Source organism: Myotis nattereri (genome assembly GCF_964212035.1).
Source record: "Myotis nattereri genome assembly, chromosome: 3".
NCBI classification, from domain to species: domain Eukaryota; kingdom Metazoa; phylum Chordata; class Mammalia; order Chiroptera; family Vespertilionidae; genus Myotis; species Myotis nattereri.
The window spans coordinates 148,618,863-148,686,312 of NC_138077.1; the positions used below are offsets into that span (position 1 = coordinate 148,618,863).

Genomic DNA, 67,450 nt, shown 5'->3' on the forward strand with positions numbered 1-67,450 from the left:
GTGCTCTGTGGGACAGTCCCAAGTCCTGGCGTGCCACCCTGTTGCCCCGCCTCCAAGTCCCGCTCAGCATCCGCTGGGCCCCACCCCCATGGCACACCTGGTGGGCCTTGGAAACAGCAGCAGAAGCCACACAAAGTGGACACTGGGACCCCTGCAGCCCCACGGGGCCACAGGAACCCTGGTGGAAGCCATGCAGAGTGGCCACCAGCCCAGTCCCCATGCCCCACCTCCACTATGTGTGCCACCATCTTGTGATGGTGTTACAGTGTGAGGGTCGATTTGCATATTACCTCTTTATTATATAAGATATGCTGGTCTTCAAACTTACTTATTTGCATGGTGAGTACATTACCTGAAATAAAAGGGAGGACTGTTAGACTTAGTGTCTGAATGAATTTCTATAGTGTAAATCCTGAATGTCTTGCCTTAATGTACTTCTAGGGTGACCCTAAGAATGACTCTTGGATCTTTGCCTTGGCCGTGCTTCTGTGTAGCAGCTTTGTCTACAACAGCCTGAGCACCATCAACCACCAGGCCCTGGAGCAGCTGCAGTATCCTTCTGGGAACCCAGCCTCCATGTGTCATGGCTTCAATGGGAATGGAGATCCAGTCAGTTTCTCCTTCCCTCTCACTTAGTTGCCCTTGGTAGACCAAAAGGATCCAGAGTGAAAAAGAGTGTTTATAATATTCTTTCTTTTAATCAAAGAAATGTGGGAATTGTGGGTAGAAAGTTGATATTCCTTAGCCAGTCCTAGTTACGTGACAGAGCTGACAGAACTCATCAGGGCAAAGTCCTCCCCTACACCAGATGGAGTAGAAGATTCATCAGAGTTTGTGAGTTTTTTCCCAGACTTTATCTGGACTGTACGGGATTTCACCCTGGAGCTGAAGTTAAATGGTCGTCCTATCACAGCAGATGAGTATTTGGAGAATGCCTTGAAGCTGATTCCAGGTAACAGAGCATGGCTGGGCAGTGCATGGTCCAATACAGATGGGAGGTACTAAACATTACATCTGGAGTTGCATTTGTACTTGAGACTAGAAGTCTGCAGAAATGGTGGCTGGGAATGGGTTGAAAAGCTTTATGGACTGGAGTTTAAGTTCACTTGAGAAAAGTAGAGCCTAAAGTAGAGTAAAACTATTCATAACCCATTTGTTCTTTACACATTGTAACTGAGAATCCAACTGTAACTTTGAATACAGAGTTGCTAAAGCCTTCTAAAGAGCAGACATTTATGTTTATTATTTTAGCTTCTGCTTTTCTGTGTTGAGGAGAACAACTGATCAAATACTTGTTTGGCATATAATTACAATGAAAAGCCTATCTAATGAAAAAATATTTTTCATGTAATTAGACATGATTCTTCTGAAAGGGACATATAACTTTCTAATGTCTTTATACATATGTTATCTGTAAATATGACTTTATGTTCTAATAAACTGAAAGAAGAATGTTTTATCTTTTCAATCTAACATTTTGGGATATTTTTTATAATTATCCTAATATAATTTTAATTTCCATATCATGGATTTTTATTTTTAAAACAATTTTATTATTCTAGTAAAATTTACACTCAATATAATTTTGTATTATTTTCTGGTGTATATTGTAGTGATTAGATATCACATACTTTACAAAGTGATCGCCCCTATATTTTAAGTACCCACCTGGCATAATTATTACAATATTATTAAATATATTCCCTATGCTGTATTTTACATTCCCCTGACAATTTTGTAACTACCAACTTATATTTGTACTTCAACTTTTTCACCCAGCGCTCCAACACACGCCCCGCCCCCACAACCATTGTTTTTTTCTCTGTATCTGTTCCTTTGTTTCAATTTTGTTCTTTAGAATCCACATATAAGTTAAATCAAATGATATTTGTCTTTCTCTGTCTAACTTATTTCACTGAAAATAGTATTCACTAGATTCATCCATGTTGTCTCAAATAGTATGATTTTATTCTTTTTTTATGACCAAGTAGTATTCCATTGTGTATACATATCCCTTCTTGTTTATCTACTTGTCTATTGTTGAGCACTTAGGTTACTTCCATATCTTGGATATCATAAATAATGCTGCATTGAATATAGGAGTCATATAGACTTTTGAATTAGTGTTTTTGATTTCTTTGGATACATAACCTGAAGTGAAGTCACTGGGTTATAAGGCAGTTCTATTTTCAATTTTTTTGAGAAGCGTCCATACTCTTTCCCATAGTAGTCACACAAATCTGCATTCCCACCAACAGTGCACAATGGTTCCCTTTTTTCCACATCCTCACCAACCCTTAATGCTTATTGATTTATTAATGAGAGCCATTCGGACAGGCATGAGGTGATATCTCATTGTGGTTTCAACTTGCATTTCTCTGATGATTAGCGATGTTGAACATCTTTTCATATGTGTATTGGCCTTCATGTCTGAGATTTTACTGTCTATGTTTTATTCTAGTAGTTCTATGGTTTTGAGTCTTACATTTAAGTCTTTAATCTATTTTGAGCTTATTCTTGTATATCGTGTAAGAAGGTCGTGTAGTTTCACTTCTTTTGCACATATTTGTCTAATTTCCCAACACCATGCACCGACTAGGCTGACTTTACCCCACCGTATGTTGTTTTGCCTCCTTTGTCACCTATTAATTGGTCATATTTGCATGGATGTATTTCTGGGCCCTCTGTTGCGTTCAATTGATCTATATGTCTGTTTTTATTCCAGCACTATGCTGCTTAGATTGTCACAGCATTGTATTATAGTTTGGTATCAGGTAGCATAATACCTCCAACTTTGTTCTTCCTTCTCAGTATTTCTATGGCTATTTGGGATCTTTTATGCTTTCATATAAGTTTTTGGATTATATTTTGTGGTGTTGTGAAAACACCATTGGTATTTTGACAGGGATTGTGTTGACTCCATAGATTCCTTTGGGCATTATTTTAATGATATTAATTCTATCGGTATCATAGTTTTTCCCCTCAATTTCCACATATTTACCCTTGCTAAAATAATAAAAATATTTGAATGGGTTACATTTACATGGGCATGAAGGTACCTGATGAACCTGTGAAAGAAATACCACTTCTGATTTATACACTCTTGATTTCATGTTTGTATTTACTGTTTCTCAAAACAATGAGAAATGGGCTACATAGAACAGCAAAGCTATCAAATGAAATATAGTTCTTTATCTTAAAGAATTTAGAGACTAATGGTAATATCTTAAAATTATGTTTTAGCTTCATTGACTCTTCAGTCTTCAAAGGTTTTTATTTTTTTAAAAGCTAATGCTGTACACATTATGTTTAGCATCTAAACAGTTTTCCTTAGATAATCTGGTGTTATTTCCAACATTGCTTCATTAAGTCTTGCTTGGGCTCTTCATTTTGATCCACAGCTTCATTTCCCCATGGGATCAAGTAGACCGAAAACTTATATTTGACCCATGTTTCTGTTATTCATTCAGTAGCTAATATTGACAATATAGACAATACTCTACCATTTTTAGGTCTAATAACAGCAATAGGTTGTTGTAGTTGTTTTTAAACCATATTTAATCTCTTCCAAAATTTTTCCCTAAAGTTGCATCATTGTTAAATTTGATGTTAAAGAAGCATTTGGATGGATATCTATGCTAAAGGAGTTATAAACACAAGTTATACAGATAGAATAGGGCAAAGATACAAAAATCCCTGTCATAAAAATCTTTAGGTCCCTGTCCTCAGACTGCTCCTACTATAATACCTGTTTTTGTTTGTTTTAATCTTTCAGGCCGGAATCCCAGAGCTCAAATATCTAATCTCCCTAGAGAGTGCATCCGCCATTTCTTTCCAAGAAGGAAGTGTTTTGTCTTTGACCGGCCAACAAATGACAAAGAACTCCTAGCCCATATTGAGCAGGTTGCAGAATACCAACTGGATCCTAAATTTCAGGAACAAACAAAGAACTTCTGTTCTTTCATCCTCACTGAGGCGAGAATCAAGACCCTCAGGGAGGGAATCAGGGTCACTGGGAAACGTGAGTCTCCACATTTTGTGGGGCCTAATATTTGTTGAATATATTATAGGATGTGTTCTCCAGGATTTGTGTTTGATTTTACATAGAATTATGGGTCTATAGGTATTCATACTCCATGAAGACACATGTATACTTATCACACTTTTGGGTTATTATAAATTCCTCTCTAAAATTACAACCATTGACAGCTAAATCTGCAGCATCCATATATATAAAAAGTCTCCTACTAATAATGAATCACTAACTGGGGATAAAAACAGAATACACTGTTCCTCAATTGAAGTTCTTTATTATAATGTGATTTGCAAGGAGAATACAAAAGATATTTTGGGAGTTTAGAGTAATTTACTAATGACTATTAGCCCATAATGCTCTGAAAATTTACTGGACTCTGCATAATTAGGAAAAAAAAATAGAATCACATTTACCTTACCTCATCTGTCTACTTATGTAAATAATTTGCTTCTAAGATTTTTAATAGGAAATTATGTTTCCAGATATCCTTTAGTATGTTAGATAAAGGAATGTATTGAATTATGTTAGCCTTGTGGTCTAAAGAAACACACAAATTAGAGTCAATGGGACAATAGCGTTACTGGAGGAAATATGTTCTTCTGTGGTGGTGTGTGAAAGGAATTTCAGGGACTCTCATGTAGGAGGAGTTTTACGCGATAATGGCAAGGCTTATTAAAGTGAAAAGCAACGTACACTCTCAGGGAGACAGAGAGCTGGCTGACTAGGGGCCAGCTACTGTCCTGAGGTATTTGTTAAGCTTTCCCATATATATTTGGGTTTGAGAAAGAGCAGGCTTTCTTAAAAACTATCCAATCTCTTTCCTGTCTTCTTCAGGGCTTGTGCCTTTTCCCTATGCACTCTTTCCTGCAGATTTTCCCAGTTTTGCTCTCCCCCATTTATGGTCTGAATTTTGGCTCCAATTGCACCTACTTCATAGTTCTGTTTGGTCATTTGGCTCCTATAGTGCAGGTACTTAGTAAAGGAACTCCCTCTGCACCATTTTTCTCCCATTCTGGGTAGTTGGGTGGACCCCCAGCATGACTCTAAGGCTGTTTTTTCCTACTTAATCAGGCTTTATCAGATGTCTGATTCAATTTGCTCCCTGGTCTCCTGTTAATATCTAGCTAACTGCATAGTCCAACAATAGTAGAAGGATGTAGTGTGTGTGTGTGTGTGTATGAGTTTTTGTAAGTGAGAGACAAAAAGACGGAGAGATTTAGAAATGTAGAGTGTGAACCATAGATGCTATTGAGTGATAAATTGATATTTATCCCTTAAATTTCCTGGCTTATTAGGGCTAAGGACTCTGGTGGTGACTTATGTGGATGCCATCAACAGTGGAGCAGTGCCTTGTTTGGAGAATGCAGTTACAACTCTGGCCCAGCTTGAGAACTCAGGGGCTGTTCAAAAAGCAGCCAACCACTACAGCAAGCAGATGGCCCAGAGAGTGAGCTTCCCCACAGACACCCTGCAGGAGCTGCTGGACCTGCACGCAGCCTGTGAGAAGGAAGCCATTGCAATCTTCATGGAGCACTCCTTCAAGGATGACAACCAGGCGTTCCTGAAGAATCTTGTGGTACTTTGTCTTAGTATTTATTTACCCTTTGTGAATCTTCCCTTGCAAAATGAAGCCTAGAAGAGCATTTCTGACCCCAGTCCTCCTCTCTTACTCATGGATTTAGTAGTCTGCATTTAGAGGGATACAGTTTAAAAACATTGCATTTTTGTCGCACCCTCATCACCAAACTTCAGTACTTTATCCAAAAATTTCTCCGATCTCTGATGCATACTTACCATAGACATCTTTCTGAACAGAATACTTATTTTAATTCAATACTTATATTGAATTAAAACCTGCCCAGAAGACCCAAAAGTCATTCTTTGGCTAGTCACTTTCTTGAACTCACTCTCCCATTCTCAGGAATCAAATGTCTCTTAACAGACCCTCATACCAGGCTGTTTTCAACTCCTGTGGCTCCTTGTTGTATCATTATGTCATTGAAGATTGAATTAACACAATTTACAATTGCAAGGAGCCATAGAGATAAGGTAATTCAACACCAACATTTTTGATGAAGAACCTGAGACCCAAGGGGGTTAGAAGCTTTCCCCTGCCTCCATGAAATTTTCAGGGTTGTGAGTAGAGGAAGCCTTGTAATTCCTGTTTTATTCCATGTCCTTCTCCAACAGAATGCTTTTCTCATGAGGACCACAGCTAGACTTCCTTCCACCAGGTTCTTTGGAACCTTTTCTCCCCTGTTCCTTTCTCCTGGTGACAGCCCTCTATACTTTCCTTGCAGGAAATCATAAAGGATAAGAAGGATGAGTTCTTGCTGCAGAATGAAGAGGCATCTGTTAAATTCTGCCAGGAAAAACTTGAGCAGCTTTCCATGTCCCTAATGGAAGATATTTCAGCAGGCATTTTCTCTGTTCCTGGTGGTCACAAGCTCTACATGGAAACAAAGGAAAGGATTGAACAGGACTACTGGCAAGTGCCCAGAAAAGGAGTGAAGGTGAGGAATAAGGGGAGCATAGGGATCCTACAGATTAAAGTCAAGAGAGTCCTGGAAATCAGAGAGCACAGCACCAGTTGTGGGTAATATCGGGACTGTTTTAGCATTTAAGGTTATTTCATCTTTTTTCCTTAAAAGAGTCATAATAACCATTCTCAGAAATGAATATGGATTTCTGAAATCCAAGAAAGACAGAAGAGAAATAATCATTTTTTCTATCCAACAAAATGGCATTCAGTGTGTTAAAGGCAAACAATTTACAAGTTAAAGTCAAAGTTTTTGTATTCAAGGCTGATCAAAAGAGAAAAGGAACTCGAACATATACACAATTGCATATAGCGTTAAAATACTTACGAAATTGAGATAGTTGGTTACATAGGTGATAGTAACAAGTAATAATATCAAAATAATAATGATAATAATGCAATTAATATTTATTGTACTTTTATTGTTAAGACATAATATTCAGTTCTTTCTCGAGAATTTTAATTTTATGCTTCAAGTAGCATTAAGAGGCATCTATACATTTTGTGAACATTTCACACATCTGAACTGAGAGGCAGAGAAGGATTAAAATGACTTGCTTAAAGGAACAACCAGCAAATGGCAGAGGAGAACAGCGACACTAATTGGAGATAACATTTCTTCCTGGAAGGCAAATATACAAAAGCAGCCGAGACAGTGGTTCTGTAAAACTGAACATGGTTCTCTCTGGCTGGAATGTAGAGTGAATAGAAGAATGGAGCACTAGGGGAGAGACTTCAGGGGGTATGAAGAGCTTCTGGGCTCTCTAATGAGACTGGAAACTGTGGATACATGATGCAGTTTTAGTCAGGAAGAAAAAATAACATGGACATTGTTATTTTGAAGCCTATTCTTCCCAGTGGAAATTGAAGTTCTTTGTTCCTTCTTGTCTCCTCAGGCCCAAGAGGTTCTCCAGAGGTTCCTGCAGTCACAGGCAGCAATAGAGAATTCCATCCTGCAGGCAGACAAAGCTCTCATGGATGGAGAGAAGGCCATGGCAGGTAAGGGGCAGGGCTCGGCTGACAATGGGTGGCAGGTACCTGCACTGTCCTTTGACAGCTGCAAGAACAAAACCTCCTGACACAAGGAGATTTCTCTCCTTCTGTGGTGCACTCTCTAACTCTGAAAACACCAGGGCACATCAGCCAGTCATGGCCTTTCCCATCACACTCTGATATGAGCTCTTGATGGTGTGGCAAGGGAGCAGTTCAGAGTCTTCTCACCTCCCCTTCCAGTTTGTTTTGTTCTCAGAACTCAGGAGGGTAGTGATTAGTCCTCACCTAATTTTCTTCCCTCTGTCAAACCTCCCTGGGGCAGCGGAGCGGGCCAAGAAGGAGGCAGCTGAGAAGGAACAGGAGCTGATGAGACAGAAACTACAGGAGCAGCAGCAGCAGATGGAGGCACAGAAGAGGAGTCTCGAGGAAAATATATTGCAACTGAAGGAGAAGCTGGAGAGGGACAGAGAGAATATATTAAGAGAGCAGAATATGATGTTGGAGCATAAATTGAAGGTAAGTCCTGCCATGGCCTCAGTAGTGCTCCATGGTCATTGTCCTGGTACCTCAGGTGGCATGCAGAATGTTACAGCAAGACCATGGAGGCAACACCATTGCCATTTACTACTTGTGATTTGTTAAAACCTTGAATCTTCCACTATTTCCCGTTCTTTGTAAAAAATATCTTTGAAATCTACTCTGTGCATTCACTCTGGAGTGGTCAGGACAAGCATCTCACCTCTGAATATTTGGACAATATAAATAGGCTCTGAGGTGTGATTTGGGGTTATTTTAAAATGACTTATTTTGCCTGAATAAATAGGTATTTGAAACACATGTTTTTATTATGACCACCAGTTGGTGGTTTGCTTTACCAAGATCATTGCCTATTATCAAGAACCCTCCTACCATCCAAAGACTTTAAGGTAAATCTATGTTGACAATAAACTATCAGAAATGTCCAGATTAAAAATACAGGGATATGACAGCTTCAAACTTGTTGCACTGTTCCCAGATATGGAGAGTCTTCCCAAGTCATCTTATGTCAAAGGAAGCATTCCTGATTGGCTATCTGTACGTGTTTATAATAAGGTTCTAGAGCAGCCGTGGGCAAACTACGGCCCGCGGGCCGGATCCAGCCCGTTTGAAATGAATAAAACTAAAAAAAAAAAAAGACCGTACCCTTTTATGTAATGATATTTACTTTGAATTTATATTAGTTCACACAAACACTCCATCCATGCTTTTGTTCCTGCCCTCCCGTCCAGTTTAAGAACCCATTGTGGCCCTGGAATCAAAAAGTTTGCCCACCCCTGTTCTAGAGCAATGTATAATTTCCCATTATTTCTACATTTGGTTGGCCACATTATTCCAAGTAGGACTGAGAATTGGTGCCAGCAGACCAAGGTTACTTCTCAACTGATATTGTGACTGGCACACATTACATTTGTCCTCAGGCCAGGCTTAGCATCCTAGCAAACCCTATGGATATACGAATATTTGTAAGACTGTAAACTATGCTTTCTTTCAGTGTTTAGATCCAAGAGAGGATTATTTTTTGTTGCAAAATTATCCTTGATTGTATAAGAGAGAACAATTTTAAGGGTGAAAAGAAAGAGTTCTTAAATAGAAAGTGAAATTCTTGAAAAACATGGGAGTTTAAAATGTTTTATTTCCATTCTCATTTCTTTTTAAGATTCAAGAAGATCTGCTAAGAGATGGATTTAAAAAGAAATCTGAAGAGATGAATGCAGAGATCAATCATTTGAGAAATACGATTGATACTACTCAAAATGATAGTACTCCCTGGATTGCAAAAACCATAGATAGAATTGGCACTGAGCTCACTTCAATATTGTGTGCTCCTGGTAAACTTATTGGTAATATTGTGAAAGGCATAGGCTCACTGTTTAAAAAGAAATAATTCTCCTTTGAAAGAAATTATAGAATGTGGATATATGCTATGGCTTGTTTTTTAGTGTGTATTCTTTTCAATTTCATTCATCCAAGTTTTAAACAAAAAAAGGTGCCTACTAAAGGATATCAATGCCTAGCCCTCATTAGATAGAATTAATGCTCTTATGCTTTGATATAGCATGTTTACTTTATGAAATTTGCACGTTTAAATAAATATACTTACAAACAATTCGACTTATCACTTTAAATGAAAAAAGATTGGAAACTACAAAAATATTCATTGATATAAATTGGTAATATAATTAAACATGTGCACATGCTGGATTATTATGCAGCCAGTAAGTAGAGAATTCAGCTCTATTTTTATAAATATACAACAATGTTGAAAATACATTGTAAAGTGAAAAAAGGACACAAGAAGTGTATAATGTGTTTTTTGGAAAAAAGGTAATTGCTGTGTACAATCATAGGTATGTGTACACACTGAATACCTATGGGAGCCCTCAAAGAAGTAATATCAGTTCCTACTTGGGAGAAGTGTGTGGGATCAGGGTAAGCATGTCACTTGCTTTTCATTATATACTCTTTCTTCTGAATCTTGTAAAAAAAATCCTATATAATAAAGAGGTAATATGCAAATTAACCATTATGCCATCGCATAAAGATGGCCACCCCAATTTGGTGAAAGTTGCTTGCCCCATGTGGTTACAAGATGGCCACCATAAGATGGCCAGCAGGGAAAGGCAGTTGTGGGCAATCAGGCCAGCAGGGGAGGCAGTTGGGGGCAACCAGGCTAGCTGGGGAGGGCAGTAGGGGGCAACAAGGCCTGCAGGGTAGGGCAGTTGGGGGTGACCAGGCTAGCTGGGGAGCAGTTGACCAGGCTAGCTGGGGAACAGTTAGGCATTGATCATTCTGGAAGGGGAGTGGTTAGGGGGTGATCAGGCTGGTAGGCAGAAGTGGATAGGGGCAATTAGGCAGGCAGGCAATTGGTTGGGAGCCAGCGTTCTGGATTGTGAAAGAGAAGTTTAAACCGGCAGTTGGACATCCCTTGAGGGGTCCCAGATTGGAAAGGGTGCAGGCTGGGTGAGGGACAGCCCCCTTCCTCTCCCAATGGGTGAATTTCGTGCACCAGGCCTCTAATCATTAATAAATAAATAACAAAGAAAATGTAAAGTGTAACACTGATAATGACAATAACAAGAAAATGTAAAAACTATTAGATCATGAAAGTTCTCACCGCTTCTAGAAATGACACAAGCCTCCAAAATTAGAGGTTTCAGCTTAAATCAAAGTATACAAAGTATAACATTTGCATCCTCATCTGATTTCCTTATAGGCCTCATTCTCAATGCATTGGATTTGCTTCAAAACTAAGACATACACTTTCCTGTCTCACTTGGAAATCTCAGCTAGAGAAACTTCTAATTCCTATCCTGCATTCTACTTCTAAGCTGTTAGAAGCAAATTACCAAACATAAGATCATGCATTGGTGAGAGAGATTTTATATCCTTAAAAGTGCAGTGGTGGCCTCTATGCTATAAGCAAGGGCTAAAGAGACATGTCCCACTGCACAACTGGATGGCCCGGTGGAGCTGGGGATGATAAACCTTGTCACATGGAGGCCAGGTTTTGGCACTTAAATGCCATCAGTATCATGGTTTGCTTTAGCTCAGGCTGCTATAAAAAGGTACCATTTTTGTGTGTCTTAGAAAGCAAATATTTATTTCTTCTAGTTCTGGAGGCTGTTAGTTTGAGATCAGTGTGTGAGCATTGGGAATTCTTGGTCAGAATTCTCTCCTTGATTTGCAGAGGGCTGCCCTCTTGTTGTGTCTTCACATGGTGAAATGAGTTGGGAGAAGCTCTCATGATTTTTATAATAAGTGTAGTCAAACAATAGTGCAAGAGAGAGAGAGAGTGTAAGTTAGTGAAATATAATTGTCAACCTAGATGTATGTGAGAAAAAATAGCTTTCAAAAATAGATACAAATTTATATTTGGGGGAGAGTTTTTCTTGAAAAAGTCTGAAAATGTTCTAAATATTTTACTTTAGTCAAAAACAAAGATAGCCTAAATATAATGTCTGCACTATGAAAGGGAATGAGATCCAAAAATATAATAGATATGTGAGACAATAAATATTGACTGTGTAAAAAAATCATAGTAATGTACTCTGGGATTAGAAAAGAGCAGATAAAATCAACATAAAATAATTCATAAAGAGTCTAGACATAGATCAAGTATTATAAGGTTCTTGTATTGTTTTCAGGAGATTAAGGCAAGTAATTTTGGGTTTCATGATTTAAGTCTAAATATTGCCATTTATAATGTAATCAGTTAAAGAACAGAGAAAGTTTTCAATTTCTATACTAGGAGACTTAGAAATGACTTTCATACATCTAAGTAAGTAAAAAACAAACAAACAAAATAAAACAGAGGTAAAATTTCAAGTAAAGTTAGAAAATATTTTGAAGCCATGATGATTACTTTAGCCTAATGTATGAATGTAGTACCCTACACCCAACAATAGTAGAATATGCTTTATTGTAAGACACAATAAGAAACATCATATGAATTTTACCTGTACCAAACCACAAAGCAAGATTAGTTGTCTTATGTCAGATTCTCTAGAAGCAGAGCCTTGGTGATGGGTTGTGTTCAAGTGATTTATTGAGGGCGTGTTTTCAATAGAAGGAAAGTGGGAGAGGGCAAGAAAATAGAAATGAAAGGAGGCTATGGAAGCAGGGAAAAATGGCTTCAAGCTGATCCACTGGGATCTCTGTAGCACAAACAGCATGAGAGTTTGTTCCTCCTTGAAGCAAAGTGCTAGACATTTGTACCCCATCAGGCATTATGTGTGCGCCATCCATCTTGAGCAGAGCAGCTACCATGGTGCTAAGGGAAATTCTCCAAAGGAAAGAGCAGCTGTGAGCTTTTTAGCAACGAACACCCACAGCAATAGCAGGATGGATGCAAAGCCTTGTAAGATGATCAAACTGAGGCACTAACAACGAACAGCACAGCTATAAAGATTAATATTTGCAAACCTACCCTGTGCAAAGGTCTATGTATGACACACTTACCACCACTGGGGGGTCCCTGTCATCCAGGCAGCCTATTACTTAGATGTTGAATCCCTTTGCAGAAACTTATTTTTCAGACCTCTGTGGGTATAATCTACTGCTGGTTGAATTCCCTAGAAAGCAAATTCTGCGACTGAAATTTGTATGTAATATTTTTACTAGGGAACACTATTGGAAAGAGCACTTATGAAAAGATGTGGAAGGAAATGGGACTGGGATGGAAGGGAAGTTTATCTTCTAGTCTTAAAAATTGCTTCACCCATTTCAACAGAGAACTCCGGTCTAGAGTAGTTCTTCTCTTTACCCCATTTTTAAGAGATTGGTATTGGAATGATGAACACCCTAAGAAGAGTCAAGACTTTGGACAAGGTGTCTATTTAGTGTAGTGAGTGGCTATAGGGTCAAGCCTCTGACTGACCTGTGGCAGGGCTACACACAAGTCCCAGCTTGGAGGGCAGAGCCCTCTTTGCATAATTAAGTTTAACCTTATAGCCTTCCCTAGTTCCTTCCTCGGTAGCTAATGGACTGTAGGAGGTGTAAGAAGTGCTGCCAAAACAAGGTGAAACTCACAAGAACATTGACATTAACCATGTTGACAACTTCCTTGTTTTGCTTTGACTATAAAATAAAGCCTCATCTTGCAGGCTGGATCTTTACTGTGTCCTCATTCAGGCACGGGAGATCTACCAAACCCCAGCTGTATTCTCTTTCTGTCATCTTTAATACTTTATGCCCCTCCTCAGGTCCACTCTTGGCCATGCTGGCATGGCCAATTTAGAAGGGAGCTGAAAATTGCATTACATGTGTTTGTAGGAGAGAATGTAGTTCAGAACAAAGGAATCTAGGAAGATGGGTGATTTGAAAAGTATTGAGGACAATGGATTTATACTTCATTGAGGTTCAAGAGCATTCATGTAGGGTTGTAGAAGAAGGGCTGGCAATACAAAAAAGAAACTGATGGGCATAGAATTAAATTTGTAATGGCAAGTTTCTTAAGGTGAAATGTTTTTTGTTAATTCCAAAATTTGACCATGTGTTGCAGTTAGTATTCTACAAACCAACCAACAAACAAAATAATACAATAAACCCAGAACTAATACGATGTGTATATATGTAGAAAGAAATTTATTGAAAGGAACTGGCTCTAAAAATTGCAGAGGTTTTCAAGTCCCAAACCTGTAAGGTGGGCAAGCAGGCCCAGGAGAGCTGATGTTCCATTTTTAGTCTGAAGGCTAGGAAGAGCCAAAGTTTCATATGAAGTTCAAAATCTACTGGAGGCTTCAGTATACAGGTACCTATTATTTACAAATAAATGCAACCTTGAAACTCCCAACCACATTAAAATATAAAGCATTACTTGGATCCCAGTAATATTTCTCCTTTTAGTTACCCACGATTAACTACTACTCTGCCTTCTATCACCAAGCAAAGTTTAGTCTGTCTTAACTTCATATAACACAACTTCATGTACTCTTTTCTGAGTTCTTTGCTCAATGTTTTGTTTGTGACAGTTATCCTTGTTGCATGCAAAAGTCCATTCTCTTCATCGCTCCACAAAACATTTCTCAGCCCCAGCACACTTGACATTTTGGGCTGCAAAATTTTTTTTGGTGTGGGGCTGCCTTGGACATTGTAGGATGTTCAACAGGCAGCCCTGTCCTCTAAACACAAGATGTCACAGCATCTGTTCTAAACAACCGAGTTGTGACAACAAAATATGTTTCCAGTCATTACTAAATGTCAGCTGGGGCCAAATCACCACCTTTAGGAACTATTGATCCAGAACTACAAAACTTTGTCTATTCAATCACATCCCAATCTCATAATAGGTATTCCAGAGTCTAAACAGACATAAGGGCTTAGACCAGTATGGAAGAAGGGGCCACATAACAGTGCCTGAGGAAGATGTTTTCTTTATCTCAAAACAGTTTAACCTGCCTGACTCTCTGTGGAAAATTTAAAAGCAGCATGATCCAAACCACTGACTCACTGATACTTCATCAGGTCTCTGTTTTGTTGTTGTTGTAGCTTTATTAATGAGTAAGGAAGTATGTACTACTTTGTTAAAAATTTTATTTTTTTTATTTTCTTATTAATCTTCACCTGAGATTATTTTTTTCCATTGATTTTTAAGGAGAGTGGAAGAGAAAGGGAAAGACAGAAAGAAACATCGACGTGATAGAAAGACATCGATTGGTTGTCTCCTGCAGTAGTCGTAACCAGGACCTGGGCTAGGGAGAAACCTGCAATCCAGAAAATGCCCTTTACCAGAATGGAATCTGGTAGGACAACATTCTATTCACTGAGCCAAACTGCTGAAGGTGGTTTTCTATTTTTATTTAGAATGATAGTAAGTAAATAATTCAATTCAGAATAAAATACAAATCCTCAATTGCAACACAAAGAAAATTTTAGCACAACCTAAAATATTTCTTGGTTTTGCATAATACGTTTCTTACTTAGATATAGTGTCTTTGTTTGAATTGATAGAACAATCAAAGGCAAACCTAGCACAGATGGTGATGGCGATGATAATGATAATAATTGTGATAATAAGGATGATTGAAACCAATATGGTATTAATAAAAGTTCACCTTCATCAGTTCATGTTTTTTGTATTGTTGATGAATTTTGATAATCTGCAAGGTTACAAAGCAGAAAATATTCAAATATAATCTTTGCTGACATCAAATGGGTACTTTTAAACATGACTGCATCAATCACTCAATGCATATGTACTGACCACTGACCATGCTGAGCTTTGGGGAAGGCATTGGGGAGGCATTGAGGAGTCTATGATCAGCACAGTAGACATGGTCCCTGTGCTCATGCATTATTTTTATTTCAGAAGGAAGCCATTAAAACAAGTTATACAAATAAATGTAATATTGGAATGCTTAATAGGCATTGTAAAGGAATGATACAGAGTGCTATGAGTAAGTGTAGAAAGGAGACTGAATTTGGACTACTCATTCAGAAATCCTTCCTTGGAAAAATAAGGTTAAGATAAATTTTCGATGAACATAACTGGGGAAAATGTGAGGGAAGAGAGTTTCAGACAGAGGAGAGTTTGTGTTCAAAAGTCCTATTTGGTGAAGAGTTGGGTGTCTTTGGTATCTGAAGCTGAGATAACATATGATGAGAGGGGCAGGCAGGAGTCAGAATATGTAGGATCTTGCAGCCATGGTGCGAAGAATGCAAGCATTTATGCTTTAGGACTCTGTGTAGAAAAAAGTGACAGGACAATTTGTTTTAATAAACTCATTGTGACTACTGAAAAATATGAATTAGGACTGCCAAAACTGATTATTCCTGGCCATGCATTTGGACCTAAAAATAGGCCAACTGACAGCTTCTTAAAATTACCAGCCTGTTTCTTTTAAAGATTTTAATGCTGAAAACAAATAAAAAATAATAAATGAATGAATGAATGAATGAATAAATAAATAAATAAATAAATAACAAAGTGCCATACATTTGCTATGGAAAATGACAATGAAAGTTGTTGGTACTCTTAAATAATGATTTTTTTTCTTTCTCCCTTCCAATTTTACCCCTTTATTGTTATTCTCCCTCCCCCAGCTTTAGTAAAATATAATTAACATATATATAGTATTTTTACCAGTATATGGTGAACAGTAATTATGTTTTAAAATGATGTAATCTAAAGGTTTCCCCGCAAGAAAAAGCAATCTTGTAAGTCAAATAAGGCCACTGAAAATAGCATTTCCTGGAAATATAATTTAGATGTAACTAAAAGCAGGGAAGAGTGACTTTTATCACAAGTTCATTTCCAAAAAATCAGCTACCTTTCTGTAGGAACAATCTTTGAGCCTGGTTTTGAAAATCTAAATCCATTGCAGAGGTTACAGAGGATGTCAGCGGAATAAGAGGAAATTCACAGAAATGCTCCCAGGACCAAACTTGAATTACAACTAAAATACAAAAATAAAACAAACAAACAAAAATCCCACCCAGAATAACCAATTGAAGAATAGCTGGAGAGAAATCTGGTAACCAAGGACAGAAAGGGGAGACCACATAGAGACTGGTAGGAAAGTGGAGGCATGAAAGCAATGGCCAGGCTCCCACAGACAGCATCTGAAGTTTCAGAGAGTTATCTCAGCTGTGCGTGTTTGCCACTGAGAACTCTGGGGGCAAATCCCCCAGCTGTGTCCCCCAGCAGAGAGCACCAATATTGAGAAAGGTACCCACATAACATCTGGCTGTGAAAAACAGCAGGGTTGCTCTCAGCCAAGGAAAGTCAGCTGGAAATGCAGGCAACCTCGTAAAGAGCCAACACACACATCTTGAGTGGAGCCATTCACATTGGGCTCTGGCAGAAGAAGCGCAAGTGGACTGGAACTGTATGAATGTGATTCAGGGTTGGGGAATCCGAGGTTAGAGTTCAGAAGACTGACACCCCGGTTTCATCTGCTGAGTCTTTCCCTCATGCTATAGAGGTCATCTTTCTCAGGCAAACATTTACTATCCTGCCATTTTTGTCTGGGGGGAAAGACAGTTGACCCATCCTATTGAAAAATCCCATGCTCCGCCCTGTGGTTTCTAGGGAGCATTAAAAGACTAAATAATAATTAACATCCAGGTAGAAGCAGTTGTCCCTTCCTGTTGGAAAACCTATCACTCCACCTGTGGACAACTGTTTTAAAAGAGTATATGTCATGATCAATTGGGATTTTTTTCTGAGGATGCAAGGCTGGCACAATATTTGCAAATCAATAACTGTGATAAATCACATAAATACATTGAAAGATAAAAACCACATGATCATATCAATAAATTCAGAAAAAAAACATTCAACAAAATCCAGCACCTTTTTTTTTAATTAAATCTTTATTGTTCAGATTATTACATTTGTTCCTCTTTTTTCCCCCCATAACTCCCCTCCTCCCAGTTCCCGCCCCACCCTCCGCCCTCACTCCCCACCCACTGTCCTCATCCATAGGTGCACGATTTTTGTCCAGTCTCTTCCCGCATCTCCCACATCCCTTTCCCCGCCAAGAATAGTCAGTCCATTCCCTTTCTATGTCCCTGATTCTATTATAATCACCAGTTCATTCTGTTCATCGGATTATTTATTCACTTGATTCTTAGATTCACTTGTTGATAGATGCATATTTGTTGTTCATAATTTGTATCTTTACCTTTTTCTTCCTCTTCCTCTTCTTAAAGGATACCTTTCAGCATTTCATATAATCCTGGTTTGGTGGTGATGAACTCCTTTAGCTTTTCCTTATCTGTGAAGCTCTTTATCTGACCTTCAATTCTGAATGATAGCTTTGCTGGATAAAGTAATCTTGGTTGCAGGTTCTTGGTGTTCATCACTTTGAATATTTCTTGCCACTCCCTTCTGGCCTGCAAAGTTTCTGTTGAGAAATCAGCTGACAGTCGTTTGGGTATTCCCTTGTAGGTAACTGAGTTTCTTTCTCTTGCTGTTTTTAAGATTCTGTCTTTATCTTTTGCTCATGGCATTTTAATTATGATGTGTCTTGGTGTGGTCCTCTTTGGATTCCTTTTGTTTGGGGTTCTTCGCGCTTCTTGGACCTGTAAGTCCATTTCTTTCACCAGGTGAGGGAAGTTTTCTGTCATTATTTCTTCAAATAGGTTTTCAATATCTTGCTCTCTCTCATCTTCTGGCACCCCTATAATTCTGATGTTGGTATGCTTGAAGCTGTCCCAGAGGCTCCTTACACTATCCTCGCATTTTTGGATTCTTTTTTCATTTTGCTTTTCCGTTTGGGTGTTTTTTGCTTCCTCGCATTTCAAATCATTGACTTGATTCTTGCGCTCCTCTGTTCTGCTGTCGGGAGTCTGTATAATATTCTTTATTTCAGTCAGTGTATGCTTAATTTCTAGTTGATTCCCCAATATAACATCGAGGGTCTCATTAGTTTTCTTGTAGATCTCATTAAGTTTATCGGCGGCTTCTAAACAGTTCTTGAGAGACCTTAAAAGTGTGGTTCTGAACTCTATATCTTCCATTGACAATTTTGTCCTGTTTCTTTGTCTCTGCATTTTGTTATGCTTCCTGGATGCACCCCCTAGTGGTCTTTGTTCGTGGTCTTATAGTTAAATCTTGATTGTTGTAGCTAATACCAGGGAGGGTTTGACCTCCAGGCCAAGTGGCTATGAGAATCAGCTGTGTCAGCAGTGAGAGAACTTCTGTCCTCTAGCGAGGTGCTAATCTGGCGTTTGCCTGAGGCTATCCGGCAAATGCCTCGGTGCAGGGCTTGGGCGGGGCGGGTCGCACAGGATCAACAGGGTGGGCCGGAGAGAGCAGTTATGGCGGCTCTCAGTCCTGTCCCCAGGGGCTCTGCCTCTCTGAGTCCCAGCACCCGCTGCAAACCTCGGAGAGAAAGCTGCACTCGCTCTGACCGAAGCCAGGCAGACCCGCTTCTCCCGTTTGAGTCTGGGTCCCTAAAGACTCGCCCGGATCTGGAGCTCAGAGTCTGTCACTCCCTCCCGATTGAAAACGCCAACCGCGCCCTCCGCCGCCAGCCCGCTCCGCGCACTCCGCACCTCAGAATTTGACTTCAGCACTGCGCCTCCTCTGAGTGTCCGTATGCGTTTCTCTTTCCTCCTAGTTGTAGGACTTCCACTCAGCCAGCGTTCCAGTGGTTCTGGGTGATGTCCGTTCCGTCTTTTAGTTTCACTTTTGAAGTAGTTGTTCAAAGCAGCAAACTCCGGCGTTAACCTATGCCGCCATCTTGGTTCTCCTTCTTTATTGACTGAGGTATTACTATGTGTCCTTATCCCCCCATTGCCACCTCCACGTGCTACTCATGCCCTCACTCACCTATTGCCTGTGTCCATTGGTTAGGCTTATATGCATACATACAGTCTTTTAATTGATCTCTCCCTCTTAAACCCACCCTCCCCTACCTTCCCTCTGAAGTATGATGGTCTGATCGATGCTTCTCTGTTTCTGAATCTGCTTTGTTTATCGGTTTATGTTGTTCATTATATTCCACAAATGACTGAGATCATGTGATATTTATCTTTCTCTGACTGGCTTATTCGCTTAGCATAATGCTCTCCAGTTCCATCCATGCTGTTGTAAATGGTAAGAATTCCTTCTTTTATACAGCAGTGTAGTATTCCATTGTGTAGATATACCCCTGTTTTTTTAATCCACTCATCTGCTGATGGGCATTTAGGCTATTTCCAAATCTTAGCTATTGTTAATTGTGTTGCTATGAACATAGAGGCACATATATCCTTTCTGATCAGTGTTTCTAGTTTCTTGGGATAAATTCCTAGAAGTGGGATCCCTGGGTCAAACGGGAGTTCCATTTTTAGTTTTTTTGAGGAAACTCCATACTGTTCTCCACACGGGCTGCACCAGTTTGCATTCCCACCAGCAGTGTATGAGGGTTCTTTTCTCTGCACCCTTGCCAGCACTTGTTATTAGTTAATTTGTTGATGATAGCCTTTCTGACAGGTGTGAGATGGTACCACATTGTCGTTTTGATTTGCATCTCTCACATGATTAGTACTTGGAGCATGTTTTCATATGTTTCTGGGCCTTCGGTATGTCCTTTTTTGAAAAGTATCTATTTAGATTCTTTGCCTATTTTTTGATTGGATACTTTATCTTCCCTTTGCTAAGTTGTATGAGTTCCTGTAAATGTTGGAGATTAAACCAATGTCGGAGATAACATTGGCTAATATGTTCTCCCATGTCGTAGGCTTTCTTTTTATTTTGTTGATGGTTTCTTTTGCTATGCAGAAGCTTTTTATTTTTATGTAGTCCCATTTGTTTATTTTCTCTTTAGTTTCCATTGCCCCACGAGCTGTATCAGTGAAGATATTGCTTAGGCATATGCCTGAGATTTTGCTGCCTGTGGATTCTTCTCAGATTTTTATGGTTTCCTATCTTATGTTTAAGAACTTTATTCATTTTGAGTTTATTTTTGTGTATGGTGTAAATTGGTGGTCTAGTTTCATTTATTTTGCATGTATCTGTCCAATTTTCCCAATACCATTTATTGAAGAGACTATCTTGACTCCCTTGTATGTTCTTGCCTCCTTTGTCAAATATTAATTGAGCATAGTGGTTTGGGTAAATTTCTGGGTTCTCTATTCTATTCTATTGATCTATATGTCTGTTCTTGTGCCAGTACCAAGCAGTTTTGAGAACAGTGGCTTTGTAATGCAGCTTGATATGTGGTACTGAGATCCCTCACACTTTGCTCTTCTTAGGATTGTTGCAGGTATTTGGTTTTTTATTTTTTTAATTCCAGATGAAATTTTGGAGAGTTTTTTTTAGGTCTGTGAAATATGTCATTGGTATTTTAATGGGGAGTGCCTTGAATATATGGATTGCTTTGCATAGTATGGACATTTTAATAATGTTGATTCTACCAATCCGTGAACACGGTTAGTTCTTCCATCTGTTTATTTCTTCCTCCATCTCTTTTTTCAGTGTCTCATCATTTTCCAAGTACAGGTCTTTTACCTACTTAGTTAAGTTTATTCCTAGTATCTTAATTTTTTGGTTTGATGGTAAATGGGGTTATTTTTTAAATCTCTCTTTCTGTAAGATCACTATTGTGGTATGAAAATGCCCTAGATTTATTGGTGTTAATTTAGTATCCTGCTAAATTGCCAAATTTAATTATTAAGTCTGAAATTTTTTGATGGAGTCTTTCTATGAAAAGTATCATGTCATCTGCGAATAATGGCTGAGTGGAAGTTCTACTACTAGAAGGAAAGAAAGAAGCACATTGAGACTGAGTAATATGTGCAGAGGCACCAAGAACAGAGGCACAAAGGCGCGCATGAGGCGGGCTGCAACTAGATGCGTGGCTTTTTTTCAATTGGAAGGGGATACAAGCTCTCAAATGCACTGAGCTCATTTTAGGTGAGATTCTGAGGTCCCAGACTCCTACGGGGAGAAACTGGATGGTCTTGCAGTGGGTCAGAAAGTGAGGGTGGCTTTCTCGCAGAGCTCCTCGAAGGGATCATTGTTGCTGTGGGGGTGTTGCAATCGGGACACAGACGCGGAGTCGCGGAGATATGAGGAGTCCCGGAGATTCTGACGACAACCATTGCTGTTTGCTCCACCCTGGTGATTCTTTTAGACCCCACCCTACTCAATTTAAATCCTCACCCAAGTTGTGCCAGTGGCACAAAGGAACCACCTGCGCTTTTGCAGCCTAACCCAATAAACTGCAGTTGGGTCAGAGAGCTCAAAAACTTCCAAATCCCAAAGAGGAGAAATCTGCTGGTATTTCTGTAGCTCCTGCTGGGTGGACCCACAGAGTGGTTGACTTGGAGATCCAGGAGTCAGGGTACCCCTGGTCAGATACCAGATTTCAACTCCTCACATCCATAAGGGACACACTCAAGAAGCAGACTCAGTGAGCACCAAAGCCCCACTGAAGCAACTCCTTCCCCATAAGGGTGTCTCCAGCACAGCAGTTCTTCCACTATAGACATAGCGGGTCCTCACAATCAGCCAAAAATGCGAAGACAAAGAAACATATCACAAATGAAAGAAATGGAGGAAAGAAAACTAATGGAGGACATAGAGCTCAAAACCACAGTTATAAGGTTACTCAAGAATCTTCTATGAACCTCCGAGGAACTCAGTGAGACCTTCAAGGATCTTACTGAGAATGCCAAAAAAATGGAAAAGAACCAGTCATAAATGAAACATACACTGACTGAAATTAAAAATAAAATACAGAGATCCAACAGCAGACTAGAGGATCCCAAGAATCAAGTCAAAGATCGGAAATACTAAGAAGCAAAAAACACCCATCCAAAAAAGCAAAACGAAAAAAGAATTCAAAAATATGAAGATAGTGTAAGGAGCCTTTGGAACAATTTCAAACGTACAAACATCCGAATTATTGGGGCACCAGAAGAAGAGAGAGAGTAAGATACTGAAATCATATTAGAAGAAATCATGACAGAAAACTTCCCCTACCTGATGAAAGAAATAGACTTACAAGTCCAGGAAGTGAAGAGAACCCCAAACAAGAGGAAATCAAGGAGGACCACACCAAGACACATCATAATTAAAATGCCAAGGGATAAAGACAAAGAGAGAATCTTAAAAGCAGCAAGAAAAAACAGTTAGTTACCTACAAGGGAGTACCCATACAACTGTCAGCTGATTTCTCAACAGAAACCATGCAGGCCAGAAGGGAGTGGCAAGAAATATTCAAAGTGATGAATAGCAAGGACTACAACAAAGATTATTCTACCCAGCAAAGCTATCATTTAGAATTGAAGGTCAGATAAAGAGCTTCACAGACAAGAAAAAGCTTAAGGAGTTCATCACCACCAAACCAGGAATATATGAAATGCTAAAGGATATTCTTTAAGAAGAGGAAGAAGAAAAAGGTAAAGACAAAAATTATGAACAACAAAGTGACAACAAATAAATACCTATCAACAAGTGAACCTAAAAATTAAGTCAGAATAAACTGGTGAATGTGGGGGGCTGTTTCTCTCTCTTCCATGCCCCGCATGGAAAAGGAAACAGTCCTTTTGCTGAGTGGAGGAGCTGGGGATTAAGAAATTAAAGAAAGACCAAGACGCAGAAATAGATTTTAAGCTGGGGCCAGGTGGGTGCCATCCTCTCTGATGGAGAGGCGGCAAAAAGCAGGCTGAGCCACACAGCAGGTTTATTTTAAAGGCCTAGATTTACATATCTAGTTCCGCCCCTGCCTGATTAATATGTCCAGCCTTATTGGGGAAGCATGTTCCCAGGGCGTGGCTCTGCCAATGCTCTGAGTTCAGTTGACAATAATTATAAGAAAATGCCTAGGTGCCTCCCAGGCAGCCCTCTACATCTCCCCCATTTTTGTTTTTTATGCTACTATAATAAAAGTAAAATTTTAAACATTAATAGTAGGGCTGTAGAATTAAAACAATTGCAAACAATGCAAATGCAAAAGCTAAACTACATACATGTTATCATTTTCAAAATTTGAACATTAAGAATAAAACTAGCTATTAAATAATAACAAAACAATGCCAATGCAAAACAACAATATGAGAAATCAGAACTATAAACATATTAACATTTTTGCTACTATATGAAAAAAAGTCTCTTTTGCTGCTGGTGTATATTTACTCAGAGTCCTTGGACTTGACTGCGCAAGACTTTGCAGAAGACTGGCAGCTAACAGATGCTAGCATGAGCAGGAACAATGTTGAAGAAGTAGCTTCAACTTCTTGCTTTTCCACAATCTGTTGCGCTTCAGTCGTTAACTTCTTCAGATGACTCCATATTGGCACAACAGTCCTTGCATCTTTCAGTTTTCTTTTTCTTCCCTTTTGCTGTCATTAGGGCAGTACTTAGTCCTTTTTAGTGAATGTCTGAGTCCATTGTGGTGGCGGATGTAACGCTCTGGCACCTGAATTGGCTGCATTGCTCCTTCTTCCTTGCTCTTGGTCCTGGGCAACCTGCAGCAATGCACAGGTGCTGACTGCTATCATGACAAGGCATCTTCACCATCTCCATTTCTGAACTGTCTCTCCTGTCTTTGTGGCTGGAGCAATCTGGTCAGTTGGGATCTGTTGTTGCAGGAATCTACATGGTCTGGGAGCTGTTCTTCTGAAAATATACAAACATATTCTCGACCAAAGGTTAAAGGAAAAACCTTACTTGGGGTTTTTTCTTTGAAATGATCTTCCCTGGCTTACCCTGGCATAATGTGTGTATTTTCTGGGTGTCTCGCTAACAAAAAAAATTTTAATTTAGTTATAGGATCTATTTTCTTACATGACATTTTTCCACTATCCCCCCCCCCTTTTTTTTATTTAATTAGGAGGATTTTTGGAAAATATATAATGCAGTTTAGATAACATTTTTGTATGTTAAGCAATTTTACCACGAAATGAAAATTTTGGTTAATACTTTTGAATAATTACTTATTTCAAGTTAGCCAAATTTAATTAATTTGAAAACTTGACAACTATGTTACTGTCAAATTTAATATTTTAACAATAATCTTAATTTACACTGTAAATATTAATTGAAAGGATCACTTTACATCCTTGAGGAGGCTTAAGCATTTCTGTTGTTAGGCTAGATTTAAATTTAGAGTCTGTTAAATTAAGCCTTCGTTTTTCTGGGTACCATTTTCAGCTGGACCAAGTCTCTTCTGTTATTTGGTTCCTGATTTGGGCTGGGCATGGGAAGCAAGAAGCAGCCATGGGGACAGGAGACCTTCCTCAGAAGGGGCGAGTGTTCAAGCCCCTGCACCATTGGGGGGGGGGGCGGTGAGGATCTGTGCCCCACCTCTGTTGAACCCCAAGTTTTGTCCTACTGGCCCCCGACTGTGCCTGTCTTAGGTCGCCCCACCCTGTGGGGTCTTACCCGTCTTTGACTACCAGCCATCTCTGGGCCAAGCAGGGTGATGTGAGGTTCAGTTTTGTCTCCTTGTTAGCCTATGTCCCTCTGGCCTCCATGCCCAGCAACTGCCTTTGGATCCCCTCGCCTGCTGGCGGGCCCCTGCATTGATCATAGGGAACCCAGGTTTCTTCTACAGAGAGGGCCCAACTTATTCCATTGGGCAAGAGACAGATCCATGGTACCGGCTTTTCATGATCTCAGTTTGAATGGAGAGCTCAGATAACAGCTGTAGACAATTGGAATCCTCTTGGCAAAAAAAGGTCAAGAGAGGTCAATACAGAATGCTTAAGTGCCTTCCCAGGAGGCCTTCCACACAGTGGAAGGGAATAAATTCTTTTATGTCCTTAAATATTAAATTGTTGCCAAACATTCAAAGAATTAATTTGTAAGTTTGGGATAAATGCACAATATACTGTTTTAAAGCATCAAAATTATTAATGAAACTTGTAGAATAATACCATGTAAGAATATTCTTTGCTGTAGGTCATGACAATTCAATTTTAAATTGGCTGTCTCGAGGTTTGGAATGAGGAACCTAGTTTGCAAAAAAATGCAATTTACAGAAACAGAGACAGCATGCCATCCAAACTACAGTTTTGGGTAAACACATTATCTAGAGTCCTTGGGTAACCCAGGTTAAACTTAGGCATGTTATTTAAATTACAGTTTTGGGTCTCCAGAACACTGAGTTGACACACTAACTGGAGCCCTCTGACCTTGGGATAGTTGTGCTGTCCTTCCCAGGTAAAGGAAAAAATGTGCCTTCCAAGACCAATATGAAACTTACAGTTTTTACCTGAGTTGTTACCATACTTCACTTTACCGTGCCCCAGGTGGTCTCTGGGCTGTTGGTTGTCTGGTTTGTCTTCTTCCTGCTGGATTACACTTGGAGAACTTCAACTTAAAAAAGAAAAATCTTTCTCTTTTACACCAAGTAACCTATAGGATTACTTCTTGGATCTTGCCTGATAGTGCTGCAAGGCCATGTATTTCAAGTCAAAGTCATTAAACATTTATGGTGACTGTACTTATTTTCAGATTTGGTATTTTAACAGCAAATCATTAGATTATCCTATAAATATTAGTGGAAGATATTTCAAAATATTAAAATTTCTCCTTTTTATTAAATTTAAAATAATATTTTTAAACAGCATTCCCTTTCAGCTTATTTGCATATACAGAGGGATCATGGGAAGCCTTCAGTAACTTTTTAGAAGAATTTTACTTTACTAGGATTCAATTGCTTACAAAGATTAGTAAATTTAGTAATTTTATGTCTGATACACGAGGTGCAAACGCTGCCCCACCTCCAGCCTAATTTAAAATGCAGCAGCATGGTGCTTTTGTTAGTTTACATGAAGACATTGCTACTAATAAAACAATTTTTTCTTTTATTTGGCAGATATTTCTTATGCAACCAAGCATATTATATTTTGAAATATTGCACTCAGGAAAAACTGTCAAATATATATCTAATTAAAAAATTTTCAACATTTAAAAGCAGTTCTCAACATAATAGGATCTAGTCTTGACCATGGAATCAATTACTCTTTATTTGTTTATGATATATGTATAACTATGGTTCTACTGAGAATTTAAGATGACTTAAAAATGTCTCTTATCTACAAGCCTTTTAAGAAATACGAGCTCTATTGTTGGCCCTTATAAAGCCAACTGCTTAAAACATTGGTCTATCATACCACTGAAATTATATTAAGACCATGATTGCTAACTTATTAAGTATTAAAAATATTTTCTTAAAAATAGTATTAAATAAATTCATGAGGCAAGCACACTTTCTGCCCCCTCCGCATTTCAGCAGTAAAACTCCACCTTAAAGCTCCACCCCTGAAATCCCAGACTGCCTTAGTGAGCAGACATTCCTTTGGTGATTGACTAAATCAGAGGGAGAGGCCTTCGCTGTTTCAAGATGGCAGCCCCCAGGGGAGCGGCAGGCCATGCGGCCATCATGGCGGCTGCCAAGTCAGGCAGCTCAAAGTGGTGGCTGTCTACACTGTTCTTTGATAGAGCAAACCAAAACCCCTAAAAGATAGATGGCCAACATTATATTGTAGACAAACAGAAATCTCATTAGCTGTTTATACCCTTTATAATTATCTTAAAGCATATCAATCAAATTTAAACTGGTTTTTGTATTAAAAAATTTTCAGTTGAGATCATAAAATTAATCCTTTTTTTAAATCAGACCAATGAGTAACATATTTTGAATTCCTAATCATTTAAGAGAAAACACATTTTATTTTTTCAAAAACAAATTATACATTAGATATTTAATTTCTCAAGATTCAATTTGCACTTTAAACTTTCAGCGCTTACAAGTCAAATATTAGCAGTTCTTTGATTAACTACACTTTTATATTTTTAAGAATAAATATTAAAATCTAATAATTAACTTTAAACCATGTTTTTTCTGCACGGGGAAACTGAGAAGCGAACTTGTAGGTATTACAAAATGACTACTGGTGGAAAGCTGATTTCAAAGGAGCCAACTTTTGGCCGCTTGACCTTTTCTGCGAAGGTGGGCTAGCAAAAGGTGTAGCCATTGAAATGCAAATTAACATTCCTAAAGATGGCTGCTGGCGGGAATTGGATTACCTACATGCTAGGGAAGGGCGTGTCTACCCCTCCTTCCATTAAAAAAAAAAAGGTGTAGCTTTAAACTTTTTTAATGGCAAAAAAAGAGACTTTTACATTTAAGGATACATTTCAAATAAAATATAAGGCATTTTCAATTAATAGATTAACTTCTATCATCTAGACTTCATACTAGGCATACTCAGATCAACATTTCAATATTATAAATCTCAATACTTTTCGATGATTTGAACTTAAAAATGGTCACAATTTTCCTGCTGGGGAAGTCAAGAAGCAAAACCATAGCTATGTAAGCTTGACTATCAACTTCCTGGTGGTACTTGCCTCGGCGGGAAATTTCAAGAGCTACTTTAGATCACCTTGGGAAACCAGCCTGCATTTCTTTCTCAGGTTCATCTCCACCATTTTTAAGGCCAAAACAGTCTCGGGTTTTTATTCTGTACACAGCAAAAGGTCAAGTTCAGCTCAAAACTATGCACACTCGTTTTTAAACTGGCCTTCTTCTTTTACATGTGCACAGAAATCCCAGATGCAATTATGAATTTGTAAAAGCTTTACATCATTAGCTGGAAAAAAAAAAAAGGATAAAGATGGCGAAGATGAGGCGAAGAAGTGGCTTTCTTGGGGAGTGACGTCCATATTGGATGGCCACGTGAGCTTCCCCCACCTCCTTGTTTCTTAGGGGGAAGATTCAGTAATGGTCTGGCATTTACTCTTTTTATTTTATTTATTTTTCAATTTTTATTTATTTTTAGTTTTTTAAGGAAAGAAAAGATTTTTTAAGATAAAGAATCATTGGCAGTTGGTGAGAAATTCCTTTAATCCTTTTCTACTTGGTTACAAGTAGTTTACATGTGGAGGCAGAGGAGGTACAGATGGTATTCTTAGAGACTCACACCCTTCCACTCCAGGCTGTAAGGCCGTGGCTGCACCCCACTTAGACATTCTTAAACTCTCCTGTGCTGAATCAAGGCCATCACCAATTAAAATAGGAATTTTCTTTGGACTTTTTGCTGAGTATTGGTCACACAACTGCTTTCTAACCTTTTCCCAGGTTTCATCAACAAAGCTTAAGAAAGAAATCGAGAATTTTACTACAATTAACAGAGCATAGTTTAAAGCATTTTTTGAGGATTACCCACGTTTTACACCTGGCTATTTCATATCAATTCACAACAATACACTCCCCTTACCTTATTCCTTTGAATCTGTGTGCACACGCTTCTAGGAGTGACCCCCTCGCTTTCTTCTCTTGCCTCCGTACTCAGTCCCTGTTGGGGGGCGCCAAATGTGGGGGGCTGTTTCTCTCTCTTCCATGCCCCGCATGGAAAAGGAAACAGTCCATTTGCTGAGTGGAGGAGCTGGGGATTAAGAAATTAAAGAAAGACCAAGACGCAGAAATAGATTTTAAGCTGGGGCCAGGTGGGCGCCATCCTCTCTGATGGAGAGGCGGCAAAAAGCAGGCTGAGCCACACAGCAGGTTTATTTTAAAGGCCTAGATTTACATATCTAGTTCCGCCCCTGCCTGATTAACATGTCCAGCCTTATTGGGGAAGCATGTTCCCAGGGCGTGGCTCTGCCTATGCTCTGAGTTCAGTTGACAATAATTATAAGAAAATGCCTAGGTGCCTCCCAGGCAGCCCTCTACAGGTGAATATAATAGAAACAGGGGCATAGAAAGGGAGTGGACTGACAATTCTTGGGGGGAAGGAGGTGTGGGGGGTACGGGAAGAGATTGGACAAAAATCTTACACCAATGGATAAGGACACTGGCAAGGGGTAAGGCCATGGGGTGGGATGGGAACCAGGTGGAGGGAGATATGGGGGAAAAAAGAGGAATATCTGTAATAATCTGAACAATAAATATTTATTAAATTTAAAAAAATTCCTGTTAAGGAATTTTTTAAATGAGCATTATTTTATTTTAATAATGTAATGTTGTGGCTAACTTTTGAAGTATATGTGTCATGCTTTTTTTTTCATTCAAAGAAAGTTTTAAAAAGTAATTTTTAAAAGCTATAAGGACCTGTAATACAGAAAATAAATTGCATGTTGTTGGAAATAACTAATTTAAAGAAATGGGAACCAAGTTAAAAGATACAGTGGAAGAAAGACTTAACTTTGCAATATTATAAAAATAAATAAAATACCACAGACTAAAATAATCAAGATGTAGGTAATATATGAAGAAATGTTAAAATGTTACTGAGACAAAGATAGACATAAATACACCAATCTTTATAAGTGAATGAATGCATTTAATATAGTTGAAATAAACATGTAAATAGTATCTGGAGTACAGGTAGCCATATGAAAAATACTAAGTTGGAGATTGTTTTATAACTTTTAACAAAAATAAATTCCAGACAGATCATGATGCAACATGAAAATTTGAACTAAAAACAAAAGATATGATACCTGAGCTTAAAACAATAGTATTATAGCCCAGCCAGCATGGCTCAGTGGTTGAGTATTGACCTATGAACCAGGAGGTCATGGGTTCAATTCCCGGTCAGGGCACATGCCTGGGTTCAGGGCTCAATCTCCAGTGGGGGGCATGCAGGAGGCAGCCGATCAATCATTCTTTCTCATCATTGATGTTTCTATCTCTAGCTCTCCCTGTCTCTTTCTTTCTGATATCAATCAATAAAAATATATATTAAAAATAGTATTGCAGTAAAGAGGAAAGATTGAACTGTGACATTAAATAAAGACATAAAAGAAAAGTTTAATAAATTCACCTACATGAAGTTATGAAATTCTTTATGAAAATACTAGAGACCTGGTGCATGAAAATTCATGAATTGGGGGGGAGGGAGGTCCCTCAGCCTGACCTGTCCCCTCTCACAATCCAGAAGCCTTCAGGGGATATCCTCCTCTGCAGGGGGTGACTGGGTTGATCAGGGGAAGGCGCTGCCCACATCACCCCACTGCTGCTGCCACTGCTGGCCACTGCAGCTGCCAGCCCTTAGCCCTAGCTTCTAAGTGCTGGCCCCACCCATCACCCATTGGTGGGTGAGGGGGCGATCTGGGGCCAAGCCAGCTGGTGGAGGGGCTGTAGGAGGTTGAGGCACAGCAGGTTGAACCCTGTCAAGAATCTGCAGAGCTGTGGCACTGGGACCAGGCCTGCGTTGCTGCCTCTTTGGGTACCTCCATGTAAGGGGCAGCATTGGGACTAGGTGGTGCCGTGGCCTGTCCTGTGCTACCTCTGCCGAAGGGGGGATGGTGCCAGGCTCATCAAGAAGCCAGGCTCACCAAGAATCAAAGAGAGAGGATCAAAATGAACAAAATCAGAAATGAAAGAGGCAAAAGAGCAACAGACCAAAGGATTGTAAAAAAATACTATGAACAATTCTATTCCAACAAACTGGTCAGCCTAGAAGAAATGGACATATTCCTAGAAAAATACAACCTTTCAAAACTCAATCAGGAAGTATCTAAAAATCTCAATAGGCCAATAATTAAGGAGGAAATTGAAGCAGTCATCAAAAAACTTCCAGCAAACAAAAGCCCTGGGTCAGACGGCTTCACAGAGTAGTTTTACTAACCATTCAAAGAAGAACTAAAATCTATCCTTCTCAGACTACTCCAAAAAATTCAAGAGGAAGGAACACTTCCAAGCTCATTCTATGAAGCCAGCATTACCCTAATGTCAAAACCAGATAAAGAAACTACATAGAATGAGAATTAGAGGCAAATATCTCTGATGAACATAGATGGTAAAATCCTCAACAAAATTTTAGCAAATTGGATCCAACATTACATGAGAAAGATCTTACATAATGACCAAGTGGGATTTATTCCAGGGATGCACGTCTGGTACAACATCCACAAATCAAAAAATGTGATACATCACATAAACAAATTGAGAGATAAAAATCACATAATCCTGTCAATTGATGCACAAAAAGCATTTGACAAAATCCAACACCATTTCTTGATAAAAGCTCTTAGCAAAGTGAGAATAGAGAGATCATACCTCATCATAATAAGAGCCATATATGACAAACATACAGCCAACATCATACTCAATGGGCGAAAACTAAAACCGTTTCTTTAAGAACAGGAACAAGACAGGGATGCCCACTTTCACCACTCCTGTTTGACATAGTGCTGGAATTGCTAGCCATAGTGATCAGAGAAGAAGAAGAAGAAATAAAAGGTATCTAATTGGAAAAAAGTATTACTGTCATTAATACCAGATGACATGATATTGTACATAGAAAACCTTAAAGACTCCATCAAAAAACTAATAGACTTTAATGAATTTGGCAATGTAGCAGGATACAAAATTAACACTCAGAATTCTGTGGATTTTTTATACATCACTAATGAACTCACAGAAGAGAAACTAAAAAAGAAAAAAATCCCATTTACCATTGTACCAAAAAAATTAAGATATCTAGGAATAAACTTAACCAAGGAGGTAAAAGACATGTACTAAGAAAACTACAGGACATTGAAAAAAGAGATAGAGGAAGACATAAACAAGTGGAAAAATATACTGTGTTCATGGATTGGTAGAATCAGCATCATTAAAATGTCCATACTACCCAAAGCAATCTATAGATTCAATGCACTCCCATTAAAATACAAATGGCATATTTCACAGATCTATAACAAACTGTCCAAAATTTCACATGGAATAAAAAAATATCCTGAATAGCCAGAGCAATCCTGAGAAAGAAAAACAAAGTTGGAGGGATCATAATACCAGATATCAAGCTGTATTACCAAGTCACGGTTATCAAAACTGCCTGGTACTGGCATAAGAACAGACATATAGACCAATGGAACAGAACAGAGAACCCAGACATCGACCAAAGCCATTATGCTCAATGAATATTTGACAAAGGAGACAAGAGCATACAATGGAGTCAAGACAGTCTCTTCAATAAATGGTGTTGGGAAAATTGGACAGATACATGCAAAAAATGAAACTAGATCACCGACCTACACCATAACAAAAATAAACTCAAAATGGATAAAAGACTTAAATGTAAGCCATGAAACCATAAAAATCTTAGAAGAATCTATAGGCAGCAAAATACCAAACATGTTGGTGAAAGTGGAATTAACGTTTTAATGTCTTTGAAACCAACTCAGAATATTCTAGGCAGAGAAATATGGGCAATGAAACTAACCCAAAGTTGTTCTAACAACACAACTCCTACCTATATCCATCCAGGAGACAATAGGTGTAACAAAAAATACTTTGTTTACACTGTTTTTTTTAATAGTCTAACAGAATCAAATCCTTTATAATCACATATTTTTTTTCTGAATTATTATTCAGATGAAAATGCAAATATGAAGAATGAAACTTAATAGACGATAAGCCCAGAAAACAAATATATTTGTGGCACTTGTCAACTTTTAAAAACTTGTTGATGGTTATGATTTCTTTGTTCATTTTGAATGTTCACTTTTGAGTTTGTATTTTTATGTTATTTCATCTAAAGAAACACTCCAAATATAAACTCAGGACCCTTACAATCCCCCACAGAGCCACCACAAAGAAAAACAGCATACAACAGTAAGTGGGAGAATATGCTAACAAAATACTAGTGTCTATCTCTTGATTGGGAAAATAGGAGAGTTTTTTGCACAGTTATTGATAATGAAGAAGGATAAATTAATAATAAGTTTTTCAAAAAGCCAGAAAGGAAAAGGCAGTTGTAGCATAAAATTAAAACAACAACAACAACAGTAAGAAGCACCTTATTGCCTTTCCAAAGTTCCTCTGAGAGACAGGCTGCAGACCTGTCAGCCTGCTGTTACTGGCTCACATTCAGCCCTGCAGCTGTGTTCACTGTGGGGTCAGGGAACACAAGCCCCATGAGGAGGCAGTGCCAGCCTGGGATTTCTGAACTGGGTGTGAAAGAAATGTCCTTCACCCTGGATGCCTTCCGGGGTAGGGGGAGAGGGGATGAAAATCCAGCACGTAACTTCCCAGAAAAGGATGTGTCCTTTCGATTTCGGTTCTTCTCAACCACACTGAAAACTGCTTCGCTGTAACATCCGGCTTGATTTTCAGCTTCTAAAGAGAACTGTGAGCACCCTGGGGAGCCAGACTCAGAAGGAGTGAGGCAGCCAGAGGCAAGAACTTATCCACTGTCTGCAGCTTAGGAGAAAGGTAAGTTCGCTCAGAATCGTGGATTTCCTTGCACATGTTTATTAAGGAACAACAACATTAAGTCACATCCACAATAACATCAGCTTTGGAAGCAGCTGGCCAATGGTGGGGGCAGAGGAGGGGTGGCTGGAGGGACCTTAAACTGGAGGCACCTCAGCCCCTCCGTTTGGATGGAAGGCTGCTGCAGGGCAGGGGACACAGCTTGTTCCTGGGATGGGCTGATCCCTTTTGAGCACCCTCCCAGGCTGCACAAAGAGCCCTGCCTGGGAACAGGAGGAGTGCATCCTCCATCACCTGCTTGAAGGGGCTGAAGTCCTTTCTGTGACTGAGGAACCAAACTGTCCTTTCCTAAGAAGCGCTGGTTCCAGTCACTTCCTCCATCTTCCCCATCCCCGTCTCACACATTTCCCTGATGTCTGTGGGACATTGAAAAAACAGGGAGATTATCCTTACCCTGCAATTTAAATATTAAATCATTCTTTAATGTATGAACTGTATTTAGAATTCCAAAGATTGTATAAAGTGGTATTTAGATGAAATACTTCATTCTCACATATTTTAATCAGCTATTAAAAATAACTATAAGGTCTAAGTTGGGTTTTTATCTGCAGTTTCCACATGTTTAGACCCTACCAAAAAATTACATCAATGATTGGTTTTAGGTTCAGTTGTTTTGCTGAGTCCTCTGTAAGAATGAAAACAAAATTCCTCAGCTTTTTTTTTTTAAGTTCTGTAAAGTAGCAACAGAAAAGTGGGAGGAGGAGAGGGAGCAAGGAGGAGTGAGAAGGATCTAGGAGCTTGTTCTGTGACACACTGACCTGAGGAGCTGAGGGACAGAGTGGGAATTCAACTTTCTTTTGCAAGCAGCTTGGTCCTGAGCTTAAGCCTCTCAATTTCTGACTCAAAATGGACTGACGAATGGAGAGGTAGGGACCCCTGTAGCCTGGTAGCCTGGACTGCAGGGCTCAGTTGCTGGCTTTAGCTTCCCCATTAGGAGCAGTGGTAGTTGTGAGGTGACAGCCTAGCAGGACTTCACATAACCAGGACAGCAGCGAGTGGAGCAGACAATGTGGGTGCACGGAGAGCGGAGAGATTAGGGTCTCCTGGATGCTTAATGGGATGGGGTGGGGCATGGAGGCAGCTTCTTCATGCATGAGCTCAGCGTTCCTCGTTGTAATGTGCACTAGGTTGGACTTGTGGTCCTGTTCTAATTCCACATTAGACTCACCGCTGACACAACATTTTAAATTTTACACTTTTAGTTAATTTAATTTTTTTTCTCAAGAGCAGACTTGGCACAGAGAGCTCTGGGATGCCTTTATTTATTGGGTGGAAAAGGAGAAAGAGGAAGGAAGGAACGAAGGAAAGAAACCAGTCAGACACAGGTGGGCTGCCTTATGATTGTGACCTCACCACCAGCTCCCAGTCACATCCTTACAAGTTGGGAAAGGAGCAGGCTGTCTTGTGACAAGGCTATAATTCACTGCTCAGGCTCAAATTACCTTAGGACACTGCCTGGTTCAGATTCATTCTTGGTATGGTATGAAAATTAGGAAGGACCAGCACAGCACTTCCTGGGATATAAGAAGTACTTCCTCCGCCCTAACAAAGTCCTAGGTCAGACATGTCCAGGAATTATGCACAGCCACTTGATATTTTCACACAGATATTTTTTATTTATTTATAGAGTTTGTTTTATCTATCTTTTTTCTGTATTGATTAAGGTCCTACTTATGTGTCCTTATTGCCCCATTGCCCCCTCCCTCCCTACCCCCCACTGGTGTCCTCACCCCCTCGAGTGTCTATGTCCATTGGTAGGCTTATATGCATGCATACAAGTCCTTTGGTTGATCTCACCCCCTTATCCCTGCCCTCCCCTGCCTTTCCTCTGTGTTTAGAAGGTCTGATCCATGCTTCTCTGTCTCTGGATCTGTTCATCAGTTTATGTTGTTTATTATATTCCATAAAGGAGTGAGATCATGTGATATTTATATTTCTCTGACTGCCATATTTCCCTTAGCATAATGCTCTCCAGGTTCATCCTTGCTCTTGCAAATAGTAGGAGTTCCTTCCTTTTTACAGCAGCGTAGTATTCCATCATGTAGATGTACCACCATTTGTTTTTTTTTTTTTGTCTAAAGTTTTATTATGTCTCCTTTTTCCCCAATTAACCCCCTCCCCATCCCTTTTCAGCCCAGGCAAGCCCTCACCACCCCAGTGTCTGTGTCCATAGGTTATGCTAATAAGCATGCATATAAGTCCTTTGGTTGCTCTCTAACCACCCCCCTTCCCTCCCATTTGTCTCTAGATTGATCTATTCTTGTTCATCAAATTATGTTGATCATTATATCCCACATATGAGTGAGATCATGTGATATTTATGTTTCTCTGACTGGCTTATTTTGCTTAGCATAACGCCCTCCAGTTCCATACATGTTGTTGCAAATCATAAAAGTTCCTTCTTTTTAATAGTGGCATAGTTTTCCATTGTATAGATGTACCACAGTTTTTTAATCCACTCATCTGCTGATGGGCACTTAGGCTGTTTTCAAATCTTAGCTATTGTAAATTGTGCTGCTATGAACATAGGGGTGCATATATCCATCCTGATTGGTATTTCTAGTTTCTTGGAATATATTCCTAGTGTGGGATCACTGGATCAAATTTTGGTAAAACTCCCCTGGGAAGCCATCTGGTCCAGGGCTTTTGTTTTCTGAAAGGTTTTTGATGACTGCTTTAATTTCCTTCATAATTATTGGCCTATTGAGATTTTTAGATTCATCCTGATTGAGTTTTGGAAGGTTGTTTTTTTCTGGGAATATGTCCATTTCCTTTAGGTTGTCTAGTTTGTTGGACTACAGTTGTTCATAGTATTTTTTTACAATCCTTTGTATTTCTGTGGTGTCTGTTGTTATTTCGCCTCTATCAACTCTGATTTTCTTTTTTTGGGTCCTCTCTCTTTGCTTCTTGGTGAGCCTGGCTAGAGGTTCATCAATCTTGTTCATCCTTTCAAAGAACCAGCTCTTGTTTCCATTGATCTTTTGTATTGTTTTTTTTTTGGTCTCTATATCATTTATTTCTTCTCTGATCTTTACTGGTATTATCTCCTTCCTTCTGCTCTCTCTGTGCTTTTCTTGTTACTTACTTTCTAATTCTTTAATTTGTAGAGTTAGATAATTTATTACCAGTTTTACATGTTTGTTTGTTTTTTTTGAGGTAGGCCCTCTCACAATTGTTTTCACTGTGTCCATAGATTTTGGATTGTTGTATTTTCATTGTCATTTGTTTCTAGGATTATTTATATTTATTCTTTGATCTCTTTGGTAATCCAATTATTGTTTAATATCAAACTATTCAGCCTCCAAGTTTTGAATGTTTTTATTGTTTTATTGTAGTTTATTTCTAATATTATGCCATTGTGGTCTGAGAAAATGCTTGATATGATTTCAATCTTCTTGAATTTGAAGAGACTTTGCCTGTGACCCAATATGTGGTATATCTTTGAAAATGTCCCATGTATACTTGAGAAGAACGTATATTTCGTGGCTTTGGAGTGAAATGTTCTGATGATGTCAGTTAATTCCATCTGATCTAGTGAGTTATTTAGGATTGGTATTTCTTTGCTGAATTTTTGTCAAGAGGATTTATCCAGTGATGTCAGTGGGGTATTAAAGTCCCCTACTATGATTGTATTGTTGTTGATCTCTCCCTTGATATCTTCCAGGAGTTTTTTATGTGTTTGGGTGCTCCTGCTTTGGGTGCATATATGTTTACCAGGGTTTTATCCTCTTGTTGTATCAATCCCTTTAGTATTATGAAGTGGCCATCCCTCTCTCTTGTAATGGCCTTCACTTTGAGGCCTATTTTGTCAGATATAAGTATTACTACCTCAGCTTTTTTTTTTTTTTTTAGTTCCATTTTGCCTGAAAGATATTTTTCCATCCCTTTGCTTTCAGTCCGTATGAGTCCCATGTTCTGAGGTGGGTATCTTGTAGACAGCATATATGTGGGTCATGTTTTCTTATCCACTCAGCCACTCGGATGTCTTTTGATTTAAGTGTTTTGTCCATTTACTTTTAAAGTTATTATTGATGGGTACTTGTTTGTAGCCATTTTTATTTTTGTGCCTGTGTTCCAATCTTTCTTATTTATTTCTTCTTTTTAAACCAGGCCCTTATGCATTTCTTGCATTGCTGGCTTGGCTGTGATAAACTCCCTTAACAATTTTTTTGTGTGTGTGTGTGTGTGTGAAACTGCCTATTTCCCCTTCAATTTTGAATGATAGCCTTGCTGGATAGAGTATTAGTTTCATTATGTTGCTTTGCCTCACTTTGTAAACTTCCTTCCATTCCTTTCTGGCCTGATGTGTTTCTGTTGAGAAATCATTTGATAATCTAATGGGGATCCCTTATAAGTAACTTTCTGTCTCTCTCTTGCAGCCTTTAAGATTCTCTTTGTCCTGAACGTTTGCCATTGTAATTACGTTGAGTGTTGGTGTGGGTCTTTTCGGGTTCATATTGTTTGGGATTCTCTCTACTTGTGTGACCTTTTTCTTCCGTAAATTAGGGAAGTTTTCGGTATTACTTCAAATAGTTTTTCTAACCTTTGTTTGTCTTCTTGTCACTCTGGCACCCCTATTATTCCTATGTTGCTTTGTTTCATGTTGTTCCAAAGCTCTCCTAGGCTTCCCTCCTGGCCTTTAATTTTTTTCTCCAATTGCAGTTCATTTTGGGCTTGTTTTACCACCCTGTCTTCTAATTTGCTAATTCACTTCTCTGCTTCTCCTAGTCTACTGTTGAAACAAACTTTCCATAGTGTTTTTTATTGTAGCTATATCACCCTTTATTTCCTCTAGAGTCTTACATAAGTTGTTGATTTTTTTTTTAATCACAAGGATATTTTTAAGAGGACATGGTGGATACAAAAATAGGAAAACTTCTTGTTATTCTTTATTGACAGTTTTATTAATACATACTTTTTTTGGCTTATAACATCAATATATTTTTAAATTTTGATGCACACTTCATTTTGAAAAACAAAATAAATATCCCATGACTCAGTTTCTCTAAACAGGGAATGACTGTAAAACTTTATGGCCAAAAGGATTTTGAGAACTTCTAAGAAAGGAGAAAAATCAAAAGCTGTTTCTCTTCTGGAACCCCAAACTCCTTCAATTCCTTCAGTATCATAAATAAATATTACATTTTATTGGTCTGTCATATGTCAAACCAAATTGTCCTGCTAAATCCTCAGATTGTGATGAATATTAGTCATACTCATCAGTAGTTTTATAGCTCTCCTCAGCAACGAGGACCAGGAGACAGTGAGATGCATGAAACCTATGGCTTAATATATCTTGGCTTTGTCCCCAGGTCACTCTTGTCCCAGGCAGGTCCTTCCTCAGCATCCACCTCACTATCCTCTTAGCCGCTGGTTAAAACTCAGGGATGGGGACAGGATATTCACATGAGGTGATGGCTTTCTTCTCAGTGGTGACCCTGGCATAGGGTAGAGCCACTCAACTGCATTACAAGATGTGGCTGCCCAGCACCAGCAATAACATTCAATCTGAGGTCCTCATAGCATTGGGAACACTTGGCCCTTGCAGAGATCCACTGCAAGTATAGAACCAAACAAAGATGAATTTTTCACTGCAGGGCTTGGCCTATGCCTACTATGACAGGAACAAAGTAGGACACTCCCATTGTCCTAAGATGATGGGTGCTTTGCACATCTTTGCTTCAGTGAATAGCATTGTAAGCTTATTTCTACTGGGATCTTCTTTTAGGTTTGCAAGTTGCCATGGCATCTAGACCCAACATGACGGCCCCCATTTGCCTGGTGGAAAACAACAATGAGCATCTGTCAGTGAATCAGGAAGCTCTAGAGATTCTTGGCCAGATTTCTGAGCCAGTGGTGGTCGTGGCCATTGTAGGACTGTATCGTACAGGCAAATCCTACTTGATGAACCGGCTTGCAGGACATAATCACGGTGAGTGGTATCTCAGGCAGAGGACAATTCTTTGACTCCGGCTATATCACAGTTTCTTAATTTTCTTCAATAGTCTCATAAAGAAAGAGCTAAATTTCTTTCAATAAACCAACCTTCTAATTCTAATTCTTACTAATAAATTATGACCTTAATTAGTGTTATCTCAGGCCAGGGTCAATTTTTTTTTACTCTAACTATATCACAGCTTATTAGTTTTCTTCCCTGTTACATGAAGAGAGAACTAAACTCATCTCAATAAACCAAATTTGTAAGTCTAATTCTCATCACTAAATTATTAGCTTAATCTATTCTATTGCCATATTTATAGTTTTACCTCTGTTATGGAAAATCCCTCTTAGTAATGCATAGACTCCTTCTTTTACCTGTGCCAACACTGGGGTCTTGAAATTGTGCCTCCTCTCTTGGTCATAACATGTTTTGCTCTCTCTATAGAAATTTGCTTTTCCCATGAATATATAAAGATAATTGCATATCTATCACCATCTTTAAAGATTTTTGTGAGTTCACATCCCATTGTTGTTAACAACCTCTCCCACACCATTTGCCATTTTTATTTTTATCACTTTGATTGGAAAAATATAATCTGAATTTCTTTTTCTTTAGATGTCTCTCTTCTATCCACTTCTATTTGGCCTTTACTGGACCATACTTTAATATGCTCTTATTATGGTATTCAGTGACCTTTATTATGTCTGATTCATGGATGCACTTCACCTTGATTTTGAGCTCTTGTTGGATATCATTTTCACTGTTACCGTTTATCTCCTCCTTCAAATAGATGACACACAAAGTAAATCATTCTTATAAAATAGAGAAAGCACAATCTTATATCTTGGTGTAATTCCACACCAAAAAGTCTGATTTTGTAGCCACTTGGCTGCTAAGATTGTCTGTTGTCACTGTGGACTGTGTCTCCCCTTCCTTTATAGGTTTCCCTCTGGGCTCTACGGTGCAGTCTAAAACCAAGGGCATCTGGATGTGGTGTGTGCCTCACCCCTGTAAGCCTGATTGCACTCTGGTCCTTCTGGACACTGAGGGCCTGGGCGATGTGGAAAAGGTAAGGCAGAGGGTCACAGATAAAATGCTTTCAACCTGGATAGTCTCATAATGAACTCTTTAATTTAACTGCTTGATCTATTTGTGAAATCTAGAAATTGAACTATATATCAGGCAAATGCTCACTTGTTTGACTCTTATTTCTAGGTAACGTGTCATGGTACATTGCGTAAACTTTTTATATTTCTCGGCAATGTATGCATAATTTGATTCAATTGCTGAGCACCATATTCCTGGGTCTCTAAGTTAGTACTAGTGACTCATGTAAAAGCCTTGCCCTCAAAAAGTTTGCAGTCCTTTGGTGAAGTTCACCAATTACTCACCAAGCATTTTGGAAGACTTTCAGACACCTCTGAATGAGATGCTTCTATAAAAGATGTGTTTGTCCTACAACATTTTAAGATGGGTTTTTGATATTTTAGTTTTCTGCTAAAGGGTAAAACGAAATATTTCTCCTTTTCTGCTCTAGTTTGAGACTTATTTGGAAATAGTACCTAAATTTCTACAACTTTTTATTTCTACCCATAGAAGATTTATTAATTTTGTGTTTATTTTTATATATCAAACATTCTTGCTGTCTGTATAACCTATTGTTTGTCATAAGTGCTACTTCTTATTGTAATTTTTTTTTAAATTGTGCTTTGGAATATAAATGGAAAAATCAGCATTTCCTTTCAAATTTTTGTAGATATTTTCCACTTTTGCTCTGGGGAACAACTTTAGAGAGTGTTTGTAATAGAATGAAAAGTCTGTATTGTGCCATTATCCAGACCTGCTGTATTTTATACAAACAAATTACGCCCTCGTTTAAGGTCCTTCATCTGGTGTCACTAGGCTCACTATCCAGCTTTAACTTCTTGAACTACCCTCTGTTCCAACAGATCAAATAATTCTACTTTTATTGAAAAGACTTCTGTATGCGGCCATGTCTATTTTTGCTTCTGTGGGTCTTTCCATGTGCAAGGATACCTTTACTTCTTCAAATTCCCACTCTGCTACGTCTTTAATTTTCAATCAAGATGCTTAGGAAGACTTTATGTTATGTAAAATTTTCCAACTTTCAGAGCTCTGGTCTTCCGTGCTAGACTTGTAAATTTTAATTTAATACTTTTTAAAATTTATATTTATTATTGAAAGTATTACATATTTTTCCCTTCTTCCCCTCCTACTGACCACATCTTTCTCACATCTATCCCCTCTGCAGGCCTTCAGCATGCTTTTGTCAGTATCCATGTTTTGTGCATATATGCATATAAGTTCTTTGGTTTATATTTTCTCTCCTGCCCCCCTTAATTTACTATTATAGTTACAGGTTCCAATGCTTATGTACATTACTTTGATGTAGCATTCTATAGATATTATCCTTGTTATATTCCTTGCTATAGATGTTCATCATGGCTTTGAAATAGTGACTTGGAAAGTAATATTTGTCATTTTAAACTGATTTTTAATTTTAACAACAGTGGAAATATTCAGTAGTTTCCCATAAACACTTCTTGGATATATCCCCAGTTATGTTAACTATGGAATATTTTATATAGTCCATGACCAACAAATATATGTAGAATAAAATATGTGCTGATACCGTTCATTGAATTTAATAGTACACCAGGTGCTGCACTAAATTACTTTATATGTTATTTTATTTCATCCAATTCATTAAAAAGAAAACTCTGTGATGACAAAATCACAGTCACAAGTAATGTTTTTGTAATTGCTAAAGCACATATGTATATTTATTCCCATCTTAAAACTTACTTGTTTGCATGAAGCGTACATTACCTGAAATAAAATGAAGGACTGTTAGACTTAGTGTCTGAATGAATTTCTATAGGGTAAACCCCTGATTGTCTTGCCCTATTGTACTTCCAGGGCGACTCTAAGAATGACTCGTGGATCTTTGCCCTGGCTGTGCTGCTATGTAGCAGCTTCGTCTACAACAGCATGAGCACCATCAACCACCAGGCCCTGGAGCAGCTGCAGTATCCTTCCAGGAACCCAGCCTCCATGTGTCATGGCTTCAGTGGGAATGGAGATCCAGTCAGTTTCTCCTTCCCTCTCACTTAGTTGCCTTTGGTACACGAAAAGGAACTGAGTGAGAGTGTTTATAATACTATTTTCTGTTTTGTTTTGTTTTTCTGAATAGAGAAATGTGGGAATTGTGGGTAGAAAGTTTATTTTCCTTAGCCAGTCCTAGTTACGTGACAGAGCTGACAGAACTCATCAGGGCAAAGTCCTCCCCTACACCAGATGGAGTAGAAGATTCAGCAGAGTTTGTGAGTTTCTTTCCAGACTTTATCTGGGCCGTACGGGATTTCATCCTGGAGCTGGAGTTAAATGGTCACCCTATCACAGCAGATGAGTACTTGGAGAATGCCTTGAAGCTGGTTCCAGGTAACAGCATGGCTGGGCAGTGAATGGGAAGTAGTAAACATCATGATTGGAGTTGTATTTGTACTTGATACTAGAAGTCTGCAGAAATGGTGGCTGGGAATGGGTTGTAAAGCTCTATGGACTGGAGTTTAAGTTCACTTAAGAAAAGTAGAGCCTTAAGTAGAGTAAAACTATTCATAACCAATTTGTTCTTTACACATTGTAATTTAGAATACAATTGTAACTTTTGAAACTGGTGCTAAAATCTTCTAAAGAGCTGTCACTTATGTTTATTATTTTAGCTTCTGCTTTTCTGTTTTGAGGAAAACAGCTGATCAAGTACTTGCTTGGCATAAAATTACAATGAAAAGCCTACTAATGTATGTTTTTCATGTAATTAGACATAATTCTTCTAAAATTGGCATATAATTTTCTAATATCTTTATACATATGTTATTTATAAAAATGACTTTATGTTCTCATAAACCTGAAATAGTATATTTTCTCTTTTCAATCTACCTATTTGTGTAATTATTGATAATTTTTAGAATATACTTTTAATTTCTATCAAAGATTTTTATTTTTAAATAATTTTATTTTTAATTTAATTTTATTGTTTTAAAGTATTACAAATAGTAGTGCTTATGTCTTTTTTTCCTCATTGACCTTCCCCTGGGCTCCTTTATCCCCTGGCACATGCCAACACTCTCACCCCCAGTGTCTTGCGTCCATTGGTTATGCTTACATGCATGCATACAAGTCCTTCGATTGATCTCTTACCTCTGCCCTCCACCCTTCCCTCCCTTCCCGCTGTAGTTTGGCAGTCTGTCGGATGCTTCTTTGCCTTTGTATCTATTTTTGTTCATGAGTTTATAATGTTCTTTATATTCCACAAATGAGTGAGATCATATGGTATTTATCTTTCACTGACTGGCTTATTTCACTTAGCATAATGCTCTCCAGTTCCATCCATGCTGTTGCAAATGGTAAGAGTTCCTTCTTTTTTATAGCAGCATAGTATTCCATTGTGTATATGTAACACCGTTTTCAAAAATATATTTTATTGATTTTTTTTTTTTTACAGAGAGGAAGGGAGAGGAATAGAGAGTAAGAAACATCAGTGAGAGAAACATTGATCAGCCGTCTCCTGCACACCCACAACCGGGGATGTGCCCACAACCAAGGCACACGCCCCTGACCAGAATCGAACTTGGGACCCTTCAGTCCACAGACCGACGCTCTATCCACTGAGCCAAATTGGCCAGGGCTGTAACACCGTTTTTTAATCCACTCATTGGCTGTTGGGCATATAGGCTGTTTCCAAATCTTAGCTATTGTGAATTGTGCTGCTATGAACATAGGGGTGCATATATCCTTTCTGATTGGTGTTTCTAGTTTCTTGGGATATATTCCAGAAGTGGGATTACTGGATCAAATGAAAGTTCCATTTAATTTCTTGAGGAAATGCCATACTGTTTTCCACAGTGGCTTCCCCAGTCTGCATTCCCACCAGCAGTGAAGGAGGGTTCCTTTTTCTCCATATCCTCTTTAACACTTGTCATTTGTTGATTTGTTGATGATAGCAATTCTGGCAGGTGTGAGATGGTACCTCATTGTTGTTTTGATTTGCATCTCTCAGATGATTAGTGACTTTGAGCATGTTTTCATATGTCTCTTGACTTTCTGTATGTCCTCTTTCAAAAAGAATCTATTTAGGTCCTTTGCCCATTTTTTGATTGGATTGTTTACCTTCCTTTTGTTAAGTTGTATGAGTTCCCTGTAAATGTTGGAGATTAAACCCTTATCAGAGATAACATATGTAAATATGTTCTCCCATGCAGTGTGCTTCTTGTTGTTTTGTTAATGGTTTCTTTTGCTGTGCAGAAGCTTTTTATTTTGATGTAGTCCCATTTGTTCATTTTCTCTTTAGTTTCCATTGCCCTAGGACAGTTATGGTGAACCTATGACACGCGTGCCAGAGGTGACATGTGGACTCATTTGTTTGGTTGATTTTTCTTTTTTGTTAAATGGCATTTAAATATATAAAATAAATATTAAAAATATAAATCTTTGTTTTGCTATGGTTTTGATATTTACTATAGAAATATCAAAAAATTTCTATATGTGACATGGCACCAGAGTTAAGTTAGGGCTTTTCAAAATGCTGACACGCTGATCTCAAAAGGTTCGTTATCACTGCCCTAGGAGCTTATCGATGAAGATATTGCTACGACAATTGTCTGCTACTTTAGTGCCTATGGCTTCTTTAATATTTTTATGGCTTCCCATCTTATCTTTAAGTCTTTTACCCATTTTGAGTTTACTTTTGTGTATGGCATAAGTTAGAGGACTAGTTTAATTTTTTTGCATGTATCTGTCCAATTTTCCCACCACCATTTATTGAAGAGACTATCTTGACTCCATTGTATGTTCTTGCCTCCTTTGTCAAATATTAATTGACCATAGTGACTTAGGTCAATTTTTGGGTTCTCTGTTCTGTTCCACTGGTCTATATGTCTGTTCTTGTGCCAGTACCAGGCAGTTTTGAGAACAGTGGCTTTGTAGTATAGCTTGATATCTGGTATTGAGGTCCCTCCAACATTGCTCTTCTTTCTCAAGATTGTTGCAGCTATTTGGGGTCTTTTTTTATTCCAGATGAATTTTTGGAGAGTCTGTCCTAGGTCTTTGAAGTATGTGGTTGGTATTTTAATGAGGATTGCATTGGATTTATAGATTGCTTTGAGTAGTTTGGTCATTTTAATGATGTTGATTCTACCAAATCCATGAACATGGTATAGTCTTCCATTTGTTCATGTCTTCCTCTATCTCTTTTTTCAGAGTCCTGATATTTTTTGAGTACAGGTCCTTTATCTCAGCGGTTCTCAACCTATGGGTCAGGACCCCTTTGGGGGTCTAACGACCCTTTCACAGGGATCGCCTAAATACACCCTGCATATCAGATAGTTACATTACTATTCATAAGAGTAGCAAAATTACGGTTATGAAGTAGCAATGAAAATAATTTTATGGTTGGGAGTCACAACATGAGGAACTGTATTAAAGGGTCGCAACATTAGGAAGGTTGAGAACCACTGCTTTATCTCCTTGGTTAAATTTATTCCTGGGTATCTTAATTATTTTATTGCAATGGTAAATGTGATTGCTTTTTAAGTTTCTCTTTCTGTGAGTTCATTATTTGTGTATAGAAAAGCTATATACTTCTTGGTGCTAATTTTTTATCCTGCTACATTATTGAATTCATTTATTAAATCTAGTAGTTTTTTAATGGAGTCTTTGGGGTTTTCTATGTACAATATCATGCCATCTGTGAATAAGGACAGTTTTACTTCTTCTTTTCCTACTTGGATGCCTTTTATTTCTTCTTCCTGTCTGATTGCAATGGCTAGTACTTCCAGTACTATGTCAAACAGGAGTGGTGAGAGTGGGCATCCCTGTCTTGTTCCTGTTCTTAGGGAAAATGATTTTAGTTTTTGCATATTGAGTATGATGTTGGCTGTGGGTTTGACATATATGGCTTTAATTATGTTGTGGTATCATCCTTTTATTCACACATTGCTGAGCATTTTTATGAAAAATGTGTTGGATTTTGTCAAATGATTTTTCTGCATCAATGGATATCATTATATGGTTTTTATCTCTCAGTTTGTTTATGTGATGTAACACGTTTATTGATTTGCAGATATTGTACCATCCTTGCATCTGCGGAATATATCCCACTTGGTCGTGGTGTATGATCTTTCTAATGTAATGCTGGATTTGATTTGCTAATATTTTGTTGAGAATTTTCACATCTATGTTCATGAGGGATATTTTCCTATAATTCTCTTTCTTTGTGTTGTCTTTATCTGGTTTTGGTATTAGAGTAATGTTGGCTTCATAGTAAGAGGCTGGAAGTGTTCCTTCCTCCTAACTTGTTTGGAATAGTCTGAGGAAGATAGGCTTTATTTCTTCTTTGAATGTTTGACAAAATTCCCCTGTGAAGCCGTCTGGTCCACAGTTTTTGATTATTGGAAGTTTTTTAATTACTGCTTCAATTTCCTCCATAGTTATCAGCCTATTCAGATTTTTTGATTCCTCCTGGTTGAGTTTTGGAAGGTCATATTTTTCTAGGAATATATGCATTTCTTCTATTTTGACCAGTTTGTTGGAATAGAGTTGTTCATAGTTTTTTTTTTTTTTTTTTTTTTTTTTTTTGTAATCCTTTATATTTCTGTGGGGCCTGTTGTTATTTCACCTCTTTCATTTCTGATTTTGTTTATTTGGGTCCTCTCTGCTTCTTAGTGAGCTTGGCTAACAGTTCATCAATCTTGTTTATCCTTTCAAAGAACCAGCTCTTATTTTCATTGATCTTTTTTGCTGTTTTTTTGGTTTTTTTTTGGTCTCTATGTCATTTATTTCTTCTCTGATCTTTATTATTTCCTTCCTTCTGCTGACTCTGGACTTTTCTTGTTGCTCTATTTCTAATTCGTCAAGTTGCAGAGTTTGATGGTTTATTACCAGCTTTTCTTGTTTTTTTTTAGGTAGGCCAGTAATGCTATAAATTTTCCCCTCAGAATTGCTTTCACTGTGTCCCAAAGATTTTGGATTGTTGTGTTTTTATTGTGATTTGTTGCCAGGATGTTTTTTATTTCTTCTTTGATCTCTTTGGTAACCCAATCATTGTTTAATAGTATGCTATTCAGCCTCCAAATGTTTGAACTTTTTTATTGCATATATTGTAGTTTATTTCTAATATTATGCCATTGTGTCTGAGAAAATGCTTGATATGATTTCAATCTTCTTGAATTTGGAGATACTTTGCCTGTGTCCCAGTATGTGGTCTATCTTTTGAAATGTCCCATGTGCACTTGAAAAGAATGTATAGTCTGTAGTTTTTGGATGGGTTGGAATGTTCTAATGATGACAATTAAGTTAATCAGATGTAGTGAGTCATTTAGGATTGCTGTTTCTTTGCTAATTTTTTGTCTAGAGCCCTGATCGGCAAACCGCACCTCGCAAGCCAAGCCACATGCTGCTCTTTGGCCCCTTGAGTGTGGCTCTTCCACAAAATACCACATGCGGGCACACACACACAGTGTAATTGAAACTTCATGGCCCATTGCAGAAGTTAGTATTTTGTGGAAAAGCAGTTATTTTGTGGAAGAGCCACACTCAAGGGGACAAAGAGCCGCATGTTGCTCACAAGCTGTGGTTTGCCGAGCTGCAGTTTGCAGACCACTGGTCTAGAGGATTTATCAGGTTATGTTAGTGGGGTGTTAAAGTCTTCTACTATGATTGCATTGCTGTCCATCTCTCCCCTGATATCTCCCAGAAGTTTTTTTATGTATTATGGTGCTCCTGCATTTGGTGCATATATGTTTACCAAAGATATAACCTCTTGTTGTATCGATCTCTTTAGAATTATGAAGTGGCCTTTCTTGTCTCTTGTTATGGCCTTCACATTGAGGTCTTTTTTGTCGCATAGAAGTATTGCTACCCCAGCATATTTTTCCTTTCCATTTGCCTGCTAGATATTTTTCCACCCCTTCACTTTCAGTCCATGTGATTCCCTTGTTTTGAGGTGGGTCTTCTGTAGACAGCATATATATGGGTCATGTTTGCTTATCTACTCATTCACTCCATGTCTTTTGATTGGAGCATTTAATCCATTTAAGTTCAATGTTATTATTGATTGGCACTTGTTTGTAGACATTTCTGTACTTTATGCCTGTGTTCCTTCCTCCCTGTCTATTTCTTCTTTTCACAGCATTCCCTTTAGCATTTCTAGCTTTGCTGGCTTGGTAGTGATAAACTCCCTTAGCATGTTTTTTTTTGTCTGCCAATCTCCTGATTTCCCCTTCTATTTTGATTGATAGTCTTGCTGGATTGAGTATTCTTGGATTCAGTCCTTTGCTTTGCATCACTTTGTATACTTCATTCCATTCCCTTCTAGTTTCAGTTGAGAAATCATTTGATAATCTGATGGGGGATCTTTTGGAGGCAACTCTCTGTCTCTCTTGCAGCTTTTAAGAGTTTCTCTTTGTCGTTAACATTTGCCATAGTAATTATTATTTGTCTTGTTGTGGGTCCTTTGGGATTCATCTTGCTTGGGAATCTCTGTACTTGTGTGACTTTTTTGTTCCCCATATCTGTCAATATTTTTTCAAATAGATTCTCTAGTCCTTGCTCCTCTTCTTGTCCTTCTGGTGCCCCTGTTATACGTATGTTACTTCATTTTGTGTTGTCCCAAAGTTCCCTTATGCTCTCCTTCTGGTTTTTAATTTTTTTCCTCCAGTTGGTGTTCAGTTTGGGCTTGTTTCTCTTCTTTACCTTCTAACTCAGTAATTTGGTCCTCTGCTTCTTCTGGTTTACTCTTGAAACCTTCCATAGCATTTTTTATTGTAGCTTATCACTTTAGATTTCTTCCTGATTTTTGCATAGGTTGTTGATTTTCTCATCCATCCAGTTTATGAACTGTATGACCATTACTCTGAATTCTTTTTCTGTCATATTGCATGCCTTCATTTCACTTATTTCTTTTCTTAGTGATTTCTCTTTTTTTCCCTCTGAGGATTGTTCCTTGTCTTTCCATTCTAACTATCATCAGAAGGTCCAAACACTGAGTTGCGGGGCCTGAGTCATGTGCAATGGGAATGCCGTGTCTCCGAAGTGTCACTGAAGAGCTCCGACACTGAGACCTGTGGCTGCCATGGGTCAGTGGGTGCCACGTACGCTGAGAATCAGTCACCGGTGCTCAATGCAGCCTCGTGCATGTACCTAGAATCAGTCACCCCACATGTGCCGCACTGAAAAAAATAATCTCTATGGTCATGCACCGAAAATCAGAGTGCCCTGGCATGCACCAGGAGTCAGAGTCCCCATATGCACACTCCGAGAATTGAGTATTGGAGTCTCTGTCGCTTGGTGGGACCTTGCGCCAAGAATCAGGGTCCCTGTGTGCATGTGTGCCAAGAATTGGAGTCACTGGAGCTCAGTTTGCTTGCACTGAGAATCAGGGATCCCATGTGCATGCAATGAGAAACAGTCCCAGCATGTGCCTGCCGAGAGTCAAGTTACTGGTGTTCAGTGCTGCCTTTTCCTGTGCGCTGGAAAGGCACGACTGTGGTGTCTGGTGGTCGGCAGCTGTGGTTTGCGAAGACTCAGTTTTTGCTGCAGGGACCTTGTGCCCTTGATTGGATTCACATACCAGTGGTGGCTCACAGAGGCACCTGGTGGCTCTTTGCCAAGGCGGAGCACTCAGATGGGCTCTGGCGCTGAAGCTGTGTGACTCGCTGTGTTTGTGGGCAGGCTGCCTGGAAGGAGGGCATCCCAATTTCTATTGCTGGGGTATGTGTCCTTGTTTGGATACAAGCACACCCAGCAGGGGCTTATAGCGGCACCAAATAGCCACCTTTGAGGTGGTGGGCTAAGGAAGTCTGCACGCTAGAAAGGCATGACTGTAGTGTCTGGAAGTCGACAGCATTGGAGAGGGAAGTCACACTTACTGCTTCAGGATCCACACACCCTGGAGGTGGAAATCCTAAGAATCTGCAGGTCTGTGAGCAGGGCAGCAGGATTTTGACTGGAGTGACTGCAGGGTCACGGGCAGTGTCCAATGCCAGTCTGGGTGGTGGAGCTGATGGGTTCCTAGAAGAGGCTGCTCTCCACTTCAAGATGGCAAGGGCTCTGTGCTCGAGCCCCACAGCCTAGGGTGTGCAGGTGGCAATGGTAGGTGCTCCTGTCCAGGAGAGCCCGGTCTGCCAGCCTCTGATATTCCTGTTGGATTTAACTGTCCCTCACTCACTGACACCTATTTTCAATTGTAGTTTACACTTAATATCATTTTGTATTATTTGCAAATATATAGCATAGCAGTTAGATAACACATACTTTACAATGAGAACTCCCTATATTTCAAGTACTCACCTGGTACAATGCATAGATATTACAATATTATTAACTATATTCCATATGCTCTTTTTTACATCCCCATGAATATTTTCAACTACCAACTTATATTTGTCAATGCCTTCACTTTTTTCGCCCCCACTCTCCTCATGCAGCCATCAATTTTTTACTCTCTATATATTAGTCTGTATCAATTTTGTTCATTTATTTTGTTTTTTAGAATACACAAATAAGTGAAGTCATATGATATTTGTCTTTCAATGTCTAACTTATTTCACTGAGCACAGAACTCTTTATATTCATCCATGTTATCTCAAATGGTATGATTTCATTCTTTATTATGATTGAGTAGTATTCCATTGTGTATATGTAATACCTATACTTTATCTACTTGTCTATTTTGGGGCATTTAGGTTACTTACATATCTTGGCTATTGTAAATAATGCTTCAATGAATATAGGAGTCATATATTCTTTTTGAATTAGTGTTTTGGATTTCTTCTAATATATAACCAGAAGTGAAGTCACTGGGCCATATGGTAGTTCTATTTTTAATTCTTTTGAGAAACATCCTTTCTTTTTTACATAGCAGCTGCACAAATCTGCATTCCCACCAACAGTGCACAATGGTTTCCTTTTCTTCCATATCCTTACCAACCCTTATTGCTTGTTGATTTATTAATGAGAGCCATTCAGACAGGCATAAGGTGATATCTCATTGTGGTTTTTACTTGCATTTCTCTGATGATTAGTGATGTTGAACATCTTTTCATACGTGTATTGACCTTCATGTCTGAGATTTTACTCTGTATGTTTTATTCTAGTAGTTTTATGGTTTGGAGTCTTACATTTAAGTCTTTAATCTGTTTTGAGCTTATTCTTGTATATGGTGTAAGAAGGTGGTGTAGATTCACTTCTTTTGCGCATATTTGTCCAATTTTCCAAGACCATGCACCGCTAGGCTGCCTTTACCCCATTGTATGTAGTTTTGCCTCCTTTGTCATCTATTATTTGATCATATTTGCATGGGTTTATTTCTGGGTACTCTGTTGTGTTCAATTGATCTATATGTCTGTTTTTATTCCAGCACTATGCTGCTTAGATTATCATAGCATTATATTATTGTTTGGTATCAGGTAGCATAATACTTGCATCTTTGTTCTTTCTCAGTATGTCTGTGACTATTCAGGGTCTTTTATGGTTTCATTTACATTTTTGGATTATTTATTGTACTGATGTGAAAAACACCATTGGTATTTTGACAGGTATTGTGTTGAATCTATGGATTCATTATAGGCATTATAGACATTTTAATTATGTTAATTATTTCTATCGGTATCAAAGCTTTTTTTTTTTCAATTTTCCCATATTTACCCATGCTACAATTTCAAAATAATAAAAATATTTGAATGGGTTACATTAACATGGGCATGTAGGTATCTGGTGAACCCTTGGAAGAAAATCCACTTCTGATTTATACACTCCTGATTTCATGTTTCTATTTATGGTTTCTCAAAAAAAAAATGAGAAATGGGCTACACAGAACAGCAAAGCAATCAAATGAATATAGTTATTTTCCTTAAAGAGTTTAGAGACTAATGGTGATATCTTAAAATTATGTTTTAGCTACATTTACTCTTCACTCTTCAGAGGATTTTATTTTTTTAAAAGCTAATGCTGTACAGATTATTTTTAGCATCTAAACAGTTTTCCTTAGATATTCTGGTGTTATTTCCAACATTGTTTCATTAAGTCTTGTTTGGGCTCTTCATTTTGATCCACAGCTTCATTTCCCCATGGGTTCAAGGTGACAAAAAAGTACATTTGACCCATGTTTCTGTTATTTATTCAGTAGCTAATATTGACAATATAGACAATACTCTACCATTTTCAGGTCTAATAACAGCAATAGGTTGTTGTAGTTGTTTTTTTTAAGCATATTTAATCTCTTCCACAATTTTTCCCTAAAGTTGCATCATTGGTAAATTTGATGTTAAAGAAGCATTTGGATGTCCATGCTAAGGAGTTATAACCAGAAGTTATACAGAGAGAATATGGCAAAGATACACATATACCTGTCATAAAAATCTTTAGTTCCTTTGTCCTCAGACTGCTCCTACTGTAATACCTGTTTTAGTTTTTGTTTGTTTTAATCTTTCAGGCCTGAATCTCAAAGCTCAAATATCTAATCTCCCTAGAGAGTGCATCCGGCATTTCTTTCCAAGACGAAAGTGTTTTGTGTTTGACCGGCCAATAAATAACAAAGAACTCCTAGCCCATATTGAGAAGATTTCAGAATACCAACTGGATCCTAAGTTCAAGGAACAAACAAAGAACTTCTGTTCTTACATTCTCACCCAGGCGAGGACCAAGACCCTCAAGGAGGGAATCACAGTCACTGGGAAACGTTAGTCTCCATTTCACATTTTGTGGGGCCTAATATTTGTTGAATATATTATAGGATGTGTTCTCCAGGATTTGTGTTTGATTCTACATAGAATTATGGGTCTACAAAAATTCTAACTCAATGAAGACACATGTATACTTATCACACTTTTGGGTGTTTATAAATTTCTCTCTAAAATTACAACCATTGACAGCAAAATCTGCAGTATCCATACTAATAAAACATCTATTCAAAAGGAATCACTAACTGGGTAGAAAAACAGAATACACTATTTCTTTAATTGACGTTCTTTATAATGAATGAGGTTTGCAAGGAGAATACAAAAGGTATTTTGGGGGTTTAGAGTATTTTAACAATTCACATTAGCCCATAAAGCTCTGAAAATTTACAGGAAGCTTTATTATTCAGAAAAATATAGGATCACATTTACCCTGCCTCATCTGTAAGCAATTTGCTTCTAAGATTTTCAATGCAAAATTGTGTTTTTCAGTTATCCTTTAGTATGTTAGATAAAAGTTAATATTGAATTATGTTAGCCTTGTGGTCTAAAGAAACATACAAATTAGAGTCAATGGGACAATAGTGTTACTGGAAGAAATATGTTCTTCTGTGGTGCTGTGTGGAAGGAATTTGAGGGACCCTTATGTAGGAGGAGTTTTACGCGATAATGGCAAGTTTTATTAAAGTGAAAAGCAAAGTACACTCTCAGGGAGACAGAGAGCTGGCAGGCTAGAGGGCAGTACTGCCCTGAGGTATTTGTGAACCTTCCCATATATATTTGGGTTTGGGAAAGGTCAGGCTTTCTTTAAAACTATCCAATCTCTTTCCTGTTTTTTCGGGGCCTGTGCCCTTCTCCCATATTTTTTCAGTTTTGTGACCTCCCTCATTTATGGTACACATTTTGGCTCCTATTGCACATGCTTCATTGTTTTGCTTGGTCATTTGGCTCCTATTGCACAGGTACTTAGTAAAGGAATTCTCTCTGTGCCATTTATCTCCCATCCTAGTTAGTTGGGTGGACTCCCCAGGGTGATTGTAAGGCTATTTCTTTTCTATTTAATCAGGCTCTATCAGATGTCTCATTCCACTAGCTCCCTGGTCTCTTGTTAATATCTAACTAACTGCGTACACCAATAAAAGTAGATGGAAGTTGTGTGTGTGTGTGTTTGTGTGTATGTGTGTGTGTACACACATATGTGTGTTTCGTAGTGAGAGACAGACAGACATACGGAGAGATTTAGAAATGTAGTCTACAAATCATAGATCCCTTTCTGTGATAATTGATATTTATCCCTTAAATTTCCTGGCTTATTAGGGCTAAGGACTCTGGTGGTGACTTATGTGGATGCCATCAACAGTGGTGCAGTGCCTTGTTTGGAGAATGCGGTTACAACTCTGGCCCAGCTTGAGAACTCTGGGGCTGTTCAGAAGGCAGCCAACCACTACAGCGAGCAGATGGCCCAGAGAGTGAACTTCCCCACAGACACCCTGCAGGAGCTGCTGGACCTGCACGCAGCCTGTGAGAAGGAAGCCATTGCAATCTTCATGGAGCACTCCTTCAAGGATGACAACCAAGTGTTCCAGAAGAATCTTGTGGTACTTTGCCTTAGTATTTATTTACCCTTTGTGACCTTTTCATTGAAAATTAAGCCTAGAAGAGCTTTTCTGACCCCAGTCCTCCTCTCTCACTCATGAATAGAGTGATCTGGATTCTTATGAGGGATGCAATTTAAAAAGACTGCATTTTTTTCTTCCGCTCCCCAGGTACTTTATGTAAAAATTTTTTTGATCTCTGATCCAAAATTAGCATAGACATCTTTCTGAACTGAATACTTACATTGAATTCAAGCCTGCCCTGAATAGCCAAAAGTCATTCCTTACCTAGATGCTTTTTGAGAACAATCTCCCATTCCCAGGAGCCAAATTTTTCTTAACAGACCCTCATACCAGGCTATTTTCAATTCCTATGTCTCCTTATTGTTTCATTGTGTCATTGAAGATGAAATTAACATAATTCACAATTGCAAGGAGCCATAGAGATATGGTAATTCAACACCAACATTTTTGATGAAGAACCTGAGACCTAAGGTGGTTAGAAGCTTTCCCCTACCTCACATGTAATTTTCAGGGTTGTGAGTAAAGGAAGCCTTGTAATTCCTTTTCATTCCATGCCCTTCTCCAACCGAAAGCCTTTCTCATGAAGACCACAGCTAGACTTCCTTCCATCCGGCTCTTTGGAACTTTTTCTCCTGTTCCTTTCTCCTGGTGACAGCCCTCTATACTTCCCTTTCAGGAAATCATAAAGGATAAGCAGGATAAGATCTTGCTGCGGAATGAAGAGGCATCTGCTAAATTCTGCCAGGAAAAACTTGAGCAGCTTTCCAAGTCCCTGATGGAAGGTATTTCAGCAGGCATTTTCTCTGTTCCTGGTGGTCACAAGCTCTACATGGAAACAAAGAAAAGACTTGAACAGGACTACTGGCAAGTGCCCAGGAAAGGAACGAAGGTGAGGAATAAGGGGAGCATAGGGATCCTACAGATTAAAGTCAAGAGGGTCTCCTGGAAATTGGTCACAGCATCAGTTGTGGGTAATATGGGAGCATGGAGATATCATGACTGTTTTAGCATTAAAGGCCCATAATTTGGTCTTTCTTCCTAAAGAGAGTCACAATGTCCATTCTCAGAAAAGAATATGGATTTCTGAAATCCATAAAAGACAGAAGAGAAACAATCATTTTCCATCCAACAATATAACATTCAGTGAGTCAAAGGCAAACAATTTACAAGTTAAAGTCAGAATTTTTGTATTCCAGGCTGATCAAAAGAGAAAAGGAAGTCAATCATGTCCATAATTGCATACAGCATTAAAATACTTATGAATCTGAGGTAGTTGACTATAGAGGTGGTGGTACAACCAATAATAATAAAATAATAATGATAATATTGCAATTCATATTTATAGAACTCTTATTGTTAAGACATAATATTGAGTTCCTCCCTGAGAATTTTAATGTTATCCTTCAAGTAGCATTAAGAGGCATCTATACATTTGATGAACATTTCACACATCTGAACTGAGAGGCCGAGATGGGTTAAAATGACTTGCTCAACGGAACAGCCAGCAAGTGGCAGAGGAGAACAGCAACACTAATTGGAGACATTTCTCCCTGGGAGGCAACTATACAAAAGTACCAGAGACAGTGATTGTGTAGAACTGAACATGGTTCTCTCTGGCTGGAATGTAGAGTGAATAGAAGAATGTAGCACTAGGGGAGAGACTTCAGGGGGTATGAAGAGCTTCTGGTCTCTCTAATGAGATTGGAAACTGTGTGGAGACATGATGCGGTTTTAGTCAGGAAGAAAAAATAACATGGACATTATTATTTGAAGCCTATTGTTCCCAGTGGAAATTGAAGTTCTTTGTTCCTCTTGTCTCCTCAGGCACATGAAGTTCTCCAGAGGTTCCTGCAGTCGCAGGCAGCAGCAGAGAATTCCATCCTGCAGGCAGACAAAGCTCTCACGGATGGAGAGAAGGCCATGGCAGGTAAGGGGCAGGGCTGGGCTGACAATAGGTGGCAGGTACCTGCACTGTCCTTTGACAGCTGTGAGAACAAAACCTCCTGACACAAGGAGCTTTCTCTCCTTCTGTGGGACATACTCTCTAACTCTGAAAACACCAGGGCACATCAGCCAGCCAGGGCCTTTCCCATCACACTCTGCTATGAGCTCTTGATGGTGTGGCAAGGGAGCAGTTCAGAGTCTTCTCACCTCCCCTTCCAGTTTGTTTTATTAGAACTCAGGAAGGTAGAGGTTAGTCCTCACCTATTTCTTCCCTCTGTCAAACCTCCCTGGGGCAGTGGAGCGGGCCAAGAAGGAGGCAGCTGAGAAAGATCAGGAGTTGCTGAGACAGAAACTACAGGAGCAGCAGCAGCAGATGGAGGCACAGGAGAGGAGTCTCCAGGAAAATATATTGCAACTGAAGGAGAAGATGGAGAGGGACAGAGAGACTATAGTAAGAGAGCAGAATATGATATTGGAGCATAAATTGAAGGTAAGTCTTGCCATGGCCTCAGTAGTGCTCCATGGTCATTGTCCTGGTACCTCAGGTGGGATGGAGAATGTTACAGCAAGACCATGGAGGAAACACCATTGCCGTTTACTACTTGTGATTTGTTAAAACCTTGAATCTTCCCCATGTTCCCTTTCTTTGTAAAAAAGTATCTTTGAAATCTACTCTGTGTATACACTTTGGAGTGGTCAGGACAAGCATCCCACTTCTGAATATTTGGACAATATAAATAGGCTCTGAGGTGTGATTTGGGGTTATTTTAAAACTAGGGGCCCGGTGCACGAAATTCGTGCACTGGGTGTGTGTGTGTTGGGGAGGGGGGAGTGTCCCTCAGCCCAGCCTGCCCCCTCTCATATACTGGGAGCCCTCAAGCGTAGAACCCCATCACCCTCCGATTGCCTGATCGGCCCCTTGCCCAGGCCTGACCCCTCGGCCAGAGGTGTCAGGCTTGGACAGGGGACCCCCATCTCCCCCCGATCACTGGCTCTGACCCCCGCCCAGGCCTGAGGCCTCTGGCGCAGGAATCATGCCTGGGCAGGGGACCCCCAACTCCCTCTGATGGCTTGCTCCACCCCCCGCCCAAGCCTGACTCCTCTGACCCAGGCTGTAGGCCTGGGCAAGGGGATCATCATATCCCACCAATCCCCGGCTCCGCCCCCCACCCAGGCCTGATGCCTCGGCCAGAGGAGTTGACCCTCATCACCCTCTGATCACCAATCACCGGATCGGCCCCTTGACCAGGCCTGAGGCCTCCAGCAGAGGTGTCAGGCCTGGGCAGAACACCCCCAGCCCCCTGTCGTTGCAGGCTCCGCCCCTGCCCAGGCCTAACGCCTCTGGCCTAGGCGTCCGGCCCGGGCAGCGGGGACCTGCAGTGGCAGCGGGGGGCGCCGCGATCGTGGGCTCCACTTTAGGCCCAGGCATGGGACCCCTAGCTCCTGGAACTGCCAGCTTCGACCGTGCCCAGCTCCCATCGCTGGCTCCACACCTACTTCCTGCTATCACTGGCCAGGGCGGAAAAGGCGCCTGATTCTCTGATCATGGCTGGGGGGCAGGTCAAAGGCGGCCCCAGGGCCGCTTTTGCCATGCCCCCCAGCTCTTAGCTCCCCCCTGGGTTTCTGATCACTGTCAGGGCAGGGGGCTTCTTCCTGCTTTCCCTTTCGCCTCCCTGCATTGTGCCTACATATGCAAATTAACCGCCATCTTGTTGGCAGCTGACTGCCAATCTTAGTTGGCAGTCAACTGCCAATCTTAGTTGGAAGTTAATTTGCATATAGCCCTGACTAGCCAATGAAAAGGGTAGCGTCATACGCCAATTACCATTTTTCTCTTTTATTAGTGTAGATGATTTATTTGCCTGAATAAACAGTTATTTGTAACACATGTATTTAATATGACCACCACGTGGTTTTCTTTACCAAGATCATTGCCTATTATCAGGAACCCTGCTACCATCCAAAGACTCTAAGGTAGATCTCTGCTGACAATAAATTATCAGAAATTCCAGTTTAAAAATACAGGGATATGATAGTTTTAAATTTGCTGCACTGTTGCCAGGTATGGAGAGTGTACTCAAGTTATCATATGGCAGAGGAAGCATTCCTGATTGGCTATCTGTACGTGTTTATAATAAGGTTCCAGCACAATGTATAATTTCCCATTATTTCTACATTTGGTTGGCCACATTAGTCCAAGTGGGACTGAGAATTGGTGCCAGCAGACCAAGGTTACTTCTCAACTGATATTGTGACTGGCACACATTACATTTGTCCTAGTGACAGGCTGTCCTAGCAAAATCCTATAGATATGTGAATATTTGTAAGACTGTAAACTAAGCTTTCTTTCAGTGTTTATGTCCAAGACAAGATTATTTCTTATTGCAAAATAATCCTTGATTGTGTAAGAGAGAACAATTTTAAGAGTCAAAGGAAAAAGTTCTTAAACAGAAAATGAAATTCTTAGAAAACATGGGAATTTAAAATGTTTTATTTCTCCTCTCATTTTTTTTTTAGGTTCAAGAAGATATGCTTAGAGAAGGATTTAAAAATAAATCTGAACTGATGAATGCAGAGATCAATCATTTGAGAAATAAGATTGATACTGCTCAAAAGGATAATACTTCCTGGATTGAAAAAGCCGTAGATGTCTTGTCAATATTGTGTAATACTGGTAAAGTTGTTAGTGATATTTTGAGCGGCATAGGCTCGTTAAAAAAGAAATAATTTTCCTTCGAAAAAAATTATAGAATGTGGATATATGCTATGGCTTGTTTTTAGTGTGTATTCTTTTCAAGTTTTTTCACCCATTGAAACAAAAAAAGGTGCTTACTAAAGAATATCAATGCCTATCCGTCATTAGATAGAATTAATGCTCCTATGCTTTGTTATAGCGTTTACTTTTTGAAATATGCATGTTTAAATAAATGTACTTACAAACAATTCATTGACATTGCTTTTAATGACAAAAGATTTAGAAACTACTAAAATATTCATCGATCTAAATTGGTAATATAATTTAACATGTGCACATGCTGGAATATTATGCAACCAGTAAAGACAGAATTCAGCTCTATTTTTATAAATATATAACAATGTTGAAAATACATTGTAAAGTGAAAAAAAGAGGAACACAAGAAGTGTATAATGTATATACTGGAAAAAATGTAATTACTGTTTGCAATCATACATATGTGTACACACTGAATACCTATGGAAGCCTTCAAAAAATATCAGTTCCTACTCTGGAGTTGGTGGGATCACGGTAAGCATGTCACTTGCTTTTCATTATATACTCTCTCTTCTGAATACTGTAAAAAAAATCCTACATAATAAAGAGGTAATATGCAAATTTACCATCATGTCATCGCACAAGATGGCCACCCCCGTGTGGTTACAAGATGGCCACCACAAGATGGCCAGCAGGGGAGGGCAGTTGTGGGCAATCAGGAAAGCAGGAGAGGGCAGTTAGGGACAACCTGGCCTCCAGGAGAGAGCAGTTTGGGGTAACCAGGTCTGTAGGGGAAGGCAGTTGAAGGGGGAAGGCCTGCAGGGGACTGCAGTTGGCGGTAACCAGGCTGGCTGGGGAGTAGTTAGGCATCGATCATGCTGGAAGGGGAGTGGTTAGGGGGTGATCAGGCTGGTAGGCAGAAGTGGTTAGGGGCAATCAGGCAGGCAGGCAGGTGAGCAAGTGGTTGGGAGCCAGCAGTTCTGGATTGTGAAAGAGATGTTTAAACCAGCAGTTGGATATCCCTCAAGGAGTCCCAGATTGGAAATGGTGCTGGCTAGGCTGAGGAACAACCCCCTTCCTCTCCCAATGGATGAATTTCATGCACCAGGCCTCTAATCATTAATAAATAAATAACCAAGAAAATGTAAAGTGTAACACTGATAATGACAATAACAAGAAAATGTAAAAACTGGCTATTAGATCATGAAAGTTCTCACCGCTTCTAGAAATGACACAAGCCTGCAAAATTAGAGGTTTCAGCTTAAATCAAACTATACAAAGTATAACATTTGCATCCTCATCTGATTTCCTTATAGGACTGGTTCTCAATCCATTGGATTTGCTTCAAAACTAAGACATACACTTTTCTGTCTCACTTGGAAATCTCAGCTAGAGTAACTTCTAATTCCTATCCTGCATTCTACTTCTAAGCTGTTAGAAGCAAATTACCAAACATAAGATCATGCATTGGTGAGAGAGATTTTATATCCTTAAAAGTGCAGTGGTGGCCTCTATGGTATAAGGACGGGTAAAGAAACATGTAACACTGCACAACTGGATGGCCCGGTGGAGTTGGGGATGGTAAACCTTGTCACATGGAGGCCAGGTTTTGGCACTTAAATGCCATCAGTATCATGGTTTGCCTTACTCAGGCTGCTATAAAAAGGTACCATTTTTGTGTGTCTTAGAAAGCAAATATTTATTTCTTCTAGTTCTGGAGGCTGTTAGTTTGAGATCAGTGTGCCAACATTGGGGGTTCTTGGTCAAAATACTCTCCTTGATTTGCAGAGGGCTGCCCTCTTATTGTGTCTTCACATGGTGGAAAGGGTTGGGAGGAGCTCTCATGATTTTTATAATAAGGGTAGTCAAACAATAGTGCAAGAGAGAGAGAAAGTGTAACTTAGTGAAATATAATTGTCAACCTAAATGAATGTGAGAAAAAATAACTTTCAAAAATAGGTACAAAATTTATATTTGGTAGAGAGTTTTTCTTGAAAAAGTCTGAAAATATTCTAAGTATTTTACTTTAGTCAAAAACAAAGATAGCCTAAATATAATGTCTGCACTATGAAAGGGAATGAGATCTAAAAATGTAATAGATATGTGAGACGATAAATATTGACTGTATAAGAAATCATAGTAATATACTCTGGAATTAGAAAAGAGCAGATAAAATCAACATAAAATAATTCACAAAGAGTCTAGACATAGATTGAGTATTATAAGGTTCTTGTATTGTTTTCAGGAGATTAAGGCAAGTAATTTTGGGTTTCATGATTTAAGTCTAAATATTGCCATTTATAATGTAATCAGTTAAAGAACAGAGAAAGTTTTCTATTTCTATACTAGGAGACTTAGAAATGATGTTCATATATCTAAGTAAGTAATAAAAAAAGAGGTAAAATTTCAAATAAAGTTAGAAAATATTTTGAAGCCATGATGATCACTTTAGCCTAATGTATGAATGTAGTACCCTACACCCAACAATAGTAGAATATGCTTTATTGTAAGGCACACTAAGAAACAGCACATGAATTTTACCTGTAACAAATCACAAAGCAGGATTAGTTGTTTATGTCAGATTCTCTAGAAGCAGAGCCTTGGTGATGGGTTGTGTTCAAGTGATTTATTGAGGGCGTGCTTTCAATAGAAGGGAAGCGGGAGAGGGCAAGAAAATAGAAATGAAAGGAGGCTATGGTATCAGGGAAAAAATGGCTTCAAGCTGATCCACTGGGATCTCTGTAGCACAAACAGCATGAGAGTTTGTCCCTCCTTGAAGCAAAGTGCTAGACATTTGTACCACATTAGGCATTGTGTGTGGGCCATCCATCTTGAGCAGAGCAGCTACCATGGTGCTAAGGGAAATTCTGCAAAGGAAAGAGTAGCTGTGAGCTTTAGCAACGAACATCCACAGCAATAGCAGGATGGATGCAAGGCCTTGTAAGATGATCAAACAGAGGCATTAACAGCGAACAGCACCAATGTAAAGATTCATATTTGCAGACCTACCATGTGCCAAGGTCTATGTATGACACATTTACCACCCCTGGTGGGGTCCCTGTCATCTTGGCAGCTTATTACTTAGATGTTGAATTCCTTTTCAGAAACTTATTTTTCAGACCTCTGTGGGTATAGTCTACTGCTGGATGAATTCCCTAGAAAGCAAATTCTGCGACTGAAATTGGTATGTAAAATTTTTACTAGGGAACACTACTGGAAAGAGCACTTACGTTATGAAAAGATGTGGAAGGAAATGGGACTGGGAAGGAAGGGAAGTTTATCTAGAGTCTTAAAAATTGCTTCACCCATTTCAACAGAGAACTCTGGTCTTCAGTAGTTCTTCTCTTTCCCCCCGTTTTTAAGAGATCAGTCATGGAATGATGAACACCCTAAGAAGTGTCAAAACTTTGGGCAAAGTGACTATTTATGTAGGGAGTGGCTATAGCAGTGAGGGCGAACCAAGACATGCATGTCAGAGGTGACAAGTGAACTCATTTTTTTGGTTGTAAATGTAAATGGATCAAATGCTCAAGTCAAAAGACATAGAATGACTTAGTAGATAAGAAAACATGATCCATATATATGCTGTCTACAAGAGTCCCACCTCAGAACTAAAGATATACACAGACTGAGAGTGAAGGGATGAAAAAATATATTCCATGCAAATGGAAAGGAAAGAAGACTGGAGTAGCAATACTCATGTCAGACAAAATAGACTTCAAAACAATGGCTATAACAAGAGACAAAGAAGGCCACGTCATAATACTAAAAGGAAAGATTCAACAAGAAAATATAACTTTTGTAAACATATATGCATCCAATATAGAAGCACCCAAGTACATAAAAAAAAAACTCTTGATGGACTTTAAGGGAGATATTGACAGAAATACAATCCTAGTGGGGGATTAACATCCCACTGACAATACTGGATACATCTTACAGACAAAAATCAACAAGGAAGCAGAGACCTTAAAAGTCACACTAGATCAGATGGATCTGATATTTATAAGACATTGCACCCCAAATCACCACAATATACATTCTTAAGTGTACATGGAACATTCTCAAAGATAGACCATATATTAGGGCACAAAACAAGTTGATAAAAATTCAAGAAGATTGATAAACTACCAGCATCTGCTCAGATCACAATGGCATAAAGTTAGAAATCAACTACAATAAAAAAAAAAAACCCTCAAAAACACTCAAATACATGAAGACTAAATAGCATTTTATTAAACAATGAATGGATTGCTAATGAGATCAAACAAGAAATTAAAAACTTCCTGGAAACAAATGAAAATGAACACACAACCACCCAAAACATATGGGACACAGCAAATGCAGTCCGGAGAGGGAAGTTCATAACACTACCGGTCTACCTCAAGCTACAAGAAAGAGCACTAATGAGCTATCTAATTCTACAACTACATGAATTCAAAAGAGAAGAAAAAGAAAAGCCCAGAGGAAATAGAAGGAAGGAAAGAGTAATAATCAGAATGGAAATAAATTACACAGAGAGAGAAAAATACAGTACAAAAAATCAATAAATCCTAGAGGTGGTTCTTTGAAAAGATTACAAGACTGATGAACCCCTACCCAGACTCACCAAGAAACACAGAGTGAGGAACCAAATAAATAAAATTGAAAATGAAAGAGGCAATATAACTATGGTACCACACAAATACAAAAGATGTTAAGCAAATACTATGAACAACTATATGCCAACAAACTGGACAAGCTGGGTGAAATGGACAAATTCCTAGAAACGTACAGTCTTCCAAAATGCTTTCCTTTTTTAAAAAATATATTTTTATTGATTTTTTATAGAGAGGAAGGGAGAAGGTTAGAGAGTTAGAAACATCCATGAGAGAGAAACATTGATCAGCTGCCTCCTGCACAACCATGCTCTTGACTGGAATTGAACCTGGGACCCTTCAGTCCCCAGGCCGATGCTCTATCCATTGAGCCAAACCGGTTAGGGCCCAAAATTCTTTCTGAATCAATCATGAAGAATCAGGAATCCTGAATAGGTCAATAAAAACTGATGAAATTGAAGCAATAATTAAACATATTCTAGCAAACAAAAGTCCTGAACTGGATGGATTTGCAGGTGAATTTTACCAAATATTCAAAGAAGTAACACCCATCCCCCTCAAACTACAGTGGGGCCTTCACTTACGAGTGTCCTAACGAGTTTTTTGAGATACCAGCTGTCTCTCAGCCAATTTTTTGCATTGAGTAGATAGAGTAATTTGAGTTAACTAGCTCCTTAACGAGCTCAGTCTCGGAACAAATTAAACTCATAAGTCAAGGCCCCACTGTATTCCAAAAAATTCAAGAGGAAGGAATACTTCTAAACTCTTTTTAGGAAGTCAGCATTACCCCAATTCCAAAACCAGATAAAGACACTACATAGAAAGAGAATTACAGGACAATATCCCGGATGGACACTGATGCTAAAACCCTCAACAAATTATTAGCAAATAAGATCCAGCAATATATTGAAAAGAGTATATGTCATGATCAATTGGGATTTTTTTCTGAGGATGCAAGGCTGGCACAATATTTGCAAATCAATAACTGTGATACATCATATAAACACATTGAAAGATAAAAACCACATGATCATATCAATAGATTCAGAAAAAAAACATTCAACAAAATCCAGCACCCTTTTTTTTTCTTTATTGACTGAGGTATTACTATGTGTCCTTATCCCCCCATTGCCACCTCCATGCACCACTCATACCCTCACTCACCTGTTGCCTGTGTCCATTGGTTAGGCTTATATGCATGCATACAGTCCTTTAATTGATCGCTTCCTCTTACACCCACCCTCCCCTACCTTCCCTTTGAGGTTTGATGGTCTGATTGATGCTTCTCTGTTTCTGAATCTGCTTTGTTCATCAGTTTATGTTGTTCAATATATTCCACAAATGAGTGAGATCATGTGATATTAATCTTTCTCTGACTGGCTTATTTGCTTAGCATAATGCTCTCCAGTTCCATCCATACTGTTGCAAATGCTAAGAATTCCTTCTTTTATACAGCAGTGTAGTATTCCATTGTGTAGATGTACCACTGTTTTTTTTTAATCCACTCCTCTGCTGATGGGCACTTAGGCTCTTTCCAAATCTTAGCTATTGTAAATTGTGCTGCTATGAACATGGGGGCACATATATCCTTTCTGATTGGTGTTTCCAGTTTCTTCGGATATAGTCCTAGAAGAGGGATCACTGGGTCAAATGGGAGTTCCATTTTCAGTTTTTTTGAGGAAACTCCCAACTGATCTCCACACTGGCTGCACCAGTCTGCATTCCCACCAGCAGTGTATGAGGGTTCTTTTGTCTGCCTCCTTGCCAGCACTTGTCATTAGTTGATTTGTTGATGATAGCCATTCTGACAGGTATGAGGTGGTACTGCATTGTTGTTTTGATTTGCATCTCTCACATGATTAGTACTTTGAGCATGTTTTCATATGTTTCTGGGCCTTCGGTATGTCCTTTTTTGAAAAGTATCTATTTAGATCCTTTGCCAATTTTTTCATTAGATAGTTTATCTTCCCTTTGCAAGGTTGTATGGGTTCACTATAAATGTTGGAGATTAAACCAAGGTTGGAGATAACATTGGCTAATATGTTCTCTCATTTAGTAGGCTTTCTTGTTGTTTTGTTGATGGTTTCTTTTGCTATGCAGAAGGTTTTTATTTTTATGTAGTCCCATTTGCTTATTTTCTCTTTAGTTTCCATTGCCCTAGGAGTTGTTATCAGTGAAGATAACATTGCTTCAGCATATGTCTGAGATTTTGCTGCTGGGATTCCTGTAAGATATTTATGGTTTCCCATCTTATGTTTAAGTACTTTATTCATTTTGTGTTTATTTTTGTGTATGGTGTAAATTGGTGGTCTAGTTTCATTTATTTTGCATGTATCTGTTCAATTTTCCCAACATGATTTATTGAAGAGACTATCTTGACTCCCTTGTATGTTCTTGCCTCCTTTGTCAAATATTAATTGAGCATAGTGGTTTGGGTCGATTTCTGGGTTCTCTATTCTATTCTATTCTATTGATCTATATGTCTGTTCTTGTGCCAGTACCAAGCAGTTTTGAGAAGAGTGGCTTTGTAATACAGCTTGATATCTGGTATTGAGATCCCTCCTACTTTGCTCTTCTTTCTCAGGATTGTTGCAGCGATTTATTTTTATTTTTTTATTCCAGATGAAATTTTGGAGAGTTCATTCTAGGTCTGTGAAAAATGCAATTGGAATTTTAATGGGTAGTGAATTGAATCTATAGATTGCTTTGCATAGTATGGACATTTTAATGATGTTGATTCTACCAATCCATGAACAGGGTTAGTTCTTCCATCTGTTTATGTCTTCCTCCATCTCTTTTTTCAGTGACTCATCATTTTCTGAGTACAGGTCTTTTACCTAATTAGTTACGTTTATTCCTAGGTATCTTAATTTTTTTTTGGTTTGATGGTAAATGGAGTTGTTGTTTTTTTATCTCTCTTTCTGTAAGTTCACTTATGTGGTATAAAAATGCCCTAGATTTCTTGGTGTTAATTTAGTATCCTGCTACATTGCCAAATTCAATTATTAATTCTGATAATTTTTTGGTGGAGTCTTTCTATGTACAGTATCATGTCATCTGAGAATAATGACAGTTTAATATCTTCTTTTCC

At 38.8% G+C, this 67,450-nt stretch overlaps 2 protein-coding genes across 2 annotated transcripts in view; both read left to right on the plus strand.

Annotated features, from left to right (window-relative positions):
• Window positions 1-10,125, plus strand: part of LOC308516731 (guanylate-binding protein 6-like) — a 13,453-nt gene extending 3,328 nt beyond the window's left edge. The window contains exons 3-10 of the mRNA XM_081087802.1: window positions 442-551; window positions 756-952; window positions 3,776-4,021; window positions 5,332-5,612; window positions 6,337-6,549; window positions 7,472-7,574; window positions 7,891-8,084; window positions 9,265-10,125. Coding sequence (XP_080943928.1) covers window positions 442-551; window positions 756-952; window positions 3,776-4,021; window positions 5,332-5,612; window positions 6,337-6,549; window positions 7,472-7,574; window positions 7,891-8,084; window positions 9,265-9,492 — 1,572 coding nt within the window. The 3' untranslated portion in view covers window positions 9,493-10,125. The remainder of the gene's footprint in view (window positions 1-441; window positions 552-755; window positions 953-3,775; window positions 4,022-5,331; window positions 5,613-6,336; window positions 6,550-7,471; window positions 7,575-7,890; window positions 8,085-9,264) is intronic.
• A 23,516-nt stretch (window positions 10,126-33,641) lies between these two features.
• Window positions 33,642-60,379, plus strand: LOC308516718 (guanylate-binding protein 6-like). The gene is made up of 11 exons (XM_081087777.1): window positions 33,642-33,712; window positions 39,501-39,704; window positions 40,655-40,782; window positions 42,654-42,763; window positions 42,979-43,175; window positions 53,224-53,469; window positions 54,785-55,065; window positions 55,763-55,975; window positions 56,911-57,013; window positions 57,327-57,520; window positions 59,548-60,379. The coding sequence occupies exons 2-11, from the start codon at window positions 39,515-39,517 to the stop codon at window positions 59,755-59,757; spliced, it is 1,872 nt and encodes a 623-aa protein (XP_080943903.1). The 5' UTR covers window positions 33,642-33,712; window positions 39,501-39,514; the 3' UTR covers window positions 59,758-60,379.
• Window positions 60,380-67,450: the final 7,071 nt, after the last annotated feature.

Bases quoted from the DNA above. Each gene is read 5' to 3' on its own strand.
- LOC308516718 (XM_081087777.1), top strand. From the start codon at position 39,515: ATGGCATCTAGACCCAACATGACGGCCCCCATTTGCCTGGTGGAAAAC. The intron at 53,470-54,784 runs GTTAGTCTCCAT...CTGGCTTATTAG, and splicing joins AATCACAGTCACTGGGAAAC to GGCTAAGGACTCTGGTGGTG. The intron at 55,066-55,762 runs GTACTTTGCCTT...CTTCCCTTTCAG, and splicing joins TGTTCCAGAAGAATCTTGTG to GAAATCATAAAGGATAAGCA.